Here is a 72,089-nt window from a genome sequence, read left to right as displayed (position 1 = left end):
TGCGTTTCGTCTACATAAGACTCATCAGTGACGCTGATAATACGGATTAGGTAATCTTTGCCTGTGATAAGAAAATCCCCGTGATAAATTTCACGGTATATCTATACTTAGCGCAGACTCATGGATATACAAAATAATGGATGTTACAATATACACCCCACGTAAATTCACATGTATCGGAAATTATTCCGCCATGCAGTTTTTATTGTTTTATTGTTTTAAAATTGCAATTGAAAAAACACTACAAAACTGTTATTCTCATTAGGATGCATAACAAAAAGAATTAATACAAATACGCGAAAGTCCATATCTGCCTCTGGCGCATTATATCATTTCAAAACATGACGTCGTACAAATGAAAACGCTAAAAATGAAGGTTTTTCCGTTACGTGAACTATCGAAATTCGTATAATATTTTATCAAATTAAATTTTTGAGGTAGGTTTTATTTTATTTTCGATTCTATTGCATTATTCGCATATTTTGTGGTTTCAGTTAGTCAACAGGTCGGCTCCTTAGTTACGAAATGTCAAATTTGGATTTGACAGTAGCTTCCGAGAAAAACAGGCAAATCAAAAATGGCAATGTTGGGTTTTAGATTTAAAGGAATTAAACACATTTTTTCTATCGGTTATTTACGAAATAATTCATGCAACTAACATATTTGTTAGAATTAATGAGCTTTATCTAACAGGGAGTAAAAAAGAACAGCCACAAACATGGCATACATACCCTCGTCTCAGTTTTTCAATGACCATTTATGACCTATTAGAATCGAAATAACGCACGGAAGCCATATATTTGTGGTAAATTTACACATGGCTTGGGCCGTGATATTCGTTAACTTCTTCCCTCGCTTACACTTAAGATTAAATTGGAATATCATGGCCCAAGCCATGTGTAAATTTCCAACAAATCTATGGATTCCATGATTAGTTTGTAAATTCCATCAGCATTATACAACTTTGAAACATTAATCGTCGTTAAAATATCTCTAAGAAAAACCGTGCTTGTAAATCATCTAGTTGCCAAGACAAGAGCAAAAGAGATCCCATTATTTTTGTTTGATCAAAATAAGTATTTTTTGCTATCAATGAAAACCACTTATTTTCTCAGCAGTGATATACTCCCATATTGGTTATACATACAATGTATTCGTTACGCTAGTGCATGATCACAGTATGCGGAATTCGTTAACAGAGATATTCTTCCGACAACCTGAAATTAATACTACAGACGTTTTACGGTCATCATCACGAATAAATTGACCGATACGAGTGTCTGTGTTTCAGTTTACAAACCACTTGCTTTCAGTTATCATTGATATGTTCATAATTATAAATAAACTGTTCACAAAACTTTGAATTATTGAGAAAACTACGGCTTTTCTACCTCAGGAATAGATTACCTTAGCTTTATTTGGCAAAACTTTTAGGAATTTTGGTCCCCAATGCTCTTCAACTTCGTACTCTATTTGGCCTTTTAAACAATTTTTGATTCGAGCGTCACTGATTAGTCTTTTGTAGATTAAACACGCGTCTGGCGTAAATAAAAAATAAATAATCCTGGTATCTATGATGAGTTTATTGTCAATGTCGTAGATCTTCACATACCACAAAAGTTTATTTTATGAAGAATAACCGATCGGGTTCTATATTCCCGAGAGTGACATTTTCGCTTGGTTTATCTTCACATCCGCTGATACATGCACATCCGGAAACAATAACCGTAACAACGTACTTGGATTGGAAATATTTGCATGTGATTCCCTTTTGTTTTTTTTGTTTACCCTGATTTTTGTATGCCTTTAAGGTGGTACCTAACACTACAGGGAGATAACTCTGTAAAGTCAGAAAAACGTTTTAATTACGTTGTGGTGTTAAGGGAATATTAAGCTTCTCAATGATCAAAATTGGTGTTTGTCAAACTGCTATATAACCAGTGTAATTTTTAAAAAAATTGAAATTTTTATACTTTGTCAAAATTGAATGAAAATTAAACGAGCAAAATTAATTTTCGTGAAAGTGTAAGGTACCACCTTAAGGACTATTTAGATTCTAACATTGATTAACAGCATTTGTTGGACACAGTAACCTCATGTTTTCAATCATTTTTCAGTTAGACAACGCTTGACTGGTGTTGTTTGGTGTAACATTTCTGAGAACAAAAGTTAATTGCTCACCTTTTAAAATAGAAACATTTACGAGTACACACGACGTTAATAATATTCACTGTAATTTTTTTTAAAGATATTTGTCGTCAAAATGACCACCGATTCTAAAAGTGGAAATGTTACAAAATGTACATTTTTAGTCAATCAATTTGTTAAACTATTTACAATTATTTAGGTATACGGTCAATATTTTCTTATTCAACACAGAAAATAAAGTCGAGTAGACCCTTTAATAGAAAAGTGTCAATCAATTTGAAGTATAGCACAAAGAAACAGTTACACAATTTTATGACTCATATATAACTTATCAAAACATTTTGATAAGGCTTGTACTATTGCATTGCATTCATAGTCTGTGATTATTTTTAGTTTTTCTGAAGAATTTATATGTCTTTTAGACACTAGTTGGCAAATGTGCAAAACATAATTGTAGAGAAGGATACAAATGTGCTTTGAAAGGAGATGGATTTACTTGTGAAATTGCTTGTAAGTATCAAAGAGAGACATCACGTTTTTATACCTGACTAAAAGTTTTTCGCTCAAAAATCGAATTAACTATTTATAGAAATGTCACATTATCATTTAATATAACCAAACAATATACAGTAGATGCTCAACCACTTATTTAAATTTTCCCATGGTACAAAAATACTTTATATTGGATAGAAATATGAATTATGTTACTTATTTCGTAATCGCGAACGTGAAATTAAAAGTTTTTGATAAGGGTGTCAAACATGATTTAAGCAATCTGAACCCATATCTAATCCTGGTGAATTACATATTATAATTAAACTTTGTTATGATTCATAGATTGTACCGGGAGACCAATTGTCGCAAATGCTGAACTGAACGAACCATTTGGACTTTCCAGAGATTTAGGGCACGGCATGAAGTATAAATGTACGAATAGGACACAAATGATTGGAACACCTTTTGCTGTCTGTCGCCAAACAGGAGAGTGGAAATCTATGTTTGTTTGTGGTAAAGTATTTAGATTTTTGGGGATCGCCTCAGTTCCTTGTCTTGGCTGTCAAATTACTGCCATGTTTTGAATAACAACAACCAACGTGCTATGTTTCTTAAGTATTGAATCATTAGTATTCTCTTACGTTTGCATATTCTATCATTCACTCATATTTTTTTTATTGTTGTGTACATTAACCTTCTGAAGCCGAAATGTTTGCCAAACCAGAATGAATTTCAGACTTGATGTGTAACTTATTTTAAGATGACTTTCAGTAGACAGAAGAGTAAAACCCAATATATGAAAAAGTAAGAACCTCAAGTAATAATAATTTTCGTAGGGCCAAAACATTGACAAATGTAACTCAACCAAACCATATTTCAAACTGTATACGTATTCCCTGATTACATACTATATACAAAATATCAAAGCAAAAAGTAGAAGCATTTCAGAAAAAAATCAATAACCTAATGGACTGACGCTGGTACATTGTTAGCGATTTTGAACGAAAGGTTTTTCACCTGGTAGAAACACAATTATAACGACTGATTGGTTGTTGTGAGACATATAGTTAAGGCACAATATGGACGAAAACAAGAACACTTTAACAATTAAGTAAGATATGGAGACTGTAATAGATAGTTAACCGTAAGAAAGTCTGGAAATCCATTGGAAAATGAGGGTATACTGTACTTTTCAACCTGTCACAAACTGAACCTCAAAAATTTATTACAAGGTTTCTTACCTGACACTCTCTCTACACTTAGCATCATATGTAACGACCAATATCTGAGGAAAGTGACTGCGAACTTATACATCCCGCACAGCCAAATGAACGTTCAGGGTTTTCTGCCGGTCAGAAGAAGACTAAGGGATACTAGTAACCATATTTCTATATTCAGTCAATCCTTCGATTTAAAAGGTCTCATTGATTTTTGAAATTTTAGCTCAAAAGGAAGTATTGTACAATTAAACAATTCAAGATATAACCACATCTCCCTCTTACACATTTGTATAACCTACAAAGTCTGAACACCATATCCCATCTACATTATATTAACCTGAAAGAAACTTTTTTCCTCCAACTTCCCTTGGCGGTCACTAATATTATATATATGTGTATATGTAAAGCAAAATTATATCCGGGTGAAAATTGATCCGGAGGAAAAAATGTCACAGTAGTTGTTGTTATTTTTTTATCCGGAGGAAAATATTTCCCTGGGATAATTTTTCCTTTACCGTGAAATTCTATCTGGGTAGTTAACTTATTGAATAGTTACAAATAGTACAAATACTATGAAATAATAAAAGTGTATTTGATTTAACCTATTTTGTAAAAAACAAATCTATTATAATTGGAATTATTTAACAAATTATCATTGAAAAAATGTCCTTAAAAAATTCAAGTCAATATCATTCTTTTAAAAAGAAAATTATCATTAAACATAAGAAAGAAAACCAGAAATAATTTAAAAGATCGTAATTGTGAAATAATATCATGATTGAATAAGGTAAGTGTAATAGATGTAAAAGTGAGTTGTTTTCAGATCTCAGTACAAATATAAATCAAAAAGTAAAGGTTAAAATATAGTTGCATTACTACTGTTAACAGTTATGGAAGAATTTGATTATGATAATATTTTTAACTATGTAAATAGTCTTGGGACAAAGAAGTTGTTGTTGATTATATGGAAATCTAGATAAATTATAGCATAACAATATATTGGAACAAAAGCAATTTTGACAGCTGGATAGTATTTACATGTGAAATAATATCTGTCTTATTAAAAATTCATGTTGTAAGTCATCTTGTTATATAAATGAATATATGAATAATAAGATTCAATGAAAAATTTCACTATGAAATGGATTCAGAAATATATTATATTGATATCCTTAAAATATAAATTGCTCATAATTACCTCCCTTTGATAAATTATGCAAATTTGTTCTACCTTTGTGAAACATTTTATAATTACAGTCAGGTATATATTGATTGCGAGTAACTTACATACTAGTTAATGGGACTATATTTCACAAGGTTCTGTGAAATATAATACGGCAAATATATACCGGTACATACTATCCGCATAACACAGATAGATTTTCACTCCTCTGGAAAAATTCTACCTGTGAAATACCATGCCTGGAAAAAAAATTACCGTGACAAATTATCCTTAGGATAAAATATTACAGAGGAAGAAATAAACCGTTACATATATATCAGCCTTGTAATACCATTATTTGTGATCCGATACATGAAATCTGTCATAGAGCTGTCACTGGTTCAGACGTACTTATAATATAAAAAAAAATTATAACTACATCCTACATTAATTTGTAAAATTCTCTTCAATAGATGAAAAGAGCTGATCTGTAAAATTTCCATCTTCATGCCTTATATAGCACGTACTGTGTTACGACGCTATATTAAAACTGACGATAAAAGATAACACCAATAGCCCTACTATAGTAAGCCTAGATTATGAGTGGTCTAGCGCTTCGAAGGTAATGTGTGCCACTATATCACAGTAGCATGACATCGAATCCCGGTCAGGGAAGAAAAAAAAATGCTTTTGCAAATTTAAAGATCTAACATTGTTGGACTGTTATTTAGACGAACTATATATATACCTATTACGTGTTTTCCCCAGAAATGTCATGTGAGAAAGGATGGATAAATTTCGTTAGCCACTGTTATTACATCGGACCTGATAAAAAGACGTGGGACGATTCTGAAGTAAGTAAAATATAGTCGGTAAAAAATTGAGAATGGAAATGGGGAATGTGTCAAAGAATCAACAACCCGATCAAAGAGCAGGTAACAGCAGAACAATGTAGAAAAAAATAAACACACATTAATACGCACAATAAAACTCAGTTTAAAAAAAGTGAGAGTCCGATGTCAGATTGTTAACAAAAGAAACTAAACGAAATGCCTATGATTCATAAATTACAAAAGGACTACTAGCAGCTCCAGACATGCCAGCTCCAACCTCAATTAAACTGCTTAAAAGATTATGTCTTCATCATATTAAAATATCAAGCACAGTATGACAGGTAATAAAATAGATGAACCAGCTTTATATTATCTTACGAAGTTTATTGAAAATCAAACTTAGTATTGTAATGTGTTGCAAACATGTGAAAATGAGATGTGGTAAGATTTGCAATTCTAAACCCATTTAGGAAAAACAAATATGACAGCCATGAACCATCGATAACCACTGAACTCAAGGCCCCTGACTTGGGACAGGGAAATATGTTTTAATTGCTGACTAATCAATAGGCCGATAACAGCACTTGCAAAAAGACTTGGGGTCAATTACATTGGAATGTAATTAATTAAATTACACATTACATTGCAAAAATGGTCAATTACCCTTATTACACATAGCACAGTTTTTAAAATGTAATCAATTAAATTACAATTACTTTACTAAATTAATAAATTCAATTACAATTACTTTACTAAAATAACTAATTAAATTACACATTACATTTCTTCATAACTTTTGTAAGCAGTATATATCATGTATAAATAGCATGTGTAAAATATTCACTAAAGCTTTCGGCATAGTTTTAGCATTGCATTTGGTCATCATTAGATTTTTTTAAAGGTTTTGTCATTTAGTCTGCATCTCTCTGGTCCGAACACTTTGTTTCGGCAGGAGTTGATGTGGCAGGTTTATCTCAATCATAAGATGTGTTGATAGAAGAAGGAATATGTTCCTATAAACTTGCAAATACATTAAGGGGTATGTTCACAACTCAGAAAGGAAGCCATTTAATTAAACATAATATAAATGAATTAAATATAACAATTGTCCATGTTTGTTTACTTTACAATTATTCAAAAATATGCTTGTTACAAGAATGAAAACATGTTAGTACAAGCAATAACCTATTCACACTTTTGGTATTCAGCTGTATTTTCCCTCCGAATGACCTTAGATCTACTCCGAATAACCTTTTTGACGTCAAGCAACAATCACCTTTCAATTATTACGTCAATTGTTTTTAATTATAATGTCAAAGTTTAAGGGAACCTGTGTGGTTTTACGCAATGGAGGACAAATTTGCATACAAGTGTAAATACGTCTATGTATAATTTCAAAATATTAGCAATATTTTGCTAATGAGATAACATACATGTAATAGTGGCATGTCCCTAGGCTGTTATTACACATTTTAATCTGATTAATTGCTGTTTGTTTTTACAGCTGATAACTTTTATTTCTATAATCCTTTTGTGTATACTAATTTCACAAAATTATTGTGTACATTGATTTAAAATTCTAAATGAACTGTCTAAAGAAAGATTTACACATTTGTTTAACCATACTACACGTTCTGATGGTATATTATAATATATACATGTTTTCAACCTATTTAGATAAAGATCTTTCTTAAAAACTGAACAACACCAATATATGATTCTCACATTTTTTAAAGTTATAAAACTATAAAGCAAACATTTCTTTATGTCAAGTAAATAATATTTATATTGTACACCACCATTTCTTATCATTAACACCATAAAAGTACTGGTATGTAATTGAAATGTAATACAAAAATAATTGATCATAACATGCTTTTTTCATTGTAATTGATTAAATTACAATTACATGTAATGGTAAAAATGCTTAATTACACATTACATTCAATTACATGGAAAATTGTAATGCATTACACTTAATTACCATTACATATTCAATTACCCCATCCCTGCTTGCAAATTTAGAAAAATTCAAACAAGGCAGTGATAAAATCATTTGAAATTTAATTTATTGGATGTCAGTACTCATTTTGTGGTGAAAGCAGATGCACTAAAATTACCAATATCTCCACAAGAAATAAGCAGACATCCATTAATACAATATTTCATATCTGTTTTTAAATTCTGAACGACCTTCAGCTAATTTAATTGGTTGTTTAATATTCAAGATTCCGAAGTTTACCATGATGCAGATTATTTAAAATAATAATAAAATGGTGTATTGCCTCTACGGAAACCTTCCATTCTTTAATATGTCATGATTTCAATTTTCACATTGCAAAATTTTCGACATAGCTTAATGTTGTTTAACTCCAACAACAATAAATAAACTCAGTTCGTAGAAATGCTAATATAATCATTCATCAAACATATGATGACTGAATACGGATCATTATTGTAGGTATAATTTCAAAAAAAAATGTTGAATATAAATTAATAAATGGCACAATTATTATCATTTTACACTATTGTTTCAGTCGGATTGCAAGAGAAGGGATTCTTTCTTGGTTAAAATAGAGGACGAATCGGAAAATCAATGGCTGCAATCTGTAATGCTTGGTGAGTTTATTCGAGATTATTTCTTCGAAAATGCCTTTATTAAGTCAGGAATATTATTTTTCACTTGATCCGTTTTGTGTTAATGAGGCTGTTATGTTACTCTTTTCAATGTGTTAATAGTTTGTAATTCCAGTGTCTTTTACTGTTACTTAATAGTCTCATCTTTACTCATTTTTGAGCTAACCTGAACTGAAAGGTCAAGTGAGCTTTTCTCATCACTTGGCGTCCGTCATCCGTCGCCCGTCGTCCGTCGTCCGTAAACTTTTACAAAAATCTTCTCCTCTGAAACTACCTGGCAAAATTTAACCAAACTTGACCACAATCATCATTTTGGTATCTAGTTTTAAAAATGTGTGGCGTGTCTCTGCCAATCAACCAAGATGGCCGCCATGGCTACAAATAGTACATAGGGGCGAAATGTAGATGTTGGCTTATATCTCTGAAACCAAAGTATTTAGAGCAAATCTGTCAGGGGATACATTTTTTATCAGGTCAAGATCTATCTGCCTTGAAATTGTCAGACAAAACAGACAACCTGTTGTTGGGTTGCTGCCCAAGAATAAGTAATTTTAAGGAAATTTTGCAGTTTTTGGTTATTATCTTGAATATTATTACAGATAGAGATAAACTGTAAACTGCAATAATGTTCAGCAAAGTAAGATCGACAAATAAGTCAACATGACCAAAATTGTCATTTTACCCCTTAAGGAGTTATTACCCTTTATAGTAATTTTTTAACAATTTTCATAAATTTTTGTAAATTTTTGTAAATTTTTAGAATATATTTTCCACTGTAATTACTGGGCCAAGTTCATTATAGATAGAGATAATAGTAACAAGAAGAATGTCCAGTAAAGTAAGATCTACAAACACATCATGATAACCGAAACACAATTTTGTCATGAATGTATCTGTGTCCATTGTATAATATGCACAAAGACACAGGTGAGCGACACAGGCTCTCCAGAGCCTATAGTTGAAGGTCGTGTGCTTAGCTGACGACAAATGATCCGAGTACATAGTTATCGTTCATTGATTTTATTTGTCCACGAATATAGTCTTTAATTAGAACAGTGTGTTACATGCCAATTTTTTTTATACCTCTTTCAAATTTATTTCTCCCTATTTTATGCCTCACATAGCAAAGTAGGGGGTGAAATGACACTGAAAAAAAAAACCCAATTGGGTCATGAATTTTAAAGCAAAGAAGTGATTTGGTCCAGCTGAAAAAGATTGAAATTAGCACTTTGAAGATGTCAAAAGATTTTAAGAGTTACAGCTGATGACGTTTTCTATAATTTAGATAAATTGTCTCAAAAGTAGTACAACACACGGTAAAAATATAATTGAAAGAGCGCAGGTGGGATTTTTTTTAATTTTCATTTCTTGTTTAAAAGAAATGTACAACGAAATATCTGTGAACTCGGGCCTAAGATTCTCGCTATAAAAACTAGTTGAACACACAGTTTTGTTATAATACTTGACAGTTTTTTAGTATATGAATCATTGTAGAGCATTATTCAAAAAGTCCATTTTATGTTATTTTTCAGATAATAACATATATATCATGTGGGTTGGTGCAAATGATATTGATCAAGAAGGAACTTGGCGATGGATTTATGATAACACAACTGTAGATTTCACGAACTGGAGTAATGAAGAGCATAATAATTATAATGGAAACGAGAATTGTGCAGACATAGCGAAAAGTCGTTCGTACAAATGGAATGATCGTTCCTGCACATCGTTGTTGCGATACATGTGTGAGAGATAGATAAGAACTTTAGATATGCAGATGTAATATATCTTGCTTTATAACTTAATCCACTACCTGCATAAATATTTCATATTGTTAGTTCTCTAAGTCAGTTATCTCCTAACTTATGCTCGTATTTATACATCCTTTACCTTCAAATGTGGGGGTTTGAGCGTCCAGAGAAATTTAAATCCAGAACTAGAGTCAAAGAAACAATATCTATTAGTTGTTTTCTTGAATTTTGTATATTCAATCATAACACTTCGACATGGTTTATACCATTGTTTTGTCCAGATGGGGGAAATCATCTAAACGAATTCAATACGAGTTACAACATTGTGGTCTTCAATTGGAGAAAAAAAAATCTTGTCATTACGGATAATAATAGTGTTAAGCTGTATTTGTGTTGTAACATGCTAAAATAAAGTGCAAGGTAAACGGATGTGTGTCTTTCTGCTTCATTTTGCTTATGTTATGTTATCTATTTTTCTTTTTGTTTCTTGCTTCTGCTTACATAGTAGTCTGAGTATTTATTATGGACCATATATGTACATATATATAAACTTACATGTGTCGTGTTGTTTCGATAAAGCCTACTGTTATAAATGGTGAATCTATCCAGATATTATGTATTATCCATAAGAATAACAAGAGACACGAATCACATTATTGTACAGAGACCATTCTTAACATAGGACTTTACCAAGATAACTTGTGCAAATAGGAAGACTTAATTATTGTTATGTCGCGCAAACTACAAAATGCATGTACTGTTTGAGATGTATAGGTAATGATCAAAGTTGAAAGTTTTTTACAGATTTTTAAGTGGTGCGGTGAACATGAGGCTCCTCAAATCACTTACCTGTCTTGTATCGCTGAAATCTTTGTCATGTTTACGCTTTGTTTATATCTACAGATGGGAACAGTTATAACCTGAACAAAAAGTATTTAGAAAATGTTTTGAAGAATTGTGAGTTAAACTTATCCTTATTAGACCATACCTAGGTCCAATTTATTATAAGAAACTACCGAAAATTAAAACAGAATTGGTGTGACAGTGATATAGGAACTTATGGAGAGGATTGTCTTAAGTTGTTACTAGAACACACCCGATAAATCGCTGGCATATACAGCTTGTGAACTTTTGTATATAGGATGATTTTTTGTAAAAGATATTATGTATGGAGAATTTCATAAAAGGTATCAAAAGCCCTCTACCTTTTTCAAAAGTCCGATATTTGTTTCCTTTCTGTTAAATTCAATTTTTTTCGTGTTTCTGGCCTCAGACCACAATTATTCTTCTCCTTTACTACAATGCATTTGTTGGTAAAAGTCAAATTAAATCAAAAATTTGCACCGCTTTAAACAAATGAAATAAATGTAATTGCTTATATATAGACCATTATTAGGCTAATAAAATATGCTTCTAGGACAATCCATCAGTGCTTTTTCTTTTGAGAGCCTTATTAACATGCCAATGGTAGGATATGAATCTTGTATAAATGACTTAAACCGACTAATGCTAATTTGAGGGGTGGTCGGAGGGGTCCTGATCCCGAAATCCCGGGCTTGAAAACATGAAATCCCAAGATGCAGAATTTAAAGAAATTCATATCCCGAAATCCCGATATCGAAAAATATATTCCCGGATCCCGTAAGGATCAATCCCTAAATCCCGACCTTAAAAACACCCGATCCCGACGTCCCGAAAAAAGGTCCTGCCTCCTTCTAATCTCTACCCTACTTTCATTTTTGCCAAATCACTACTTTCACTTTCAACAATAAATTGTTATGCCCCATTTATGGGCATTATGTTTTCTAGTCTGTGCATCCGTGTGTTCGTTCGTTCGTTCGTCCGTCCGTCGGTCCCCCTTCAGGTTTAAGTTTTTGGTCGAGGTAGTTTTTGATGAAGTTTAAGTCCAATCAACTCGAAACTTATTGAATATAGTGCCGATGTGGCATCCGTGTACTATGGACAAATTCTTGTTGCCATATGTTTTCCTTATTTTAATTTATATTCAACTGCTATGACCCCTTAAATAGTAAACATTTCAAAGAAAACAGTAGATAGAATACAGAGTCTCTATATATTAAAATAGTATAATCGTAGTTTACATGTTGATAAACGCGAAAAATAATTGTCCCCTCTAAGGAGGTATAATAGTTGTGGTTCATGCGATCTAAACACCATGATATGGAGAACGCTCTGATTGGCTTATTTATTTTTCAAGTTTGTTATCTATCATACGATTGGTTGTACTTGTGCATGTTTCAAACCGGAAGTCTTATCTCTGACTAAAAGTCAGTCTGATGACGGAATCAATATCCGGACTCCTTTTTTTGTCGTTTCTCTCCAAAGATATCTCAATCTGAATAATCATAAGAATGGATGACAAATGCGACTATGCATGTTATCTATAGAACACAGAGGCATGATGATTAATTTATCGTGGAAGGAAGAGAAGCGACACACAAAATGAGGTCTTCTCGTTTAATAATATAGATAACTTGTAAACAAATAAATTGAACTTTAAAATTAAAAAATAATTTACTTGGAAAACTATTGAAATCCAAGACATTTAATAAAACATTAAGAAATAATTCTTGTATAACAGCCCAATATTTTCAACTTTGAAGACGACAAAATTTTAAAGAAAAATATAATAAGATAAAACTGAAAACTGCAAATAAGTGAAAGAAGCTAATATTTATACCCATACCTACTTCAATACATATAGCAACCCTCATTTTCAACCCAACAATTTTAATAAATCACTGGAAAGAACTTCAAAATACACATACTGTAGTATGAGTGTCAATCAGACAACTCTCCATTCAAGTCAAAAATTATTCAGAAAACACAATATAGGTCACCGTGCGGGCTTCAACACAGAGACTTGGCTCACACCGAACAGTAATCTATAAAGGGTTCCAAAAATGACTAGTGTGACACCATTCAAACGGAAAAAGCATGTAATACCTTTAACCGATGTCGGATTCTATCTTGAGTTTCCGTAGGCCAGCCATTCTGGCCTCTGACTCATAAAAATCATGTCTATGTTTTCAAACTAAAGTTCCTTTGCTTTTTCTGGCCGTTGGCGTTTTCAGTTTATCCAGAACGCATGCTGATGGGAATGTTTTGTATATTACACTGTTTGTAAGGTATTTTGAAAAAGCAAAAAAGTTTGTGGTTGACATTATGAATGAACATATCTTGGATTAATACTTTCTATGGCGTATATTAGCTTATAGGAAGAAATAAGTTATATTTTGTGTTACCATCAAAAAGCGTTGGGTGCCGCCATTACCGGAAGTACATATATCTCAAAAAAGTTTTACGCTGAAACTTATGTATTCGTATGGATTGACATGTTATTCGGTTTATTTGTGACTTATCTTGTTAAAATATCATATCAACAAGTATCCTGTCAATAGCACCAGTTGTTTTTGTTCTTTTACAAATAAGGTTTGATTAATGTTTCTGATTATCAAAATAACAGCCACTGGACACTTAACGTCTATAAATCCGTCTTCAAATTGATTTGACATATTTTTCAAATATGCAACGTCAGATACGTTTTGCCGATATGTTCTTTTGCTTTAGTCACGATTTGACAATTTGCTATTATAGTTAAATGTCGATACATATTTTCAATAATTTAGTTACGATATGTTTTATCTGGACGAATCAATATACTTTTGTAAAGGAAGAATATGATGTGGTTTTTAATAGAAAATATATATATGAAATAAATGCATAAATAAATTACATTTACATCAAAGATAGAGAAAGTTTATTTCCAATCGAAATTTCACTTAGGAGACTTTAAATAAACTGAATACAATAGTCATGCATACAGTTATGTTTTACCTTACATAAGCAATCATTTATTGTTTTATTTTTTCATTCGTATATATATATATATATATATATATATATATATATATATATATATAGTATAAGGCTTTGACTATTGCATCCGTATGGAGCGACATGTCTTCCGGTTGAGTGCTCATTATAAACTACTGTGCTATAAATTCATCTCAACATGGATGTACTAAAGGTTTATATCACATGCATATGTACTTGATCTTAAAATCCAAATCCAAAATCATAGTTGAAGTCATGCACGATATTGAAATTAAGATAGCTAATGCAAATACAACATACAATGCACGATACAAGAAACCCGTCATACCATCCCACTCCCCCAAAAAAGGAAAACACGACATCTTGATGTCAATATACAGCTTTCAAAATACATAAAAACGATACAAATAGATTTGACATGATATCAATATCCTACATGCATTGCTTAATACGCAATGCAACATATCAATTATATGTAAAATTACAACAAAATAACAAATTAGACAGATCCTGGTACATGCAATGACTTCTTAACCAAGAGTTTAAATCTCGAGATCCCTGTTATACCAAAGACAAGAAAAGAACGTTTAAGAAAATACGAAGACAATATTTCTTTATTATCGATAAAACATATTAGACTTGACTTAAACATATCGTTGTTCGAGGGCATCATATCTATTTGCATGGAAAATCTGAAAACCGGTATTTGTTAGATACCAAGATTAAATTTGAAACAGAAAACATTATTGGAAGAAGACTAACAAATGCTGCTCAAAATTACAGTCAGGTTAATCTTTTTTTGTGTAATTATTATTTTAAAGTCACTTTATTGTTTGAAAAGGTTTCTTTTTAGTGAAAAAAAACCCATACACGCCTCGAAGAAAGGCTGTCATGCATCAAAGCAATCCCATACATTTGTGAAAGCTTGCAAGGATAAAAAAAAAATCTGCATAAAAATAAAAATAATTTCTAAAATACGACGTATCATTAACTCCTTATTAACAAAAACTTTACATGACTTAATAGTAATTTACAGTTAGTCACTATTATGTAATGTCTGGGTTATTTTATAAGGAGTGATTACTTGTTATTTAAACCAATTAAATATAACAAAACTACCGCTTCTGAGCAAATGGCAAATATCAAAAGCTTTACTCTTTTTTTTATAAATTTCTATGGACACCATCATATCTAAATGTTTCTACTCCTACATCAACTTTACCGTTTGAAATATACTGTTCTTGTCTGACGGACATCATTTCAAACATTGTGATGTGGCTCATAACTTGTTGGCATGGATATTCGTCTACGAAGAGTAAACAATACCAATGCAATGCAGTACATCACGTGGTTTGCAAGAAAGTCTTGAGGTGGTACCCAACACCTTTATTTAAATTAATTTTGCTCGTTTAATTTTCATAAAAGTTTCACAAAGTATTTACTTCGACCCTTTAACAAAAATATAAAAAAATCAACAAATTTGAACCAAGCGTTTTATCAGGAAAATTGCACTGGTTATATAGATATAGGAAGATGTGGTGTGAGTGCCAATGAGACAACTCTCCATCCAAATAACAATTTAAAAAGTAAACCATTATAGGTTAAAGTACGGCCTTCAACACGGAGCCTTGGCTCACACCGAACAACAAGCTATAAAGGGCCCCAAAATTACTCGTGTAAAACCATTCAAACGGGAAAATCAACGGTCTGATTTTACAGAGTTATCTTCCTGTAGTGTTAGGTGCCACCTTAATGCCTACTATAGCATCTTCCTGTAGTGTTAGGTGCCACCTTAATGCCTACTATAGCATTTTAATCATTGAGAAGCTTAATGTTTCCTTAACAACACAACGTAATTAAAACGTTTGGCTGATTTTACAGAGTTATCTTCCTGTAGTATTAGGTGCCACCTTAATGCCTACTATTTTCAGTGTCTCTTTCAAGCAAACAAATCTTCAACTTTAACTTTGAGAAATGTAGATTGCAACTATTCACCTATTGTTCCAAAACAAAGATAAATCACAAAAATACTGAACTCCAATGAAAATTCAAAACGGAAAGTACCAAAAACAATGCAAAAAAAAAACAGCTGGAAGATTTATTAGGTGGTTGGCAAAATTGAAAATATCTAATTGTTTAATTGATTGAATTTTCAACGATGTAACCAATTTATATCTATGAATTACTTAGTCAGATCAACAAGTCGGCAAAATCAGAACATATGAAAGTCAAAACCGACAAATGCATACCTTTAAACAGATTCTGCTCTTATTATTTTTATTTTTTTCGTTTTTTTTATGTTTATCCTGATCTTTGATGTTTTGAAGGCTCAAATCCCTCCCACAAACGAAAGGCACACGGTTTCACAAGAGTGTAAATTACAATTCCGATGCTTTATGATGTAACCATTAAATCTAATTTAGTAGAAATATTCGTTGTATTCGATAATGTCATAATAAACAAAATAAGGAGGGATTATGGTTTTTACAAGAACACTATATCTCAGTCAAACTGTCGTGTAGTGCGTTTGTAAGAAATGAACACATTGAAAATTAAACTAAAACCTCTCATACTCCAAGTTATTTTTTGTCACTCATGTTTCGTATATAGCAAATTACAAACAGGGTCTGGTTAATGCTAAAGAATTAGAAAAGTATAACAAATCCATTTTAAAATGAATTGATAGAAGTTGAAAATCAATCATTCACACGTTACCTGTTAAAGAAAGAAGATGCGCTATTACAAGATTAACTTTTTAAAACAATATTTTAGCATGGTAAGTACAAGGCAGCACTCAACCGGAAACCTAGTCACTCTTTTCGGAGATTGTGATATGAACACAACAACTTTAGATTTCAACAAAGACATTATCAAAACAATACAAATACAAATACGTATGCGCAGTAAAGCATAACAGAATGAATTATCGAGTATGTGAATGTCAAGTATATTATCCCTAAAGTGTCGATCGGAAACGCAAGGAATGTTACTTTCATATATTATTTATATTTTTTTTCAAATCAATAACCATGTAATATCCTTCCATGTCAAATTATACGGATGCATTGAGATGGAAGAGAACTTACCTATTTATTATTTAAAAGGATAGATAAGTCAAATCATCACCACACCGAATTGAAATATCGACAAAACCTATATTTGCAAACTTTATACAATATGGAAATAAATTCATCATAGATACCAGGACTAAATTTAGTATAAACGCCAGACGCGCGTTTCGTCTGCTAAAGACTCATCAGTGACGCTCGAAATTAAAGTTCATATATTATAAATTTTCATCCTTACATTCTTTTTTATTTTTAACTTCCATTTATAGTTAAAAGCAACTGTTCTGAATATTTCAAATTTCATGGCATTGCAATATAATCTAATTATTGTTGTCGCGTAGTTCATAGTAGCATGATGCAGAAACATAGATGTATTATGATCTGATTCAATAATCCTCAAAGAAGCAAATAGACATGAAGGAAGTGACGTCATTGTTGATTTTACTAAATGTGATGTTAATATGTGCTTGGTCATTGGATGATGTTTGTGACGCTGATGATATTAAATGTCAAAATCCGCAAATACTAACACCAGGGGAGATAATTTATGGACAATGTTATCGCAATGCGGCACTTCGTAGAATACTAAAAGTTAGTTTTCTAACTTGTCTCAAAGAATGTTTGAAAACATCGACTTGTTCTAACGTTAGTTACAGGCGTGACTGGAAAATGTGTGATATAAATGGAAATATAAACCCGGGAGTGGAACTTGCACAAGAACTCGGATGCTTTTCGTCGAACATATCTTCGTGGTCAAAGGTAAATCTGTTCACTGATCATGTAATATTATTAAAAAAGTAACATCAGGAATTCAATAAACCCCGAGGAAAGTTTAAAACGGAAAGTCCCTTATCAAATGGCAAAATCAAAATTTCAAACACATCAAACGAATATATAACAACCGTTTAATTCCTGACATGGTTGAGATATTTTCTTATGAAGAAAATGGTGGATTATATATACCTGGTTTTATAGCTAGCTAATCCTTTTTTTTTTCTTTTTTTAACAACTAATATATTCTTTAATCTAACGATTGTTTGTTACAACTATACTTCACTGTCCCAGAGCCAGGGAAGTTTTCCTGGAAATAATCAAAATATAATAAACAAAATTGCATAAACTTTGAATATATATCAAGTATTCTTTTAAATCAATTTATTCAAATGTATGAAAATACATTTTGAGAAATTATTTTGGTTTCGTTCATAGCTCTTCTTACTTCCTTTATAAACAATTCATACAAATCTAATCATTTCAGTTTTTGCTTTGAAACATAGCACACATGTATGACATAAAAATGCTAAAACCTAAAACTGTCCAAAAAATGTGAAACCATAATCACTCTGATCTGATATTTTGTATCAAAATAGAATAGTTTTACCATGTTTACCTGACACCTTATTTTTAAAATAGAGTTTTACAAGAATTTGTTCCACTTCATCCGAAAAATCTTTTAAAAAGAACATGTATGAATGGTTTTACGTTAGTTATGTTTTGGGGCACTTTTCTTCCTTTGTTATAGAAAAATGTAAGTAATAGTCTTCTTCTGTTTTGCATTGCAAATGACATTTACTCTTATTATAAATGTTCCATTTAAATAACAACTGCTATGTTGGAATTACATAGTTAAACAGTTTCAATCTACACATTTTCATCTTTTTCTCTCTAAATTAAGGTATAACTGTTCAGCTATACAGTATAGTTTGGTGTTAATTAACTTATAGAATCTTACGTATAGTCAGTATGAATTTTCGGCCTAATTTCTACATTTTCAAAACGTTTTGTGATTGTTGTTATTCAAAGTTATAACATTTCAAAAACATTTAAAAGGATTTATGTTATTCAGAACTTGGTTGGAAAATGTGCTACGCATACTTGTGCAGAGGGATACAAATGTGTTTTGAAAGGAGAAGTAATAACATGTGTAATAGCGTGTAAGTATCAGGTAGAAGAGATACATTTTATGGGTTAGAACCCAAATATTTTCTTGTTATGCCTTATTTAGAGTATTTTTCAATTGTTTTATTTACTCGGCTTCATATGGATGTATTTTGGTGAGATTTTGTGTCAAATGATCCTGCTCCTTGTGTTTTTACCATACTATACAAGGACAAATTTTCTGCTACATAGCACCTATTTGTCTTTTGATAAAAGACTAAACAGCTCATAAAAGGTCATTTTCCAAATTATTAAGCAGATTTTTTTATTGTTTTCATTTAATTTGAGAACCAAATAACACCAATGCAAATAATTATAAGGGAAAAGTCCGAATCAGCCTTTTCCCGCCATCTGAAGAAATAAAATATCTTGAATAGAAGCTCCATGATCTATCAGTATTTAAAGCTTGTTTTGTGCCGTAACTAATGCTCTTCTAAAAAATGTATATTATTGATTTTTTTTTTAATTTCTTGAATAAGTACATCCTTACACGTAGTTACAGTTTACAGAAACAACTTTTTCTTTGTATATGTTGTAACCTACTATTAGGAAACTAATATAATGTAGATGCTTCGAAGTGTTAAATGAGTCATGGTAATGAAACATATTTAGTTGTATATTGGAAGTTGTAATGTTTAAAAAGGAACGCACAATCCATAGTTTTTATTGAGGATGTTAAAAAAATAGGAAATAAATTGATCATTTAAGATCAATATAACGCCTTAGTGAAATAATTGAATACACAAATAAATACGTCGTAAAACATTGTACATTTTTTTTAGATTGTACTGGAAGACCATTTGCTGTAAATGCTGAACTGGACGAACCATTTGGACTTTCGAGAGACGTAGGACACGGCATGAAGTATATGTGTACAAAAAGGATAAAAATGATTGGAAAACCTTTTGCTGTCTGTCTAAAAACTGGACAATGGAAATCTATGTTTATTTGTGGTAAGGCATATCTTACAGACGTGTACATTTTATCTTTCTTCCTGAGCCATAGTAATACTGCATTAATTGATAACACTTATTATTCACTGTCCGATATTTGTTAATGTGTCATATGTTTCTTTAAAGTTTTTTGTTTGTACCGTATATGTTATAAAATCAAAAGTTTTTTATACCACTTTTCATACATGTACTGGTACTGATATTGGACAATCTTGCTATGGATGCGACATTCATACAAGTGAGAGGTTTATTCAGCTATAAAATCAGGCTCAATCAACCATTTTCAGCATTAAAAAATGCCTGTACAATGTCAGGAATATCACAATTTTTATTCATTCGTTTAAAGAGTTTGAGCTTTGGATTTTGATTTTTTTCCTTTTTGGTGCCTTTAAAGTGCGAAACGAAGTAGAAAAGCAACGAAACGAAACGGAACAAAACCAAAGTAAACGAAACGAAACGAAAAGAAAAGAAACGACAAGAAAAGAAACGAAACGAAATCAAATCACGGAACACTTTAATTCTTTTGTTTTATCTATCTAAAAAGGAAACTTATCAAAACAAATATTATCATTTTTTTAACCAATACTAAAATTAAAGGTTCATAACTGTAACTAAACTGCTCAATGATAATATAACAGGAGTTAGTATGATTGCGACTGAGGCAGCTATATCCAAAACGGATCAAAACGACGCGGATGTGATCAGCCATGTGAACGTACGGTCTTCAACAATGTGTAACTATAGGTAGTCAAGTATAGAGAATACACAGGGGTTATTTATTCGATACTCCGAAAGATATAGAGAACACACACGGGTAATATATCCGATACTCCGAAAGTTATAGAGTACACACACGGGTAATATATCCGATACTCCGAAAGTTATAGAGTACACACACGGGTAATATATCCGATACTACGAAAGTTATAGAGTACACACACGGGTAATATATCCGATACTACGAAAGTTATAGAGTACACACACGGGTAATATATCCGATACTCCGAAAGTTATACAGAAGACACAGGGGTAACATATCCGATATTCCGAAAGATATAAAGAACACACAGGGGGATATTATATCCGATACTCCGAAAAATATAGAGAACACACATATAAAACAATATAACAATGTATAGATCAATCTGAATTCATTCGACATGAAAACAAAGCAACCAACAAATAAATTTCATAAAGTATCGATTAAAGCTTAATATGTAAATTACTGAAAGCTATTTCAAAGAGAATTACAACTACAATATGCAGTTTTCAGCTTATTTATACACGTCCAACAAATTAGTCTACAGTCAGACAAATAGAGAAATGATTACCTGTTTATTGCAAAAAAGTATAAGTATCGAAAATATTTAGAGGTTTCTGAATAATATCATCATTTATTGTTTTTAAGCGCGGCATTGTTCATAGTTAGAACTATGATATTATAAGTATCCAATTTATCTTGAACACTTTAATTGCACTGCATTCTTCTATATCATATAACAGAAATGAAAAGGGGGATCTGGTCTTTTCATGTTGACCAGGATTTTTATTTTGAACGCTACGCAGAACAGATTATTGTTTTCATGTACAATGTAGACAAACTATTTTAGATTTTTTTTTAAATTTTTATTGGAAAAAATGTTGTCATGTTTTGTTTTTTTTTTCAATCAAAGTGCTGGATATTTAAAAAAAAAAAGACGACCCCCTCCCCTATCCCTATAAAGCCAAATGGTCCGTGTTTATTTGGGTCTGTATAGTAAAACATATAGAGTTCATAATCAAATATTATATATTGTTTTTAAGTCGTTCCTAAACCACAGCTTGTTAACGTTTACGCTAAATTTCACAGGTATTTTTTCTCAACTTTAAAAGATATTATATCAAACTAGACAATAAATTATATTTATAATTAAAATCGGCTTAATATTCAACTTTCTTTCAATTTCGTTCCTATTTTGTTTCGATTCTTTTCGTTTCGTTTCTTTTGTTTTCGTTTCGTTTCTATTTCAGTTCGTTTCGTTTCTTTTCTTTTCGTTTCGTTTCGTTTCTTTTCGTTTCGTTTCGATTTTATTTCGTTTCATTTCTTTTCGTTTCCATTTTGTTTCGCACTGTATATGCACCTTTTCTTTTTGAATATTTGCATGGATAAAACCAAAATCCAAGATAAAAAAAGCTGACAAAAATCCCAAAACATGACACGTGAACTTCCTTGAGTAAAGATTCATTAAGTACAAAAAGTAATAAGATTAAAACAATTCTAATTGCAGTATTATTATATGTATTTTATATCAATAAAGAAGAGGGATCTCTAGTTTCTCATAACAAGCCAACTGGTCAGAGCTCTATTTACTGTGTTGAGGGATACCTATGCGAACCAGAAGCAGGGGTGGACGGAATTAAGCAGCTCACCAACATCTTCCATACAAAACGGGAACTAGAACCGTTTTGGTGGGTCAATCTCGGACAGGTGTATACGGTATTAAAGGTGGTCAGTACAAATCGAATGCATAGCTGTTGTGGTAAGTAGTATACTATGTTATAATATAAGGCAGGTTTATGTATATTGATAATACTTTGATCCACCAGGAGCGTTTAACCACAATAGAACCAATAAAAAGTAGCAAAGTCTGTGACATATGAAATTATACAGAAGTTGTCATCTTAAATTTATCAACGTTGTATAAAAGGAACGTAAAACGTTCAGTATATGCTGAAAATCCTTCTAGGATTCTGACTATGAAATGGAAGGACGTTTTTACCTAAGGTATTTCAAATTTCTAAATTTAGCACCCGTGTATGCTTAAAAATCGCATCAGGATCAAATCACCGACTATTAAGATAGTTTACTCATCAATTTACCAGCATTTTTATTATTAAAAATGAGAATCGAAATAGGGAATGTGTCAAAGAGACAACAACCCGACCATAGAACAGACAACAGCAGAAGGTCACCAACAGGTCTTCAATGCAGCGAGAAATTCCTGAACCCGGAGGCGTCCTTCAGTTCTCCCCTAAACAAATATATACTAGTTCAGTGATAATGAACGCCATACTAATCTCCAAATTGTACACAAGTATCTCTCGATGGCGCCAAGTAACGATTACCAAAACGATACTCAACTAATCCGTTTCCTGTTAGAATAAATCAGAACGAACATAGGTTATGAACAAGAGCATGTCTCCAAGGTTTGCACTTTAAGCTAATACACAATAAGCACAAGTGGTAAATATTTAAATGAGCTATCAATTATGGTTTATTCCTTTTACTATTATCTAGTTATAGGTAAACATTTTGAATGTTTAAAACCAAAGACAACCACCCACTATACGGATAAGTAGTTAATTAGTAAAATCCATAGGGGGTGAGGCCGGAAGCCAAGTCCCCTATGAATTTTATTCACCCTCTATGGATCCGTAAGGGTTCAGTAGTTAACCGTATAGCGAATTTATCGGACGCTGGAGTTTTTTTGCGGCGTTTTGTTGAAAAATAAACAATGAAACACAACAACATTAATAGGTGACGTCGCTAGTAACGCGTTATGAACCCCATATGAAACTTACTAACCCCATACGGTCTCATAGGGGGTCACCACGTGACGGGGTTTAACCAATCACAACGTGATAATTCATAGGTGGTCCGATAAAATAAATTAAATGGAAAGTAATGTTTTTGGGCCCTTTACAAATTCCTGTTCGGTGTGAGCCAAGGCTCTATTTGGAGACCGTACCTTGATTTTTAACAGTATACCTTTTAAAACTGTGCCTTGGATGGAAAGTTATCTCATTGGCACTCATACCACATCTTCCTATATCTATGAAATTTTGTGTTCCTTTTTGTGAATGTTTTACCGAGCGAGTACTGACGTATCGCCCGTTAAATCCAAAGAGTACTCGATTAGCAAATATTCAATGAGTTGACATCCCTCCTTTATAGAGACAATTGAGATAAATGGCAGTAGAAACTTTATAAAAATATTTTAATAAATCAATACCAATTAAGTTTCTTTATTTTAGGTGGTCGTCTCGGGAAAATGTTGATTCATGTCGGAGAAAACTTAGACACAGCTAACACGGAGCTATGTGGTCAGTTCATTGGTCCAGCCGTAAGTGGACAGGTCATAGTTACACCGTGTAACACATTACCAAAAGGACAAATGGTGAAATTAACTAATGTAAATACCGAACCAAAGGCATTTCATCTTACTGAAGTTGAAGTGTATGGTGTATAGTGATATTCTTCATATTAATCAATATATATTAATGATACTGCATTAGAATCACCAATCGTGTAGTAATGTTAAAAAGTACAATGTAGTATACAGTTGTGTATGGAAAGCCAACGGGGTTACAATTCTTAATTTGTAACTTGTAGAATCGTTACTTGTACCTGTAATTTGTAAATTGTTAATTTGTAAATTTTTAATTTGTAAATTGTTAATTTGTAACTTGTAACTGTGAAATTCATAATGCTTAATTCGTAAATTGGCAAATTGTAACTTGCACCCATGTAGTTTCAACATTCTTAATCGGTAAATTGTCAGTTTGTTACTTGTAACTGCAATTTCATAATGCTTCATTCGTAAATTGTCGATTTGTGATTTGTATCTTTCTATCAAAATTCAACATTCTGCATTTGTTAATTGTCAATTTGTAACTTGTAGATTTCAAAATTCTTTATTAATGACATTCAAAGTATATAAAACAGTCAGTTTGACCAGGGACTTTCAATACTAAGTAACTTAGTAACATAATCAACGTGTTTATTATTCAACTGACCTACGATTTATTCATGTTCTATCAATATTATATACTTCAAAGGAAGGTGTCTGACTGCAAAATAAAAAAAAAAATTTAGCAGTTGAAATACAAGAAATTGTTACATTATATTTGCCGTTTTTATAATCAATTTCTTTGATAATCGAAGTGCCGAATTATGTATACCGTATTACATGCATGGCCGGGATCCCCACAAAATAAAAATAACTTCGTAAATGCATCTATTTCTGATTTTAGTGGTTTGTGGCGAACACAGTATATATAAAGTATGGCACGACCTCCGAAAATCCAAAAAGTAAACATATTATGAAACATGTGAAAGGACAATTGAAAATCACGGCGAAAAGTGGAAATTTTCGTTTGCAAAATCAAATTATAGTATCTGGTATTGGTCATGTCAGCTGATGTGATCTGTCTTGTCTCACTTTGCTGCCGTCGATCCGCCCGTCTATCTGTCAACTATTTACATTTACATCGTCCTAACCAAGTTTGTCGAGGATGGTGTTATGGAGTGTTAAAGTAATTCTTAAGTGAACCGGTTTCATTTCACATAATTGAAACCATGTTGAATGGCTAAGAGACATTGACTATATGCAAACAAGGGCTTCTTATTTTTGTGATGTTTCTGTTTTTCTGTTTATCACAACTACCAGCACCAATGTCGTTCAAGGATTGGTTGACATATATTTATGACCTGATATTGATATATGGATTATTTTTGAAAATCTGGTGTCTTGAGTGTAGATTGGTTTGCATAGGAATACAGAATCAAAATGAAATGTTCGCATGATCTTCAGCTTCTGTTTTGGGCTGCAGCTTTATAAACTCAATCATAGATTTAAAGAATGAATCTCTTACATGTAGTAAGTTATTGGTGTTAGGAGATTGTTAAAGATTTTTCAAGTTTGTAGGAGACCTTGCCATCATAACTGAGAGGTTTTTCGAGGAACAGGAACATATTGTGTTACATCTATCCGTCCATTATACTAGCGGTTGCGGATTGTTGTCAGGTTGGATTTAGGTGGTTTCTACTTGAAACTTAATTTCTAGCTGACTGTACCTCACAATAGTTAGAAATACCTACATTGCACTCCTTTAGAAGAATATTTAAAAAACAAAATAACCTAAAACAATCCATACCCCCCCCCCCCCGAAAATCAAATGATTGCCAGAGCTACGCTCGGCGAATATAAACTTTGCGCCCCCTAATCTGAATTCCTGGATCCGCCCCTGGTTGCTGCCTATAAGTACTTTGCAAAGCAAACTGAATGAAAAATTATTTTAAATGAGTCACTTAGTTCATGTATACTATATATATCAAACTGTGTTGAATATGCACTATTTTGTAATAAATCTCAAGGACCCAGAAAACTAATCGTGACCCTAAAATTTGAGATATTGTCAACCGGAATGCGATAAAACCGCATATATTTTAATGGGCAGGTCAATAATGGGATAACTTATCGTCAATAGTATGGGATCAATTCACATCTGCAATCATCAATAAGCCTGAAAGCCTACAGCGACAACCTGTGAGATTTATAACAGGAGAGTACATGCTGAACTCCATATCATACACAAGAAACAAATCATACAAGACTAACAAAGGCCAGTGTTTTTTTGCAATATTTTCCCTTTCTTAATACTTCCACTTTTAAACAAATTGACGCCATCTCCCTCTGACTTGTCAGAGAAAAGTTCTTGCCAAATCGTCATTTGTATGAAAGAGGCATTTTTATCTTATATGCTTAATACACTAATTATACTGAAATGCAGTCGACTTTAGCGTTTGATAGTTCATTGATAACATTCTAGCGTATCACAAACAAACAACTTGTTACGTTTCATTCATTGGCCGAAAGATTTAAATACAACAACAATGTAGTCAGTGTGCACGTGAATTGACACATGTGACCGACAATGGAATTTACTATGTTGTAACATAAATTAGATTTTTTCCTTTGATGTTTTTATGAAATAATTTGCTTAAAAATGTGGTGAGGCAAAACCATGGTATATAATATGCAAAATAATGTTGTACCATACTTTGCTAATTAAATATGCAACTCAACTAGAATTCAAAGGAAAAAGGCGGAGCTTCAGCCATGGTATAACATATTCATGTTCATGTTATTCCATGGCTGAAGCTCCACCTTTTTTTTTAAATGTATCCGCCTCTTAAATATTTAGGAAAATGTTAAACGTACTAAAAGGTCAAGATCTTCATTTGTTTTCATTTCATAACAAAAAGCAATAAATTATGTTTACCCAAATCTTAAGAAACCTTTTTCAAACTATATAGGATTGTTACGAATTCCCCTTATTTTGGAAACAATTACTAAATGTTTCTTCTTTAAGTTGTGAAAAAAAATGAAATGTGAAACTATCATTTCCTTTGCGAAGATCGTATTAAATTTCGATTTTATAAAGGGGGTACCTATAGAAAAAAGGAATACATATCGGCTACAAATATCTGTGAAAAAACGTGATTTTTTTTGCGATCAATTGGGGGAACGTACACTTTCTACGCTCCCTGGATCCGCTACTGTTTAAGTACAGTGTTTTAACATTAAAATTGTGTTTTAATAAATAAGCTAATAATCGAATTATTAAAATAACGGAAGAAAGCAGTTTGTACGAAAACTAGAAATGTATAAATATGCATTTTTCAATGAGATGAAAATTCTGTAAAATATGATTAATTTGTATGATACTTGAAAACAAAAAAAAACAATTCTTACCGTCATTAGAATAATTATTTAATCCTTGTCCGACGCTGGAATCCGATATTTTTTGTTTACCTCAGTCTGATGACATTATGAAGTTACTTGCGCAAACAACCATAAACGGGGCGCAAAACTAAATAAAAATCGGGAAAATCTGACATTTTCTTTCCTTTTTGTAAATTCAGGGGTTCTATTACATAAAATACACATAATATCATACACGAGGCGCAAAATTGACTTGCGCGAGCTTCCATGTCATTGGATAAAACTAACGTGATCAATTTCCAATATTAGTTGAAGGTCTTGAAGATGTCAATCATTTTATTTATATTACAAATTTTATATACCATGTGTCTTACTCATTAACATATTTAAACAAACTCATCCTTCGGATTCGTTTGTTTAAATATGTTAACTCGTAATAACATATATAGTACTGAATACGAACGTAAAAACAATGATTTGTATAGTTTACAAACCTTTGGTCAACAGAATTATATAAATGTTTTGTTAACTTCAAATAGTGGGGTCGAAATATTATACTGATATTTTTTTTAAGTAATATTCTAAGTTCTTTATGGATGCAGCTACTCAATTATTTTGTACCCGGCATGATGAGAAATAAGGATAAAATAAAATACATTTGCCGCTTTTATACGGATTAATATATGAACCACTTTCAATTTCTTTCATACTGACGATAGGTTATAATTCTAACAATGTCGTATTCACTTATAATAAGTATCTCATAATACTGATCCATTACATTAATTTATGAGGGGTTGCACTGACATTCCTCTTTTATTATTTTCATGCTATAAAACATACACACAGTACAAAAATGAAGCTATAAGCGTACCATAAACGGAGGAAATTGTCCCCCAAAGATAGAAACACAATAATTTTAATCGTATCATTGGTGAACCTGAATGAATTCAGTGAAGGCAGGTTGTTGTAATAAATTGAAATGTGACATCGGCGAAGATTCTTTCTTTTGCATGTGTGGAACTAAATATTAAATTAATACTTGTGAGAAATCGTAGTTTATAAGGAAAAGATCTTGTTTGAATTCGGGGCCTTTTATAGCTGACTATGCGGTATGGGCTTTGCTCGTTATTAAAAGCCGTACGGTGACCTATAGTTGTTAATTTCTGTGTCATTTTGGCCTGTTGTGGAGAGTTGTCTCAGTGGCAAGTATACCACATCTTCTTTTTTAAATATAAATGTACTGTTTTTGATTTTAGATGGATGAACATTTATCTTTCAATTTTATACTGTAAAAATAGAGCTGCATAACATTGTTGAACTATCCGCTAAAGTATATGTAGTATGTATTCGTATTTAAAATGAAATAGAAAACGAAACGTGTATGATAAACAAAATGTCAAGAAATTATGGATGACTAAATGCATGTTGAAGAAGAAACTCACCTTTATATCGATACATTTAAATGATTTAATGAATAAACACTTGTTTTAAAAACTGTTTGTTTCTATTTACATAGATATAGGAAGATGTGGTGTGAGTGCCAATGAGACAACTCCCCATCCAAATAACAATTTATAAAAGTAAACCATCATAGGTCGATGTACGGTCTTCAACACTGAGCCTTTGCTCACACTTAACAACAATCTATAAAGCAGTGGCGGATTCAGAGGGGGCGTCGAGGGCGTTCGCCCCCCTGTGCTGGCACTTTTTTGTTCTTTTTTATACTCAGCCTATACTTCGTGAATTTTGCTGTGTATTTAATTTTAATGCGACAAAAGGATAATTTTCGCTCGAATTCACTGTATTATATTATTGATTATGTCAAAGTAATATGATTCGCTAACGGTGGAGTTGACAAGTACGTTGAAGAAAAAAACCGTCACTCAGTCATTTTGAAATTCTGATTACAGTAACGCGTGTTTAGGTGCATGTGAATCCCATATCTGACCGGAAGTTCTGTCCCGCCGAACTGATATACTGAATATTTTTTTCAAAACCCGACTACAACCGGCCTGCTGGATGTGGCCTATATGACTCATTATGTCGAACGTTATTCACAACTTCATTTTCGTTTCCGATTCATTCGTTGCCTTTTTGGTTGATTTGTATCCTTCGCTTCCATTGTTGGGTGAAACATTTCAACCAAATATTTCAATGGACAATAATTTCTTGTTTGTTTTTCTGCGTGTCGGTCGTATTGTCAATTTCATTGAATAGCCGTATATCTAGTTCACAACAAGAAATCTGTAAAATTTTGCTAACTAACCATACAAGAAACGGGATTTTCACAAGTCCATTGTTTACTGACAATTTCCACTTCAAATATATTAAATAGTACATATAGCTTTTGATCCATTCAATTATTTTATAATAGACAATCAATGTAGAGAATACGGCACCAAAAATGTCCAGCCCCTACACTTTAACTAAAATGCATCTACACTTATTTTAATTTTTTTGGCCAAAAAAATGTCCAAAATTTGTTTCGCCTCGCTCCGCTCCGCAAATTTATTACTTCGCCCCTCCTTTTCCATAATCCTGGATCCGTCCCTGTAAAGGACCCGAAAATTACTAGTGTAAAAACATTCAAACGGGAAAACCAACGGTCTATAAATATTTACAATATACAATATATAATTTACGTTCGTTTTTCAATCCGAGAACAGCAAAACCTAATGAAGTATATCGTTGGAGTTTATAAACTACAATTGATCATCCCCTGTGACATGATTATCCATCTCTGTTTTTTCTTAACAAAGCATGGTTGGTTACATGTTATAAATTTACTTACAATTTCGGGATTTTTTTCTCTTAAGTAAACGGAATCAGAATACCCCATGCAACGGAGTTGTGGAGGGTGTAATGTTTTGGCCCGTCCGTCTGTCTGTCTATCTGTCTGTCCGTACGTCAGTCCATCGGTCCTGTTTCTTAAGGACATACTATGTAGATGTACATATCGACAGGAAATTATGATTAATTATTTTTTTCATTTACAACTTTTTTTTTCTTACAGATATTTTATTTCTCAAGTGACAATGCGGGGACGTGGGGCATGTGCGCACGCTCACTAAGGTTCATTAATTTTATTTCTCCACGAAAGTACTTGCACATTATTTGGAGTCTCGCCAAAGGAGTATGTATTTGGTCATTTTTAGAGTAAAATGATAGCATGGGATCGGCTGACTGCTTGACAGAAGAGTCAGGCGGTATACAACCTGGTTTGTCAATAGGATATTAGGATTATATTATTACGAATTCATTGCAAATATTTTTTTATTTTATATTTGACATGCAAATTAAAAAAAATTAGGTATATTGATCAACATCGTGAATCATTTCAGTTAATTACCGATTGACAACATGTCAGATTTAGTAAGGTTGCCGGTCTATAAGGAGGTTTGGCACCAGGTGGGTTCACATCGGGAGTACGGGGCATTAAGCAGCTTTTGAGATCGGGGGACTCGTGAACATTTTGGTCTTTTTGATTGTACATTTTTTTGTTGGAAATCTGGTAGCGGCAATTTTTAAGCTTCTTGTCCAGAAAAATTCAGTAGGCATATATATTAATACATAAAATTGAGAATGGAAATGAGAAATGTGTCAAATAGACAACAACCCGACCATATAACGGACAACAGCAGAATAGAATATATATGTCAGCCCATTCCTGTCAGAATGAAATGGTCCGATAAATGCGGCATTTTATGATTTATAGAAATCGTTTATTACTAGTTCCTGGGTTTTCGGCAGTAATGATGTAGCCTTTTAAAGCCGACTATACGGTATACGGTTATGTCATTGATGAAGGCCGTAGGTTGCCTATAGTTGCTTACATCTATTTTATTTGTACTTCGCGTGGGTGGATAATTGTCTCATTGGCAATCATACGGTTTATTACCACATCTCCTTATTGTATATACCTGAATAAGGCCGTGTTCACATTGACCTAAACTCGGTGTTATGTTAGTGTAACTCACACATAAACTAAACATAATTACGTTCCCATTGATAAAACTCAATGTTTACATGTAGTTTAAATCATGTTTTGCCTACATGCAGTCGATAGTCGATGTAGGCCTTGTGTAGGTTCAGTGTACACAAAACTAGGCATTCCGAACTGTAATTTTTCCATTTATACGTAAAAAAAGAAACGATTTTTATATAAAATTGATACTTATAACACTTATTAATAAAGTTCTTTACAGAAATATTTGTCTAAACTTGATATATTTATTTGTTATAAAACACTTTACGTAGCCTTATTTGCCCCTTATCAAGACTCATCCATCATCTTTGCCGAACACATAATTTATTAGAAAAGGTCTTCCCATATAGACTGGACGTACACACTTGACAGAAATATTTGCCACTGGTATTTTTTCAAACAACGATTCACTCATTAATGCATTACTGAAAAAGGGTGAGGTTACTTGTTTGTTTGAGTAGAATCGCAGATCCGTTAAAATACAATTAGAAATAAAAAAAAAAAAATATCACCCTCTTCTTTTGCCAAAGAAAAACTTGTAGAAAAAATATCATTTGAAACAAACAGAAAAGATAGAAATGTACTGATCCTTTAAATCGCAATTCCTTTTCTCTGTCCATAAGCAAGCTGATGCAGCCTTTTTTTAATGCGTAGTCGATACATCTTTAAACTACTGCAAATCATCCTGAATTACTTTCTTAAAGGAGCAACCACTTTACTTTTTGAGTCCGATTTTTTTCTCGCGCGAAAGTTAATATTTATTTCGATGATAGCAATTCAATATTTAACACTATAATGTATGGGGAAACTTTGGATTCAGAATATTTTTTCATTCTAATCATCTGTATGACCGAATTTTTGTTTAATCAAATTGTGGAAAAATCCACCCCCCCCCCTTTTTTTTCAAGTCAAATGGTCGTTCCCTTACTGCTAGAAAAGTTGTTTGAAAGTTTGAATTCGGTTTCTACGTAATGAACATTTAAATGACATATAGTTTACAAGTGTGAACAAATCTTATGTACAGGTAACTAAACAAGGTGTATAGATGTGGACAAATCTTATGTGAAACTAGTGTACAGTTCATTAAATCAAATGTTAACATGTTTACTGTACACGGCGTTTGGTGTGAACACGGCCTAAGCCAGTCGTAATATTCCACTGACCAACGGCTATTTCATAAACCCCGTAATTAAGAGACATCAATTACGTTGAGGGACTGAACTAGTCAGGATGGTTTTTTTTATAGTTTCCGAACGAAAGTCCACGTCAGTAAACAAAATAAAACTGGGATCCTGTAAACAAGCAATTTTTGTTTTGCTTTTTTTAGACTGACGCATTTGCTGTTATTAATAGATTTAAATTACTTATGTATATTTATCACATGGAGGTACTCCGACTTACAGGAGGACTATACACAGAAAAAGAAGCCGAGCGCCATCTGTCGTGATAACGATCGTTTGCATAATACAACGATGACATTAAACACTTCGACATTTCACACATCGACAATTCACGAATCGACAAGTCACATGTTACAAGTGACAAAACATCAATATACAAAAAGACAATTAACAAGTGACAAAACATCAATATACAAAAAGACAATTAACAAGTGACAAAACATCAATCTACAAAAAGACAATTAACAAGTGACAAAACATCAATCTACAAAAAGACAATTAACAAGTGACAAAACATCAATATACAAAAACACATTTTACATGTTTTAACAATAAAGAATTTTGAAATCTACAAGTTACAAATCGACAATTTACGAATGAAGCATTATAAATTGCACAGTTACAAACTGACAATTTACCGATTAAGAATGTTGAAACTACATGGGTGCAAGTTACAAATTGCCAATTTACGAATTAAGCAATATGAATTTCACAGTACCAAGTTACAAATTAACAATTTACGAATTATCAATTTAGAAATTACACAGATACAAGTTATGAATTGAAAATACGAATTAAGAATTTTGACCCCGTTGACTTTCCAAAGTTGTGTTCATCTTTAAGGATGTTCGCTTGTCATGGTTTGGAATTTTTGTCAGATTTTCGGAATCCTCTGGTTTATAGCATTTGACACCTTTTACATGTATAGTTATCAGCCAACTGTAAAAGTCTTATAAAATCTTTGTTATCTTTATATAGTTTTTTGCAACTTTGACCTGTCATTGGTAAAGCAATACATAATCAAGAGAGAACATTTCCCGCTAACATTTCAATGGGTAATATCTAAAACAAAAAGGACACTGATTTATATATACCAACGGTATTTCACCCCCACAGAAGTTTAAGTGTGTGGTGTTGAGTGAATTCTTTATGATCATACTATATTGCATTTTAGTTTAATTAAAGATAATCATAATAATGCATTAGAACTTATTGTGATGGTAACAAGGAGTAAAATTGAGACAATGAGACAACAACCCGACTAAAGAGCAGACAACAGCCGAAGATCACCAATGGGTCGTTGAAATTAACTTAGCACCATAACAAGGCGGTAAAATATTAACAAAGGACTAATAGCAGTACTGACATATCAGCTCAAGATATCAAATAATATGATTGAAAGATTGTGTTACATCATATAAAAATCAAGTACAATCGCTTCCTTTAGCTATAGGGTTGAGTATCATACCATCATACAATATATTAGAAGACCACTAACCCGTATCTAACCCGTCTAGTATACCGCTGTGGTTTTTTTTAAAGCTAAAACACCATAAACAATAAACAATAAAAAGGCCATAGTAAATAATGTGACGAGTTAGCTCCAATCTACCTCCTCCTTTTTGATAAAATAATCCTCTATGTTTATTGAAAATTCCAGAATGTCCGATAATATTGATTCCACTTAAGTATTCATTAACAATCTTCATGAGAATAATTTTGAGTGAGAGGCAGTGAAATTACCAGATTTTAATGTAATAACTAGTATTTGGCACAAAAATTTTCATGGGGATGACGTTTAATAGTATTTATAAATATCTACAAAAAATCAATATTTTAAGATATAAGCTTTGAGGTAAGTACAAATGAAATACAGAAAGAAAACCTGATGCCATCCTTTTTTTCACAGCCGAAAGATACATTGTAGTTAGAAAGTTTTGATTTAGATGTTTAACAGATATGCTTTCTACCTCACCTGTTACAACATTCACATGTAAATTATTTGTGTAGACTGTGACAAAAAATAATGGCAACGAACCATCAACACTAAAACGCGTTATGTGAAGTGTACATAGGTATCTTCACCGGAAAATTCCTGAATTTGAAAAATGTTAAACGGCCAAACAGTTCAAACCTTGGAGGTACGGAAATTAGCTGAAGCCTAATGCTTACATTGATGAGATATATTTTTGTAAGGAAAAATTACTCTCCTATCTTTGACATATTAATTTAATATAAATCTAACTCTTGTTCTTGTGATAAGTGGTAGACAAAAAATCATTTGCTCAACTCTATAAACAGATAGATAACTCAAAATTTTTTAATATAATTGTTGGCATGTTATAGAAAAATGTAAAGTCGCCGTCAGCTGAAATTCGTAACGGTTATCGGTGAAAATAATCTAAACTATCAACCACGTTTACTCGAGATATAGTTTTTCATATTCCATTCATAAATCGCGAAAAGAAAAACAACTACTGACCTACTTTTTAAGTGTTTGCACTGTGATATTCCTGACCTTCACATTTTCCAAGACTATTTTGAATGGTGGAATCAGCCATTGTTTTTTCCGGAAGTGTTTCCGTGGAGTTAAATTTCATAACATTTGCATAAAGGGCGGGAAAACGTATCACATCAATGAAAAGAACATTTCAGGAAACTACGTAAATGACGAATGTAACATGTGAACAAATGATCCTCATAGAAACGAAAATGGCGGAATTACAATGGAAAACATTCGGCAAAATGTGAAGGTCAGGATTATTACTGTCCGATCATTTAAACGGTAGGTCAGTAGTGGTTTTTCTTTCGCGATTTATGAAAGGAATGAGAAAAACTATATCTCGAGTGAACACGGTTGATGGTTTAGATTATTTTTTACCGAAAACCGCAATGAATTTCAGCTGACGGCTACTATAAGTAATAGTCTTCAACTATTTTGCATTGCAAATGACATTTCTGTTATTATGAATGTTCCATTTAAAAAACAACTGCTCTGTTGGAATTACATAGTGAAGCAGTTTCCATCGAATCATTTTCGTCTTTTTCTCTCTGAATAATAGGTATAACCATGATAACCGTTTAGATTTACAGTAAATTTTGGTGTCAATTAACTTATAGAACTGTCGGCCTCATTTTCTGCATTTTCAAAACGTTTTTTTGAAAAATGTTATTCAAAGTCATAACATTCTAAAAAAACATTTTAAAGGATTTAAGTTATTTAGAATTTGGTTCGCAAATGTGCTTCGCATACTTGTGCAGAGGGATACAAATGTGTTTTAAAAGGAGAAGTAATAACATGTGTCATAGCGTGTTAGTATCAGGTAGTAGAGATCAAGCCATGGTTTAAAACCCGAATATTTTCTTGTTAGGCCTTATTTAAAGTATTTTTCAATTGTTTTATTTACTCTGCTTATGGATATGATTTGGTGAGGTTTTGAAAATTGTCTGATGTTCGGACTACTGGTGTTTTTACCATACGATACAAGGTAAAATTATCTGCCACTTAACACCCATTTGTCTTCTGATATAAGACTAAATAGCTCATAAAAGGTCACTTGCCAATAATTAAGCAGATTGTTTTATTTTTTTTATTTAATTTGAGACCCAAAAAAAAACAATGCAAATATAAGGGAAAAGACCGAGTCAGTTTTTCCCGCGATATTCAAAAATAAAATATCTGGAAAATCGCTCCGTGACCTATCAATGTTTAAAGATTGTTTTTTTTTTAAATTGTATAGTCTTGATTTATTTTTATTTCTTGAATAAGTACATCCTTAAACGTAAATACAGTTTACAATTTGTAACTTACTATTAGGAAACTAATATAATATAGATGCTAAACTAACTGTTAAATGAGGCATGGTAATGAAACATATGTCATTGTTTATTAAAAGTTGAAATGTAAACGTTGTAATGATTAAATGGGAACGATAGTTTTTATTGTGGATGTTCAAAGAAAGGAAATAAATTAATTATTTAAGATCAATATAACGCCTGAATGAAATAATTGAAATACACAAAAAAATACGTTGTAAAACATTGTACATTTTTTTAGATTGTACTGGAAGAACATTTGCTGTAAAAACTAAACTGGACGAACCATTTGAACTTTCTCGAGACTAAGGACACGGCATAAAGTATACGTGTGCAAAAAGGATACAAATGATTGGAAAACCTTTTGTTGTCTGTCACAAAACTGGACAATGTAAATTTATGTTTATTTGTGGAAAGGCATATCCTACAAACGTGTACATTTTATCTTTCTTCAAATTGAGACATGGTAATACCTGTATTTATTGATAAAACTAATTATTCAGATATATATTAACTTCATATCTTTTTTTGAATTTTTGTTTGTGCTGTTAATGTTATAAAAATCCAATGCTTCGAAAACCACTTTTCAGACATGTACTGTTACTGATATTGGATAATATTGCTATGGATGCGACTGTCATACAAGTCATATATTTAGCTAGCTATAAAATCAGGTTAATCAACCATTTCCCACAAAAGCAAATGCATATACAAAGTCAAGAATATGACAGTTGTTAATCCTTCGTTTGATGTGTTTGAGCTTTCGGTTTTGCCATTCGATTAGGGCTTTCCTTTTTCAATATTCATCGAAGTTCAGTATTTTTGTGGTTTTACTTTTGGTTTCAGAACTAAACTACGTTATATGTCAACAGTTGATATGTTATATTTTGTTTGAATATTACAACAGTTGCATTACAGATATCATTTTGTGCTGATTTATTGAAAACTTTTATCAAAATAAAAATGACAGTTTAAATTGAAAACATCTAGCATTTTTGAAGTTATGAATAGAGTGAAATGTTTCAGGATTTAATTTTTGCTTCTGAATGACCATGTGAACAAATATTTATTAAAATAATAAAATGCATACAGATGAACACCATGAATAGTTCTTGATTTTAATAAATGCAAAGATTTAAGTTGTGTTTAGTGTGTACATCATTGCAAGACTAACGATAGCAAAACGGAACGAACTCGAATAATTTAGGCCAAGATAAAAGAAAACCTTTACTAGAGATCGCTTCTTAGTTTCAAAATAATAATCTTTTCAAATCATAACTTATCACTCGTTTGATTTTGTCTGATGCTTGGTCCGTTTCTGTGTGTGTTACATTTCAGTGTTGTGTCGTTGTTCTCCTCTTATATTAAATGCGTTTCCCTCAGTTTTAGTTTGTTACCCCGATTTTGTTTTTTGTTCATGGATTTATGAGTTTTGAACAGCGGTATACTACTATTGCCTTTATTTATATTTACAAGGAATCAATATTGTATATTTTTAAATAAAAAGAGCGGGAGCAATGGGTAAAAATTTTAAAGGCATTCAAATTGATAAAACAGAGGATTTCGAAAATCGGGCAAAAATCCCCAAAACACGACAAAAGAACTTCCTTAAGTTAGAATTCACTAACTACAATAAATAATAAGATTAAGACAATTCTAATCGCAGTTTTATTATATGTATTTTAAATCAATATAGAAGAGGGGTCTCTAGTTTATCATAACAAGGCAACAGACCAGAGCATCATTGTCTGTGTTGATGGATTACTATGAAAACCAGAAGCAGGCGTCGACGGAATTTAACAACCTTTCTGGTGGGTCAATCTCGGACAAGTGTATATGGTACTTAAGGTGGTCAGTACGAATCGGATGCATAGCTGTTGTGGTAAGTAAAAACTATATTGTAAGACCGTATGAAGTTTTCATCTTAAACTTATGAACGGCGTATAAAAGAAACGTACAACTGCAACTATATGCTAAACATCCTGTCTGGACAATAAAGAGGAAGACAATTGTTAACTAAGATATTTGACATTTTTGGCAGAGGTGTATTTAAAAGGAGACAAATGCATACTTAAAATCGTATCAGGATCGAATCACCGACTACTAGAGATTTACAAAAAGTCTTGGATCCGACTGTTGACACCGACGCTGACAGTTAAAATGAAGGGGTCATCTCAAAATAGAAAAAAAGTACTAAATAATTATTTTTAGAGAACAATTTAACAAATTTGACACAAAGATTTAATTTTTCAAATAAGTTTGGTCTTCTGATAACAAATCCGGCACAAGTCTCACAATCAGTATGAGTTTTTGTCTTATGTGCCTCCTCAACGTACCCATCACTTTATAATGTTTAAGGTCACCAATGGCATGTTCAACAAGAATTCTATATTTTGCAATAACTCTGTTAAATTTTCTACTCTTGCGTTTCTGGTGATCTGGTTTTCTAGTAATTTGTTGTCGCGGAAATGGCATAATGAAAGGATGCCGATTAGGATAGATTTTATCTCCCAACAACACACATTCCTCTGGAAAATTTAGCGTGCCTAGGCTTAAATGTGGTGGCCTAAAAATCCGTTTTCAACATAGCAAAAGCTTTCATTACAAAAACTGCTGATACACCAGGGAAACCGTGGATGCACAACCTGTCAGATTCAGCGAAAGAGTTAGATGAAGCCAGAGTTGAAGCAGAAATAGAAGCGTCAAATGCGGTCGCCACAGTTGACAAAGAACCATCTCTTGAAAATGAGATGGCATATAACCGATTTATTACAAAAAAAATAAAAATGAAATTCATCTGAAAGCGATTCCTAATTATTGTAGATTAAGAAATCTTTTGCGACTGGAAAGCATAACGATTCTTATTCACCTTAGCTCAAAGGTATTTGTGAGTTATAGTCTGATCACTAGGCATCTGGTTTTTTTCCGTCATCTTTTGCGACTGGAAAGCATAACGATTCTTATTCACTGTATCTTAGCTCAAAGGTATTTGTGAGTTATAGTCTGATCACTAGGCATCTGGTTTTTTTTCCGTCATCTTTTGCGACTGGAAAGCATAACGATTCTTATTCACTGTTTCTTAGCTCAAAGGTATTTGTGAGTTATAGTCTGATCACTAGGCATCTGTTTTTTTCCGTCATCTTTTGCGACTGGAAAACATAACAATTTTTAGCTTTTGATATCAGAAGGTAACTGTCCGCTGCGCAGTAAAAACATGTCAACCATCGGTAACGCAATATTGTGACTCAGGGCGGACCGACTACCTGCTCTTCAAAAAAGGGGGGCATCAAATTTTGCCAAACAATTCTGTTATTTTAACAACATTTATCAACATCTGTTGGCTAGAACACAAAAAAAAGAAGAAGAAAGAAAAAACAACACACACACACACACCGATTTCTATCCTGAAGATCACTCCTTAACCTTGATGTTCCATTTATTTGTGTATCTGCTAAACCGGAAAATGTTTACTACAGAATGCAGGAGATGATTATCTTTTTTGTCAATCTTTTTTGAGACTACCCCTTTAATTTTTGCTGTCAGAGTCGGAGTCAACAGTCGGATCTGAGACTTTCCGTAAATCTATACTAAGAAGAAAGCTTACTCAGCAATTTGACAACAGAAATGCTAATTAAAACTATTTAAAAACTAATATTTATTATAAATGTAAGATTGTTCATTTTGCCGACAATCCTTACTTTTCTTTTTAAAATTTTCAAAACATAAATGTATGAAACTTCTAGACCGAATTACATCCCTACACATTGTATACATCTGGAAAATATACACAACGACCCGTAAATTTATCTGAAATTTTTGTTCATTTATTTATAAACTTTCAGATTATGACAGTTTTCTGGAAAAGCTTGTTATTTTGAACCTGAGTAGAAAACGTTTTTGATTCATTTTTATGCCTGCCATTTACGGACTTTTTAATGAAATGAGTTTTTTTATCAGAGTTGAAGACACAAGTAATTGATAGATACACTGCATTAAAAATTTTTACCAAGTTACTCATCGTCATGACCGCATTCCTCTGTGTTCTCTCTTAATCAATTTATTAACAATGCAACGGTGTATGTGATGTGAAATGTATAGTTTATATTTTTTTTCTAATGGACTTGAACAGATAGATACCAGATAAAAGACTACCCAAAAATTGTTTTTATAGATTGATTGAAAGGTTAAATGAGACGTTCCAAAGTTCCCTAGTTTCTCGATAGACCGTTGTATTCAAAATATTTTGCAATTATGACAAAAACCAATTAACCAAATGTCACTTCTTCATGAATATTGCAGTATTAATTTTAGATGTTCTTTGTTATTTAGAACAAGTTTTTTTTCTTTATTAGTACGTAAAATTGATTATTATTATGTTTATCATTGTTACAAAAAATTATTTCATAATTAGGTTGAAAACCACGCGTACATAATTTTCATTACTTTCCAAAGTCATATTTATCCATACCAATAGGATACATATAGACTCATTTATTTGTCGACATTGTCAGTGTTATACAAAGTCATATTTATCCATACCAATAGCATACATAAAGACTCATTTACTTGTCGACATTGTCAGTGTTATACAAAGTCATATTTATCCATACCAATAGCATACATATAGACTCATTTACTTGTCGACATTGTCAGTGTTATACAAAGTCATATTTATCCATACCAATAGGATACATAAAGACTCATTTACTTGTTAACATTGTCAGTGTTATACAAAGTCATATTTATCCATACCAATAGGATACACAAAGACTCATTTACTTGTCGACATTGTCAGTGTTATACAAAGTCATATTTATCCATACCAATAGGATACATATAGACTCATTTACTTGTCGACATTGTCAGTGTTATACAAAGTCATATTTATCCATACCAATAGGATACATATAGACTCATTTACTTGTCGACATTGTCAGTGTTATACAAAGTCATATTTATCCATACCAATAGCATACATATAGACTCATTTACTTGTCGACATTGTCAGTGTTATACAAAGTCATAATTATCCATACCAATAGGATACATATAGACTCATTTACTTGTCGACATTGTCAGTGTTATACAAAGTCATAATTATCCATACCAATAGGATACATAAAGACTCATTTACTTGTCGACATTGTCAGTGTTATAAAAAGTCATATTTATCCATACCAATAGGATACATAAAGACTCATTTACTTGTCGACATTGTCAGTGTTATACAAAGTCATATTAATCCATACCAATAGCATACATATAGACTCATTTACTTGTCGACATTGTCAGTGTTATACAAAGTCATATTTACCATACCAATAGCATACATATAGACTCATTTACTTGTCGACATTGTCAGTGTTATACAAAGTCATTGACATTAAATGAAACAGACAGAAAGTACTTTGGAAAAAGTGGGGATAACATTAACTACTGTTCATGGTAATTAAATATGCTCCATATATACTGTATGGCATTTTTGTTAGCTTGCTTATTTAATTGAACATTATGTGAAATAGTTGTTATCACAAAACAAAAAGACACAATTTATAGTGGTCATGTTCTGTTAACGTTATATATGCCGATGTGGTCATTGTGCGCCCAGTTTTGTTCAAGAGTGCAGTTGTGCAAATCTATCAACTTTATAGAATGGAATAAAACCTGCCGGATAAATGATGCTGAACCAAGGTAAAGTAAATGTGCCTCAACCTTTTCACAGGTAATTTCGATATGAGATCTATCAAAACCGATCATTGCCAAATATTTTCAAAACATTTAAGATAACGAAATACTCTATCTGATAATGCTTATTTCGAAAAAAAACAATTGAAATTAGTATTTTTTTTATTACAAATTAGTTGTTAAAAGTTTTTGCCCTTGAATTGCTCGTATTCATTGTGAACTTATATTAATTTTTAGAAAGGAAAGTTTTCAAACGTTTTTCGTATAACCTGTAAATTCATTCCGATATTTTAGACATTACAGTGCAAAAAAAAACAAGTGTATTGTACTAAATGTATAAACAGCATTTGAATTGAATCTTCCTCATCTGAGTCGAAAATGTACTTAAAATAATACATTTCTAATTAAAGTTCATGTTGCAAATAAACCTGATAATTTGAAGTATAATTCAAGATTGATTACACAATTATGAAATGACTCATAAAAGCTATAAGACATTGACTGTCTAAACGTCATCTTGCTGTGTATACTCCATTTCATAATATGTCGAACATTGATGTAAAATATCAATGGTATCGCAAGGAAACGACACAAAGGGGTTATTGTTTGACATCAATAAGTCAAGTGTTAGAATTTTTAAGTATTTTGTGAACATGATGGTTCATTACATATTTATTTTTTAAATAAACAAAGTCTAAACAAATAATCTAAACGTTCCATCATAACAATCTCAAAACGCTTTTGTAATTTCAACATAAAAATTTCAAGTAGGCTGAAAATGTTAAAAGCGAAAGAAATTCGTTCAAAGAATTTAAATGTGCATATTCATATCATTGTTTGGTCGACCAATTTTCAGAAACTAGCTGGTCAATGCGAAAGAAACGATTGTATGTGCAATGAGGCCTGTATGCCACGGGGACTGAACTACTATTGTGTACCAATACCTATTAAGTTATCTGAATGTAGCACACGTAAGTTAGTTTTATATTTCATTACATGTACATCTTCACAAAACAATCTGATCAACAAAATGTGTTCATTCCTGAGTTTAAATATGCTAACCCTCCACATTTATTGTTCGGAGTGAAATAGTATTTTCCTCATGTCTTTGCAGCAGGTTATAAATAGTTTAAAGAATGAAGTTTAATTCATGTGAAAATTATTAACATCCATTTTTTCAGCAATCAAAGACGGGCATCAAAGTTATTGTGAAACTGCCTATTCTAGAGGTGGCGTGAATCAGATGTGGATACTTAAAAATTCCAAAGATCTTTTAGAGTACATACAATCTAACTCTCTTTCATCTTGTAACAGTATTAAAACATTTGACTTTTCTACTCTTTACACAAGTATTCCACATTCCAAACTAAAAGACAAATTAAAAGAGTTGGTATTACTTTGCTTCATAAAAAAGAATGGCCAACGTAGATACAAGTATCTTGTCTTAGGGAGGGATAAATCATACTTTGTAAAGAACCATTCTGATTCAAACAAAAAATTCTCTGAAACCGATATTATCAAGATGCTTGATTTCTTGATTGACAACATATTTGTTACGTTCGGAGGACGTGTTTTTCAACAGACTGTCGGCATCCCAATGGGAACAAACTGTGCCCCTCTACTTGCTGACTTGTTTCTTTATTATTATGAGGCTGACTTCATGCAGGAACTTCTTAGGAAGAAAGATAAGAAGTTAGCAATATCCTTTAACTCTACTTTCCGCTATATAGATGACGTTCTTTCACTAAACAATTCAAAATTTGGTGACTATGTGGATCGCATCTATCCCATCGAATTGGAGATAAAGGATACTACAGATACAGTTAAGTCGGCTTCATATCTTGACTTACATCTAGAAATTGACAATGAGGGTCGATTGAAGACAAAACTTTACGACAAAAGAGATGATTTCAGCTTTCCAATTGTGAACTTTCCATTTCTAAGTAGCAACATTCCAGCAGCACCTGCATACGGGGTATATATCTCCCAATTGATACGATATTCCCGTGCTTGCATTTCCTATCATGATTTTCTTGAAAGAGGGTTACTGCTCACAAGGAAGCTATTAAACCAAGAGTTCCAAATGGGGAAGTTGAAATCATCCCTTCGTAAATTTTACGGACGCCATCACGATTTGGTTGACCGTTATGGAATAACCGTTTCACAAATGATATCGGATATGTTCCTTACGTCGTAGCTACAATCCCCTTCCCTTTCATGAATTTGACCTACCGAATTAGACTATTTACCGGATTTGTAATCACATAAGCAACACGACGGGTGCCGCATGTGGAGCAGGATCTGCTTACCCTTCCGGAGCACCTGAGATCACCCCTAGTTTTTGGTGGGGTTCGTGTTGTTTATTCTTTAGTTTTCTATGTTGTGTCATTTGTACTATTGTTTTTCTGTTTGTCTTTTTCATTTTTAGCCATGGCGTTGTCAGTTTGTTTTAGATTTACGAGTTTGACTGTCCCTTTGGTGTCTTTCGTCCCTCTTTTCTTTTGTCGATTCCTTATTAATTATGGGAAAGCAATTTTCATGGGTTTCGATGGTACAGATGAACCACGAATTTAAATGGTCAACGAATTATAAACTGTCTGTTGGTCAGTTATGCACAGATTGGAAAACTACGAATTTCAATATCCATGAAAATGTAAATTTTACCTTAACCCACAAAAAAATACCCACGAAATAAATGTGTAATCAAATCAATCAAGCTGTATAATCATGTTTGTGTGTCATAACATATTTTACCTGATATCAAAACGAAAGGAATTTAATTGATTTAAGCCGAAATTAAATGAACCCTTTAAATTAGAATTCATTAACTACAATAAGTAATAAAAATAATAAAGGCAATTCTATGTATTTTATATTAATATAGGAGAAGGATCTCTAATTTCTCATAAGAAGAAAACTGGTCAAAGCACTATTCTCTGTGTTAAGAGATACCAATGCCAACCAGAAGCGGGGGTTGACGGAATTAAACAACTTGCCATCATCTTTCATACAAAACCGGAACTAGAACCTTTCTGGTGGGTCGATCTCGGACAAGTGTATACGGTACTAAAGGTGGTCAGTACGAATCGGATGCAAAGCTGTTGTGGTAAGTAAAAAAAATATAGTATAAGACAGGCGTGTGTATAACATATATCCACTGGGATAAACCAGGAGCTGTCAACCACTTAGAAACGTAAAAGTCTATTCAAGTCAATGCCGTATGAAGTTGTAAACTTTGGTTTATTTAATTTGTAAATTTATCAACGGTGTATTCCAGTACAACTTTATGCCAAAAAAATGTTGGCATGTTTGAAGTCACAAATTCTGCCACTTTTTAAATAGAACCTGTTTTTTTACTGGCTTATTGAATGTTTCTATACAACCTTGGTTGTTTTACGGGCTGATTAAATATTTACTATGAATAACCTACTATCCGTCATCCTGGCCAACTTACTATGTATAACCTACTTTCCGTTATCCTGGTCAACTTACTTTGTATAACCTGCTATCAGTCATCCCGGTCAACTCAACATGTATTACCTACTTTATGTCATCCCTATCAACTTCCTATGTATAATCTACAATCCATCATCTTAGTCAACTCACAATGTATAACCAACCATCCGTCATCTAGACAACTCACTATGCATAATCTTCCATCCGTCATCCTACTCAACTCACTATGCATAACCTACCATCCATCATCCTATTCAACTCACTATGCGTAATCTACCATCCGTCATACTAGTCAACTCACTATGTATAACCAACCATCCGCCATCTAGACCACTCACTATGCATAATCTACCATTCGTCATCCTTGTCAACTCACTATGCATATTTTACCAACCGTCTTCCTAGTCAACTCACTATGCATAATCTACCATCCGTCATCCGAGTCAACTCACTATACATAACCTTCCATGTGTCATCTAAACAACTCACTATGTACAACTTCCATCCGTCATACTGGTCAACTCATTATGTATTACCTACCATCATTTGTCCTTTCCAACTCACTACGCATAATCTACCATCCGTCATCCTAATGAATTCATTATGCATAACCTACCATCCGTCATCTAAACAACTCACTTTGCATAATCTACCATCCGTGTTTCTAGTCATCTCACTATGCATAATCGTCCATCCTTTATCTTGTTATGTATATTATACCATCCGTCATCCTTGTCATCTCATTATGTATAACCTTGCATACGTAATCCTAGTTAACACACTATTAATAACATACCATTCTTCAGTTTCATGTGAAATATAATTATTAAGACAATTGAGAAATATGGCAACAGTAACATTATAGTTTGTTAAATCAGTACCAATAAGATTCTTTATTGTAGGTGATCAACTCAGAAAAATGCTGATTCATGTCGGTGTAAACTTAGATACATGTAACATGGAGCTATGTGGTCAGTTCATAGGTCCAGCTATAAGTGGACAGGTCATAGTTACACCATGTAACACATTACCAAAGGGACATATTGTCAAATTAACAAGTGTAAATGTCGTACTAAGGGCCTTTCATCTCACAGAAGTTGAAGTGTATGGTGTTGAGTGATATTATTTATGATCATAATAGATTGTGTTTTAGTTCAATTAAAAATATCCATGATACTGATGGTAACAAGGAGACTCGATGGCTGGGTGTTCTAAGCAGCTACTACTGTAATCACTAGCCAGTCACCACTGAGGTTGTGAGTTCGAACCCCGACCGTGCGGGTGCACTCGACTCCAATCTTAATTGACTAGTATTTTTAGTTTTCTTATCGAAGGTCGATGGTTTTATCCAGGCACTCTAGCCTTCTCCACCAATAAAAAATCGCCTCCACAAAAAGGTCTAAATGAGGTTCTAAAAAGTCAATCTGAGGGTAACACGTAGTATAAAATGAGGTACAAAAAATGTCTGAACAGCATCTAAATCACAAACTGTCTACCTTTTTCTCTTGGTTGTGACATAAAGGATGGCAACCAATATGAACCTTCAACACTGAAAGGCTTCATGTGTAGTGTAGATAGGTATCTTCAACAGAACACTTCTACATTACGTATAGCAAAATAAAATCCTGAAATTAAAAAATGTGGAAAAGCAACAACAGTTATTTTGTCTTGGGTACGGAAATAAGCTGAATCCTCTTGCTTCAGATGAGTATACAGACTCAGACAGTGATTAACTTTATAAACATGATTTGTAAGGAATGCATTGTCCTATACCTTTGCCTAATTTGTTACATTCAACTTTAACTTTTGTTCTAGGGATGAGTGAGGAAAAGGGAACATAAATTTAAAGAAATTTTTATTGCAGTATACTTCCTATGTAATGAATATCTCCGTCCCTCCACTGAACCCCAAACAAAGAGTAGCTATACAAGGAATAATCACAGCTACCTGAATTAAAACAAAAGCCTGAACCCGTCCTGATAAAATCCGCAGTCCTGTTAATGCATTCTGCATTTTCCTAAGTGAAAGACCATCAAAGTTTACAATTGATGTTCTTGCCCTTGTTCATATTGTCAATAAACTTATCATAAAAACCAGTATTGAAGTTGTGTATAATCGTCAGACGTGTATTTTGTCAACAAAAGACTCATCAGTGACGCCGAAATAAAAAAAAGTTTAAAAGTTCAAATAAAGAACGAAGTTGAAGAGCATTGAGAACCAAATGGTGGTTTAAAACATCGCCAATTTGACTAAGGAAAATATAACGCCTTTCTTAAAAGATGATAAATGTGTGTCCAACAATCATATGTAAAATCCAGATACTATATGTGAGATCCAGATAACTAATCAAAATACCCTCACAAATCTTATTTTATAACTTCTGAAAATAACAAGATGTGGCTAATGCATAGATTATGCACACAAATGGTCATACATCTTATTCAATAAATACAGACTAATGACAAAAGTTATATTAATGCACAAATTATGCAAACAAGTGGTCACACTTCGCATCTAATAAATACAGGCTAAATACAAAAGTGTCGTTAATGCAAAGATTAAGCATATAAGTAGTCATACAAATGTTGCAAGTATCAACAGTTACCCGAGGTTGAGTGAGGGTCATCAAAAACAGATATAAATGACATGAATGATTCTTCTGTAAAAAAAAACTCATTACAAGCCATCAAAGGACTACATGTATGTCAAAATAAAAAGACCCCGTTTTCTCTTTGTATAGGACCCAGTTTTCCGTTATATAAAAAAAAGAAGATGTGGTATGAGTGCCAATGAGACAACTATACACAAGAGACCAGTATTGAACATTTTGCGTCAAACGAAATTTAATATTTATTTTATTGTAAAGCAAGCATGTCGTGTTTAAATTTATTTAAAAGGGAATCTTTCGAAATACGTAATTAATCGTGCATGTATCACCACCTTGATTGATTGGAATATTTATTAAGAAAATCGCATACAAATGGGTGTCATTCAATTTGCAAGGCCGAACAGTTTTTATAGACTGTATGAACATTTAGATTTACATCATTATAAATTTAAGAAAAAAGGTATTCGTTTCTCTGTATTTTGCCGTAAAAGTTATCGTTTTTTTCAAAGCAAAATTATTTTATATTTTTTGTCAATAAAGCAGGAATTCAAGTCTTTACGGAATCAAAACAATGATAAATTGTCCTCTTAATGAAATCGTTTCCCAACAAGGCATCATACTCCTGTTGAACGATTGCTTTTAATTTACGTTATACGGTTTTGCAATTTTTCAATGAAAAAAACGAATCATGCTTTGATAGATTTTGGGAAGGAACCAGGTCATACACTTTGATCGAGTCTTTCAGTGTTGTCAAGGCCCATTATTTCGTTCCCTGAACATATTTACAAATATTGAGATGCACAATAAGACTAGTCTTGCAATTTTCCGTCTTAACATGTTTCTGTCCTTAACTTTCTAGCTTAAGTACAGTTTTCATTTAGCTACACTCACACGAATAAACATGAAAACTAATGATGTATAAAAACCTTAATACGTTCTAAACATTATGACTTTGATAGTCAAGATATTATTTATATCATGGATTGTTAATGTAGGTAGTTTCCTAAGCAAGAACAAGATAACATACATCTGATTATGTTAATTAATGTCAAGCTCCAATCTACTTCTCACATACATATTGCAACAACGATGTGCAAGAACCATCGTTCCATCGGAAATCGGATTTCAACAATTCTGCACAATCCTGATTGTTAAAATTATTAGGCTGGTTATTGCCCCAGTTCGTGAAATCTACAATTGTGTCATCATAAATCCATCGCCATGTTCCTTCTTGGATAATATCATGTGCACCAATTCTCAGTTTATCAATGTTTTTCTCTGAAAGATAACATAGATTGGTTTTTCTAAAAACAATGAGCTGCACAGACTTGATGCATTAGAAATATCACATAGTTCCGTTATAAAAACTGTATGTACTACGTCTGGTGAAAGTTTTTGGATTATTCGTTAAATCATGGCGTTTATTAACTGGATTTGTACGAGTGTATCACTATTTGTTCCGATGATATAAGATTTGACCAAAATCAGCCAGTATTGAACATGCATAAATTATAAAACAAGGATCCGTGTTGAAGACCGTACTTTGACCTTTAATGGTTTACTTTTACAAATTGGGACTTGGATTGAGGGATGTCTCATTAGCACTTATACCACATCTTCTTATATCTATATCGTGCGCCCACAATTCAGACGTTGACGTTTGGTGCTGTAAATCATGCTTGTTTTATTTGTTCCTTTTTATCTCCCTATTATCTTGAAAATTATAATTGAACCCGTAACCAGCAAAATTGATCAGCAACACTACATGTATGTCTCCAACTAATGTACAAGACTGAATCTGCCAATCGTCTGATATTGCGGTTCTTCTAATTGACATACATAGATAAATACATAAACAGTATTCTTGTCATGTTCTCGAGATCGCTTCATCCAAATCATGGGCAATTAAAAAGTAAACCAAATATATTTTCATGATCTCCAGAGTGTATGTGTAAGATTTGAAATATTCAAATTTTAAATATAAGTTAATTAATATATTAATCATGTTAATTGTTTAACTAACGTATTCATTTATTCCTGTAAGAATACGACTCACAGTTTTTACTATTTATTTATGAAAGCGCTAATGTAACGTTGCGCTCTTTTGAACAACACATTTTCCCGTTTCTGCTTTATGACGTTACGCTTTTGACGTGAGCTTCGTCGTCTAGACTTTATTTGATTACATAAGGATGCACATTGTTTTTTATTAGACAGATTATAGTTGGTAAGAAACTTGTTATATATACTATCTTTTTATTACATCAAAACTTATTTATAGTAAGAAAACATTGTATACTATTCATTAGAAATATGTGTAATTTTGAATTATTATTTTAAACGTAATTTAACTTCCGAGAGAACTTATGATACATGAATGAAATGGTTTTTATTGTTTGTTTAGTTTAATGTGAATACTTAAACATGTATCTTATTATAATTTATGTATTTTTACTTATGTGAAATTATTCTTTATTTGTAGAGAATCGATTGTAAGCGACCATATGATCTAAGAATAAAAGATAGATACATGGTGCAAATTAACTCCCATACTCATCTCTTCACCCTAAGTTAAACTGTATGTGATTCGTATAGTATGAATTACTTGTTGATCTTTTATCCTTAGTAACCGCCATGATTGAAAATATAACAAAGGAATACGGAAAATATTAAAGAAATATAAACAGTCACGATCGATTGTAATATGAATGAAAGGATGCAACAGCAGTTCTAGGAATACAATATCCAAACATCATTCAGCGGTTTACACTCAGTCTTTTCAAACAGACATACAATATACCAAGTTATACATCGACCGTTACGAGTGTATACTCACCAAAAATAACATTTTGCAGCCAGAGATTTTCAGATGCATCCTCTATTTTAACCAAGTGAGAACCTTTCCTCTGGCAATCAGTCTGAAACGATAAAGTCGCATCAATATGTGTGTCAATATCAAAGTTTACACTTGCACTATATCTTACGTAATACGCAAGAGATCTTCCAAAATCATTTAAGGAAATGTGTATGCATAATTCAAGGTGCATGCAAATCACATCAAGATGAAGGACGTTTTCAGTCTAAAAATTATGATTTTTGATGAGATGGTATAATTCTTTTTGTAAAGGCACTATTTGTTATACACAGATGAATTATTGTAATTAAAAACAAAAATTAAGCATGTGCATATTCAAGTTAAGATAGATTTACAATTTATAAGTTGTTTTAATTGAAAAATATCAATTGGCCTCTGTAACCGTGCATTGCTATAGAAAACCGTAGGGAAAATGTGTACGGTAAATATGATTGGTAACGTTCAAAATAGCTAAGGAAATGTAATAAGACCTTCATTGAGACAAAAAGCCAAGAGTACTTCATGCACAAGGATGCATCAAAACTTTCTTTAAAAAATGGGATGATCTCTGTAATAATGAGTTTCTCAAAAGGTCAGTTTGAAATTCAATTATATATTTTTTTGTACAGATATACTAATATATTGTCTTTAAAGCATATTCGGGAATTAAGTTATCTTGATTTCATTAGAATCATACACATTTTGTTTTTGTAAAAAATCTTCTTTGAGAAATTTGAAATCATGACCAAAACATAATCTCTGTGATTCGGCTACAGTAGAAAAAGAAAAACAAATATTCCTACATTTTTCATCTAAAGACTTTAGTTATGTGTAGCCGCTTTCAGCAGTGAACGGCAGGTTTCAATTAAAAAGCATAATATAATATACTGTTGCTATTATGATTTGATTTGTTCATCATTGGACAAGGTAACCTTTGGGTTGTAGTAAATGTTAAGATAAAGAAATTTAAAGCCATCTACAGTGAAAAAGGCCACTTTTAAAAATTGAGAATGGAAATGGGTAATTTGTCAAAGAGACAACAACCCGACCAAAGACCAGAAAACAGCCGACAGCCACCAATTAGTCTTTAACACTGCCAGATAATCACGCAGCAGTAGTTTACAATGTACAGTAACGACTACTGTAAACCAACTTAATTTCGCGAGCGATTTATTTTCGCGACTTTCGCGAGTAGAAAAATAACGCGAAATTAAATCGTCGCAAAAAGGAATAACTTGGATCTTTCCCTATCAAACTACATTAAGTTAATAAGAAATTAAATCGCCGCGAAGTTGACTAGCTGGGGATAAATGCGAAATAAAGTATCCGCGAAAATAAGTTGGTGTACAGTATCTCCAAAGTTGTAGTACGCCTTATGTCCCTGAGAAATCAGAAACATGATACAAAAGGCGACAGTAGTATACCAATGTTCAAAAGTCATAAATAATTTGAGAAAAAAAAAATCTGGATTACAAACTAAAATCATGTCAGTTACCGGAATCAAAACATGTTTAATAATTGAGGGTTATCGTAAAAACAACAACCCCTTTTGTTATGTGGAATAGATATCTTGAAATCTTGATCATTAGACAAAGAATTATATTTGCTTCAATTACTAGTAGTTCAAAACTGACTAATTAATGACATATTGTATTTAATGAACGCCTGCATCTTCCTGCTTGAAATATAAGCAACTTATGTGAATCTGCTTCATCCTAGTGATAAATAACTGACAAACTTCATTGAATTGCGGTACAATACACTATGTTGTTCTTTGCATATGATCAGAGCCGCACGGAACTTTTTTCTAGTTGTTGATGATGACTTTAAAAGCCTACACATATCTGATCGAACGAGTTCACTACAAATGGGTCAAAACATGTATGTGTAAAGTCATTATAATTCAATAGTTTACTATACAATTCCTTAGCTGACCCCGCCTGTAATAAAAGATTGGTTTGTACACGTTGTATCCCCCAGCAGGAATCAAATTTCATTAACGATTTAGAAGTAGTGAAAAGTAGTGAAAAGAACAAATTAATCAATAAGTGTTGTTTGTACTTGCAAATCTGTTTATTATATTTAAAAAAAATTGATATCAATAGTTATATCATTTATTACAAATACTGAAATGCCACTGTAAACGTTTTATGATTTTCATAGGCAGCAGTTCATTGTTTCAATTGAGCATATGTGTTGCTTTTTAATGTATATCGGTTAGGTCAATGCATCAGAGCACTCAGAAAAAAACCCAGCATCTAGTGAACATATTTTTCCCAAGCTATGGATGGGATGAACCAGGTGTAGAAAAATATGAAATATTGATGTTTTTTATGGATTATTTTGTATTCACTGCATGATAAAATACATGGAAACGTTACTGGGGCTAATAGAGATACATATTCAAATTCGTTTCTGAATATCATAATAAAACTGTGTATATAAGTTCTGGTTAGTGAAAGAACGTGGTTAACATTTCTTATAGGCTATGATTATCCCTATGACCCAGTAAGTACCACCATGCCACCATATAATTCAATTTTGGATATAAAGCGTCTTCTGATTGTCTGACAATGTTTTGTTTATTAGCTCATATACATTATTTTGTCATGTAACCGTGACGTCATCAACTTTTTCATAATATAATTCCGTTTAAAGTGAAATTGAGAATCAAATTATAAGGAATGACTGTAATATTTGTTCTGTCCATTCGAAATAACATAAAAAAATGTGGTGCACACTTTAAAACAATTCTAAAATAAAATAGATATAACAGTCATTCCTTGAATAACAAATGCAATTGCAGAATTAGCTCTGCAGGATCAGGAGATTGACCTACTTGAACCTGCATTTCTATCACCTTTGGTTTCGCTACTTCATTTTTGTTCGAGACCACGTGATAACATCTGATTTTGTTAGGTTTTATGGACCTCCCCCTTTTTGGCTTCAATTGTAGTTCGGTATTTTTGTTCATACTTGTGGGTGGTATATTTTGGTTTCAAATTTCATGTAAACAAACAGTTGTCCATCTTTGGACTAAAAAATACTTGTTTCAAAATTACTAACTGTAATAAATGCAAGGATTGTCAGTTTTTCAGATATTTTACGGCCAATCCGGCTTCTTACACCGATAAAAAATTTAGTACCAAGAAGTAGCCAAGAGTTCTTCAAGTGTCGTAAAAACACAAATCAATGAATCAATCAACCAATTAATACGCTAATAAGTGTGTTGTAGGTATGACATATGTGAAGAACACATAGGTGATCAAAATCGGAATTAATTTACACCTTGCTGAAATTTCATTTAGTTTCGCCGACTAATACAACTTGCATAGCTTAAAATCTAATTCCTCAACGTAATTTTTATAGTAGGTCTTTTTGCTGTTAATATTATTGTTACTCAAATTAGTGTTAAATTTTCTACCATATGCCACTTACTTCAGAATCTTCCCACGTTTTTTTATCAGGTCCGATGTAATAACAATGTTCACCAAACCCTATCCACCCGTTCTCACATTGTATTTCTGAGAAGAAAAAAAATATAATACAATACCTTAACTGAACTTTCATTCTGGTATAATACATAGAACAAGTTCATTTAATGTTTTGCCCTGAATATCTAAACTATATTTCACACATAACAGGTATCTTCTTATCAGATAGAGAGATTTTCCATATTTATCAGTATCCCAGACAATACCATATAATTTAATTTTTGATGTAACGGGTCTTCTGATTGGCTGACAATATTTTGTTTATTAGCTCTTAGACATTATTTTGTCACTTGACCGTGACGTCATCAACGTTTTTTTATAATGTAATCCGGCTTAAAATGAAATTGAAAATTAAATTATAAGGAATGACTGTAATATTTTTTCTGTCTATTCGAAATAACATCAAAAATGTGGTGCACACTTTAAATAACCCGCTAAAATAAAATAAATATTACAGTCATTCTAAAATAACAAAAGCAATTACAGAATGAGTTCTGCAGGATCAGCAGATTGACCTACTTGAACCTGCATTTCTATCACCTTTGGTATCGCTACTTTATTTTTGTCGACGACCACGTGATAACATCTGATTTTTTCAGGTTTTATGTACCTCCCTCTTTTTGGATTAAATTGTAGTTTGGTATTTTCGTTCATACTTTTTCACAGATATTTGGTGACAGAACAATTTGTTTTGCCCCTCCTTATTCAAAATACATTATGTCGATGTTGTTGGTGTCATGCTATTTTTGTTTGCTACTTATATTTGTCTTTTCTAGATCAGTTGTTTAGACTGAAATATTGGTAAAATAATATCAGCTTAATTTACAGAGTATACATTTACACTGTGTAAATGTCTTACCACAGATAAACAAAGATTTCCATTGTCCTGTTTCTCGACAGACAGCAAAAGGTTTCCCAGATATTTCCATTCCCTTCTTGCACTTATACATCATGCCGTGGCCCAGGTCTCTTGAAAGTCCGTATGGTTCATTCAATAGAGCATTAGGGGCATTAGGATTTCCGATACAATCTAAAATTCATTTTTTTTTTATTAATTTCTCAACTTTATTGTCACAAATAGACTAGCACAACATGTATGAACAAAGGGATACATAGTGGCATATTCACAGCAAGGAAGTATCAATTTAAGGGTACATAATGGTAAAAAAAAAACATGCATACATATATCATAAAGTCTTGATTCGATTTTCAATATCTAACTGTGGTGTTTAGATTGGTCGACCAAAACATACATTTATGAGTAAGCCTATAATCGGGATCATGGGAAACAGTATTTTTTAAATTCTTCTTACGAGAGGTTTTTGAATGAAATTTACTTCTTGAAGTTTGTGTGTTCCTATAAATATTTTTAAAGCATATACATGTTGCAATATTTCTTGTCATTTTGTTATGTAAATATAGTATTTTGTATGACAAAAAATCTTATTTCTAACAAAATTAAAGTTGATATTTTCGAAGTTACAAAGTAAAATAATCTTAATATTCACAAAGGTAGTAATATTTGTCAGTGTAAAAATGCAGTTGTTAAGTTCATGCCAGAAACTGGAGACAATATGATGTGCTATAGTCTCTTGTTCTTCTTTGCAAAATTAACATATATTGCTACTATTTATGTTTATCTTGTAAAGTGGTGTATTAGTTCGCAAATGTATATGTATAATTTTATATTGGAAGCAGCACCCTTTGAGCTTTTAGCAGATTTTGTACTTGATGTTTGTATTTTCTCCTCTAGGTAATACCAGTCATATCAAGATGGTTTTCCATTTTTTTGCAAAAGTAGTGTATTTTGATTTCAATACTTTTTACATGTCCTTTGGGCCTTTCCTTGATTCAAAGAAATACGTATATTGAATGGTGACAATGCTTGAATTTTTTCCCTTTACATTAATATTGTAAATTCCTCAATTTACTTTAACATCGTTTTGATTATAACGGCCTGCCATCAACTTGTAAAACATTAAAAGCTGTAAATTCCACATTCGCTCTTTTTCGTAAATAGAAAAAAAAGAACAAAATTATTTATCATTTAACAGTAACATGAATTGAAAAAACAACAAATGTAACAAAGAAGCACAAAAAGGCATACGTCAAATTTAACATACTCATTTTGATTTTCTTATACGACTTAATTTATATGTGTAAAGTCTGCCCGTAAAGGATAGAAGGTTTTCAGTACTGTAAAATTGTGCGTTTGAAATTCGCACAGGTAGACATAAAAATAATTTTGTCGTTCAAAGTATGACGGCATACATACATGCAAAGTCACGTAAAGTATTTATATCAAAAACAGACTGAACATAAAGTAATAATAATAAATAGAATAATTGTGTCGTTCAAAGTATGACGGCATACATACATGCAAAGTCACGTAAAGTATTTATATCAAAAACAGACTGAACATAAAGTAATAATAATAAATAGAATAATTGTGTGGTTCAAAGTATGACGGTATACACAAGTGCAGGTTCACGTCAAATGTTATCATAAAACCGACTTTTAGTATAATTGAATGAAATAGATGAAACATAGTAGATATCAAACACCTTAGAAAACAAATAAACATGACATAATGAACATCACACATTGACTGTCCCTCTGGTATCTTTCGCCCCTCTTTCAAATGCACAGAAACCGTACATTTGTGTATAATTTTATAAATCTCTTATGGACCTGAATATTTTTGCATCCATTTAGAAAGAAAAAATTCGGATGAGCTCGAAATACGAAGAAGGGCTTGTTTTGACACTTTGAATTATTTATTCATTTCAGGCACTAATAGGCAAATGTGCAGGACACAATTGTGCAGAAGGCCACAAATGAATTGCATTTTATCTTACTAGGTCTGAATTTGCATGTATGAGAGTTGATGCACATGTAGGAGCAAAAATATTCATGTCCATAAGAGAAAATAAAAATTTACACTTCGGTGTATTCAAAAATCGTTATCAATGTGATTTGTAGTTTCATTGTTATAATTGTTATCCAATGGATTAAGCATAAACTTCTACTTTAAAAATCAGTATTTCCAAGTTGTTTTTATTGGGCCATGACACTGCTGTACCCAAAGGGAACATTAAAACTCCAGTATATTGCACTTGCAGGACTCAAATCAGTTTTCAGCCAATATTGTATATCAGTTGCTCGACAAACATAAAGAGAATATGAAACAAAAGGCTAAAGAGGTTCCTAAGTATTAACAGCAGGTCAAGTGTCCATGATATACCATGTTTACGCGATACTCTTTTAAATGCACAGAAACCGTACATTTGTGTATAATTTTATAAATCTCTGGATTTTTTTAACTGTATTTAAACTTACATGCCAATTCACATGTAGTTCTGTCTTCTATCAAAACACATTTGTGGCCTTCTGCACAATTGTGTCCTGCACATTTGCCTATTAGTGCCTGAAATGAATAAATAATTCAAAGTGTCAAAACAAGCCCTTCTTCGTATTTCGTGCTCATCCGAATTTTTCTTTCTAAATGGTACTTGCAATGCAAAAATCCTGTGAAAGTTTAAATGACAGATACTTTAGTTTACTAACGTCAATGAATTGCATTTAATCTTACTAGGTCTGAACTTGCATGTATGAGAGTTGATGCACATGTAGGAGGAATCGCTTTAGCAAAAAAAAGTCCTGTGGATTTATTCGTTGGATACTAATTTTCGTTGGTTTCGTGGCCACAGACGAACCATGCATTCAAATAAACAACAACTTACATTTTTTAAATAGGCTTTGTATGGCAGAGATTTGCAAAACAACGAAATCAAAAATCCAAAGAAATGCATTTTTTCCTCAGTCCACGAAAATTGATACCCACGAAAATAAACGAATCCACAGTTGATTTACTTAACTGCAAATTAAAAGAATATTTTTTACAATTGGCGCCCTTTAATCTATGATGTTTATTCATTTAAAATTAGGAATAATAAAGCTAGTAGTTTTGCCCGTTTTTTAGATGTAATCAAGTTAAAATTGGGAATGATTGAAAATGAAAAAAAAGGAAGATGCCCCTTGATTATTGCTACAAAATTAATTGGAAGAAATGATGTTTGTCTGTGTGTGAGAAAAATATAATAGTAATGCATGTTGTCAATTGTAAAATTTTGTTTCAAAGAATGAATGAAAATATGGATACACAGAGGTATTTTGCAGTCAAATTCAGATTTGTAAAGGAGCAAAAATATTCATGTCCATAAGAGAAAATAAAATTTACACTTCGGTGTATTCAAATAACGTTATCAATGTGATTTGTAGTTTCATTGTTATAATTGTTATTCCAATGGATTAAGCATAAACTTCTACTTTAAAAATCAGTATTTCCAAGTTGTTTTTATTGGGCCATGACACTGCTGCACCAAAGGGAACATTAAAACTCCAGTATATTGCACTTGCAGGACTCAAATCAGTCTTCAGCCAATATTGTATATCAGTTGCTCGACAAACATAAAGAGAATATGAACAAAAGGCTAAATAGGTTACTAAGTATTAACAGCAGGTGAAGTTTCCATAATATACCATGTTTACCCGATACTCCATAGGAAGAAATCAGCCTATTGTTCAAAGTAAATTGATTCGATACTCTTTACCTTTTGTTTGTAAGTTTGCAGTCATGTTAATTGATTTATATTAACGTCTTGTTTTTTTTATACATGCATTTCAGACAATAGGAACTCTTTTAACATTATCTTTGTTGATCGGATGAATGGCTGTTAAATGTGCAGTGGCAAACCAAATTATCTGGAAGCCAGATGCTGCAGGTGCAATGTTGATCGTTGTTATCTTTAAACAGTAGTTTTCAAAGGTGTACTGTATTGATTTGAGTTACCTGGTTGCTTGTAATCAGAAAGATAAAAAAAAATATTTATCTTTTTTCTGTTGTGTGGACTAATCAGTGAAATGCTTTGTAAATATTTACCATAGGCCATGAATTTATATTCGATGAAAAACATCCGTGTTCCTGTACCAGTTTTACATCCGAATTTAGATCTCCATTTATATCACACATTTTCCAGCCACGTCTATAACTGACATTAAAGCAAGTTGATGTTTTCATACATTCTTTAAGACATGTAAGAAAACTGACTTTCAGTAATCTACGAAGTGCAGCGTTGCGGTAACATTGTCCGTAAATCATCTCCCCTGGTTCAGATATTTGTGAATTTTGACAGTCAATGTCATCATTGTTACAAACATTATTCAATGACCAAGACGACATTGACATCACATTGAGTAAAACATGCAATAACGTCTCTTTTTTCATTTCAGAGATTCATTTCTATATTTTATCCGATCAAACTACATATATTTTCTTGTAACATTAGAAAATTGTAGTGAAAAATGCAAAACTGGATTACATTATCAATACTATAGAACTAAATATATTATGAGCCTATGCAGTCAACCAACACAGGGAAATAAACATGACAGAGAAAATGCTGATGAACATTTAAAAGTATATGACGTTAACCTTCAAAGCTCGTTGCTATGGTTTAATAATTTGTCGATATGTACTTTTGTTTTTGTCACGATTAAACATTCTAAATACGGAAACAAAATGATTTATTCATACTAATGATAACAAGTGAAATTCATCATTTAAATAACCATTAAATGGGAAAAACCTTATTTCTAATTTACAGTTCGAGCTGCAAAATCATTCGAGCAGAAATTTTAAACTCTTGTTTTCAGAGTCGAATGATAAAATTTTCACGTCTTTCAGATCTAAATACAATTTGTCGCTTTAAACTTATAAAAACAACATTTCACTTGTTTCACAATTATCATTACAAGGTGTAAATAAACTCATCGTAGATACCAGGACTAAATTTTGTATTAACGCCAGACGCGCGTTTCGTCTACAAAAGACAAATCAGAGACGCTCTAATCCAAAAGTTAAAAAGTAATGTACCCTTTCATTTGAAAAGGCCAATCAACAATTGTTCAATGTGGTGATTGTACAAGACATATAACTTAAAGGCCAAATTGCTTCCTACTTTTCCGGAACCAAAAGTTACTTCACTATCTAAACAACCTTATAAAATAATAAAGGTTCAAATCATTGTTCATATGGATAAAAAGTACAAATTTTAATACGGATACTTTAAGTAAAAAATGGCAATTCACGGTAACCAAAGTAAAATGTTAGACTGTTATTTCTTGTTTTTTTAAAATATGAATTACGTATTACACATCCAGGTAATTGATGATGACCCGAGTACATTCATCGAAAAATTTCCTTCGTTTACTACTATTTACCAATCAGGTAACTCCGTGTTTTAACCATGTAATTCTGTGTAGTTTTCTAGTTATATGTTTACAGAAACAACACTTTTGTTTATATAAATTGTACAAGTTAAATAAAAAATATAATGCCAAAAAATTCACAAGGTGATATCTTCTACCATAAAAGCGAAAGATACAAAAAGGACGTTCAAACTCATAATTCGAAAATAAATGACAACGTCAAGGCTAGAAAGAAAAGACCAACAGACAAACATGGGCGAACAAAACGGTAACAAGTCATTTCCTCCCTTGACCATTTCGTACCTCTGTCATTTCGTACTCTATGGACCAAATTACATCATATAAATCTAAAGACTGAGGAATATGAACTTCACTAAACATCGGGTGTTATCTCCTGTGCTACAGAAGGGTAAACAGATCATGTTCCACATGGGGCACCTGTCATGTTGTTCATGTTAGTACAAACCCGGTAATAAGTTTAATTCAGTGGGTCACGCGTGTTTTTCAGTGTGCATTTAATATTTTATGTTTATATACAGAAACAATATTAAAGTCATTCCTTCAAGAGTCTTCAGTTTTGTATTTTACTTCGATATTTTTTTTTCTATACTATAAGAAGCCGATATTAAGCCATTTGAAAGTTATTTCCTTCCTTCGTTTTTCAACAGATTTCACATAGCCTTGAATTGCGCAACGCAAATTAGTCAAGTGTACTACAAGGCCACTTTGCCACTATGTTTAAAAACTATATGTTTGAGTCACAAATTCCTTTTACTCGAGGCGAGTGATAATTATTTTTGTATAAGTGTTAATCAATGGCTCGTTAGTTGATACGCTAATGAAATTAGTCGTGGTGTAGTGGTTAGCGCATCGAACTTAAAATACAAAGGTTCCTGGTTCATTCTCCGTTCCAGAAGAAGATTTCTTCGACTGATTTTTCGGCTCTTCCTTGACACCATTTGCGAGTATGGTCTTGAGAAACGATGATAGTCCGTATGAAGCGGGCATTAAATGGGTGACCGGTGGTAAGAGAGAGCAATATCTCTTACACGTAAAAGACACCCTTGTAAGTTACGACAAAAATTCCGCTACAAGTGGTCTTAATGTGTCGGGATGTATAAGTACCCGTCCACGTCCACTTGTATTTTTTGTTTATCTGATGAGTTAAGCCTTTTTCAACTGATTTTTATAGTTTGTTCTTATGTTGTACTGTTATACCACTGTCCCAGGTTATGGGAGGGTTGGGATCTCGCTAACATGTTTAACCCCGCCACATTAGTTATGTATGTGCCTGTCCCAAGTCAGGAGCCTGTAATTCGGTGGTTGTCGTTTGTTTATATGTTACATATTTGTTTTTCGTTCACTTTTTTTTACATAAATAAGGCCGTTAGTTTTCTCGTTTGAATTGTTTTACATTGTCTTATCGGGGCCTGTTATAGCTGACTATGCGGTATGGGATTTGCTCATTGTTGATGGGCGTACGGTGACCTATAGTTGTTAATGTTTGTGTCATTTTGGTCTTTTGTGGATATAGGCGAGTGACATTCAGACCTAAAAAACAGTTTTAATGCACCTACCTAACAAACAGCTATATTATATATCATTCGAAAGGACAAAATGTGTAGATTCCAATTTTCCCGGTCGTAAAAATGAAATATGGTGCATTTTTTTTTTAAATTGGGGTCAAAGGTCATTCAAAAAAAATTGAAAGAAAACCACTTCTGTAGTATTGTTGTTTTATTTGAAACAGCTGGTGATATAGCTAATTCAAATTTTACTTTACACGATACCATGATAACGTCTCTCTGATTTTTAGTTGCATATCGATCATGGTTTGGCGATAATTGACGTCATTTTGACGTTTTCACTCTGATATAGGTACAACGGTACTTTCTACAAAAACGACGTATAACAACATATATTTGACCTAACATGTCTTAATATTTGCTATAATTGATGGTGTGCCATGTAAAATTAAAAAAATATGATGAAATATTTGTAAGTTGGACGAGTAAAAGGGAGAGAAAACAACGCAATTAAGAGAGTAAAAAGTAGACGTCTTTGTCACATCAATAGTGACAATAGTGTCTTATTTGTTAACAGCCTACAAACCGTGTCAATATCGGAAATCACTATCTTACATGTTTAATACAACCATAAGCAAAGTTTAAAAGGATTTATGAATCACATTTTAAGTCTGTCCGTCCGTCAGTCCTCACTTGTTTGCGGCCCGTGTCGAATTAAATCAGGTAACTTAAACATGTATACAGATATACAGTTGATCCAAAAACCAATGATGTCAAATATGAAATGCATTGCCTTGAACTATAGAACTGATGTTAAACATACTTATTTCAGAGATGTATTATGGTATGGCACATGGTTCTTCATAAATTAAATCAGTTCATTTTAACAATGGCATTGACATTTGAGCCGTCAAGTTTTCAAACATTGTTTGATTCGTTCTTGTCTGGTTTGTGTCCGGTTCATATATTTTGCACCTTTGAACCAGGGTTTTCCAAACTAAGTAGGCATATACATGATATAATAGGGGATGGTCATAAACTAAAATGAGGTCACTATGATATGGATCCAATCATAATTGAGTCCTATCCGTGACATATATAGCTGCAAAACTGAGTTTTGTTACAGTGTCAAGGGCCTTTTATAGCCGACTATGCTGTGTGGGTTTTGCTCATTGTTGTAGGCCATACGGTGACCAACAGTTGTTAATGTCTGTGTCATTTTGGTGTCTTATGGACAGCTGTCTCATTGGCAATCATACCACATCTTCTTTTTTTATATTTACCAAACTTCAGATATAGAAGTCGGTTTTACAAAAAAACTGAAGACAAGATTTATCGCAAGTAAACTGAACTATTCATGACTTGCGACCAGCTTAAGTCGTAAGATTTGTTGTGTATCTGACCCCAGATTCAAAATGAGAATGCGGTGATTTACAAACTAAACTTAGGTCCCACGGTGACCCTTGTTTTGACACTTGGGATTATAAACTTTACAAACACTTTAATTTCTTAACGTGTTTTTTTATATTACGACTGCATTTATTTTCACTCACGATTGTGCAGTCAAAAGTTTTGCAGTTAAAAATACAAGCATTAATGTCTTTATACCAGTATTCAAAACTTAGATGTATATAGATTTTTATCATCTGATATGAATTTGCGGGATATAGTGCGGCTTAACCAATATATAGGTTTTTTTTTGTCATTCTGGAGGATTTTCTGTGAATAATCTATTTCTTTGAAAGAAACGAAATAAATTTAATTTATTACAAACAATGCATTTTTCTATTTTGTGATTTTTAACAATATAAGACAGTCGAAATTCATATTTTAAAACTGAGCCTGTGAAGCTTTTGCTTTACTGGAACACTTTTTGATACTTCGCTTTCTATGACATGATTCTGTGTAACAGATGTTTACAATGATTTCAGTACATGTACAAGTTCCCTAATGTATATTTTTTCCTTCACAAGAAGTTGAAGAACAAATTGATTAAGTATGACGTATTAAGACCACTTTTGTCATCCGTACGCATACTTAGGTACACCTACTGCCGTATTAGTTTGTTACGACGCCATGTCTTTGTTTGACAGCTTTCAGAACATGTAGTTTGAATGATGATGCACTTGGTGGTAGGCGTGACACGATGGCAATCTTTTTGGTTTGAAGTCTGATATTATGTAGCTTGCTCAAATCGTCTTGATTAGACTTATACATACGTATTTTTGGTTTCTGACACTTTAGATTTTTCTTTTAGCACCGATCTACATGTCAATATGAATTTTGTTTAACTTGTGATAGACCCGCTATCTATTGATGATTTCGAAAGCGATAAAAGATAGTTTTCTTAGAAACACAGATAGATGATGAGCTATATAACTTATAAGAGCATGAACTGCAGGCCTCACAGTCATAAAACTTTCGAGCATGATTTTTGTACTCAGACTCGAAAATCAACCAATCAAATTGCTGGATTTCATGTTTCGAGCATGATTTGTGTGCTCCGAGCACTGAGCAAAGTTGTATGCCTTCAATGCCTGGTAAAGGTACATATATTTAATAAAAGAACCTATACATGCACAATAAAACATGGTGCATCGCCAACCATATTTCACACTGGTTATAGAACTCGTAAACAACACACAATTGTTCCATGTCTACAATACAACGGAGTGTCAGATCATCGTCGACCCTCTGCATGACATTACTCCTCTTAAATTGTCAATCCGTATTTAGAATAAGAAGCCTGATGATATCATATTAAAAGGACACTATGATCTCTGTATACCAGAGACTAAATGCTCAGAGGTAAACAATTATAGCTTATTGTATGGCCTAAAACAAGAATTTAAGCAATAGCCAACACCGTATAAGCTATAAAGCTTCTAAAATAATTTTAATTAGATACCCAAAAAGCTTGATTCATGCTCAAAACTACAAACAAAAGCAAAAATCATAAAATGCAACTAACGACAACCATAATGAATACTAGTAACAAATCAATTTGAAAGATATAAAGCATATAATCGCTTGTTTACGTTAAACACGTGTTTCGTCGACATACGAATTATCGGTGACGCTCGAACTAAGTAAAACTTCGAAGAATATTTAAAAACACGTAATCCTATTTAAAATACAGCTTAAGTAATATATATACCCCCTAAGGTAGAACATTTATTGTTTTTCAAAATCTACGAAGAATTGAAAATTGTCCACTGAATGAATAGATATTCCCATATATTAAAGTATTTATAGAATGTCAACATACAGGTTCTTGACGTGGCCCTAGCACATACGATATGCTTCCTCTAAAATATTGACCAAAGGACAAGGTATGATAAGGGCCGTTTCTGGCCCCCCTTTTTCCAGATTTTTTTAACTTTGAAGTTGAGACCCATCACGCCTGTGTATTGAACTGCAGTATCTGCTCGTCCATGTAGAACCTTATTTTTAGGTGTTATGTCCTCAAATATGTTCAAACCTAGACCTCGAAGAGCCCTAAATGACGAAAAATGTAAAAAATCTACAATTTGGTCATGTTCGGAGACAAAATTTGACATCAGCGCCAACGTAGACCATCCTGAAATTTTCAACCATCAACTGAACTCTTATGTATCTTTCACATAATAAAATATCATGGTGGTCTACGTTGGCGCTCAAGTCTAAAAATTTGAAAAATTATCTGATTGTTGAATTTTTACAAGTCATTATAATACGTCAATAAACGTATTTACACTTTTGGTATTTAGTTGTATTTTGCCTCCGAATGACCTTACATCACCTCCGAATAAGCTTTTGACGTCAAGCAACAATCACTTTTTGGTTGTGACGTCATATGTTTTGAATTATGAAGTCAAAGTTTACGGGAACCTGTGTGATGTTATGTAATGGCGGACAAATTTGCATACAAGTCTAAATACGTCTATGTGAACGGCACGGGTACCAAATTATTCCGGGATCCATAATTGATCAGAATATCACGTACGGATTGTTTTACCACAATGGTAAGCGGAAGAAGGGATCCCGTAGACCGCCCTACGTCACGATTCATGAATTATGCATATTCTATTTATAGGCTATTTATAAACGATTCTGAAAATACTTATTCTAAAAATAGAATATTCTCAACATGTACAACTATTAAAAAAAACGACTCAAAATCATTAACTTTCATGTAACACGGTGAATTTGCTTTATTTATTTTTTATCACATGAAAAAAAGGAAAATGTACCGCATTACAGTAGCATATATCATTGTGAAAATATATATGTACAGATTCCTTTTTAAAATACATATGATACATTTGATATAGATATGATAAACAGTAGTACTTTAAAAGTGCCTTAATCATGTTGTAAAGACCTGCAAATGTCACATGCACGTGGTCCCATGGCTTTGGATGTACTATGGAATTAATAATATTTGTATTATCCGTTTAAAAGAGTATTTTTATGTAGGCAAATTGAAAAAAAGATATAGCCTACACATGTTAAACATGTTACACGTACTAAATTAAGGCTTTACAGGAGTGTGAGAGGATGTTTAAACTGGTCTGCGTTTAAAGAAACGAATCTGTAATCTGACCCCCTGTTGTCTGACCATTCTACTATAGCGGGACGTTCTATAGGAACCATTGTTACTTGTTTACAATAAAGCTATGTGAGGGCGTTCTACATGATCCCCTGTTGTATGAACCCTGTATATTTACTACAGAACGTTCTATAGGATTCCTAATATTGTTTGTTTATCATGTATACACTAAAGGACGTTCTACAGGATCCCCTGGACACTCTACAGGATCCATTGTTGTCTGAATATTATATATATATATATCTAGTATAGTATAGAACGTTCTATAGGAACAAGTTTCTGGTCAGGATTCTTCTGAAAAAGCTCATACCAAATTTATGAAATACATTCTTGGTGTAAACAGAAAGTCAAGTAATATAACTGTAATGTCAGAGATTGGTAGATTTCCTTTGTATTTTACTATAATTTTATCAATGTAAAAATATTGTCATATATAAAATAAAAAAAAGAAGATGTGGTATAATTGCCAATGAGACAACTATCCACAGAGACCAAAATGAAACAAATATTAACAACTATAGGTCACCATACGGCCTTCAACAACGAGCAAAGCCCATACCGCATAGTCAGCTATAAAAGGGCCCGATAAGACAATGTAAAACAATTCAAACGAGAAAACTAACGGCCTTATTTATGTAAAAAATGATGCATTTATATGTTTTAAACATACAGTTTCATAGTTCTAATGGTATTCTAGTATAGATTATATTCAGAGAGAGATTGAATTACCTTTTGACCAATCAATTGGTTCTTTATGTCAGTATGTTAAAAATAAACTATGTAAAAGTTATTTCACATTTTGGAATAAACTGAAGTATCAAACAATTAACTCCGAAAAAGGGAAAAATTGTTTTAAAAAAGAAAAATATTTAGAATTACAGGACCTTAAAAAAAGACAGTTAATTTGTAAATTAAGAACAAACGCTCACTCTTTAAAAATTGAGACAAACAGATATTAAAAAACCCATATAGAAAGATCTGAGCGTCTTTGTTCTAATTGCTCACTCAGTAAAGGTGAAGATGAGCTTCATTTTTTATTAGAATGCCCTCTTTATGATATTCAAAGGGACGATTTTTCCAAGACATTTCTAACAATTGTTATAATTCTATAAATTTAAAATCTTCTAAATTTTTATGGCTCTTGACCCAAAAAAATGTTACTCTTATGGAAAAACTGGGCTGTTCTATTGGTGACTGTTTTGAATTAAGGAGATCAAGTATGAACTCTGACACTAAGTCAAGTAAACAATTTGAGAATAAATACATATATAATGTAATTTTATTAGTTTTTGGCTTGATTCTGACCAATGCTCATTTTCCAAATATATATGTGTACGCCTCTATTATTGTTGTTGTTACCAATTGTGTAAATCAATTGTATCTGATTTTATGCCCTTTATGGGCACTGTAATTTTGGAGAAAAATATATATAGGATCTCATGTTGTTTGTTTATCATGTATTATACTAAAGGGCGTGTTCTCCAGATCCCCTGTTGTCTGAATATTATATATTAACTATATAACGTTCTATAGGATACCCTATTGTTTGTTTTTGAAGTATCTACTAGGCTAAGAGAACGTTCTAAAGAATCCCCTGTTGTTTGTTTATTATGTTTATACTAGAGGACTCTCTACAGGATCCCTTGGTCGGTCTTTGGGATCCCCTGTTTTCTCAACATTATATATAAACTATAGAACGTTCTATAGGATACCCTATTGTTTGTTTCTAGTGTATCTACTAGGCTAAGAGAACGTTTTACAGGATCCCCTGTTGTTTGTTTTTCAAGTGTATACTATAGGGCGTTCTACAGGATCCCATAGGCGGTCTACAGGATCCCTTGTTTTCTCAACATTATATATATACTATAAGACGTATATGATCCCCTGTTGTTTGTTTTTCAAGTATATACTATAGGGCGTTCTACAGAATACCTGAGCGATCTACAGGATACCCTGTTTATAAAAATTATGCATTTAAGATAGTACTTTCAATAGGTTCCCCTGTTGTTTGCCTATCATGTATATACTATAAGGCTTTCTATAGAATCCCTTGGTTGGTCTACAGGATCTTCTCTTTTTCAACATTATATATCTACTATAAGACGTTCTATAGGGTCCCCTGTTGTTTGTTTAATATGTTTATACTATAGGGCGTTCTACAGTATCCCCTGGGCGGTCTGCAGGATCCCCTGTTTTCTCAACATTATTTATTTACTTTAAGACGTTCTACAGGTTCCCCTGTTGTTTGTTGTCCATCTTTATACTATAAGGCGTTCTACAGTATCCCCCGGGCGGTCTGCAGGATCCCCTGTTTTCTCAACATTAATTATCAACTATAAGACGTTCTATAGGATCCCCTTTTTTTGTTAATCAAGTATATACTAAAGGGCGTTCTACAGGATCCCTTGGGCGGTCTGCAGGATCCCCTGTTGTTTATTGTTCGTGGTGATACTATAGGGCGTTCTACAGTATCCCCTGGGCGGTCTGCAGGATCCCCTGTTTTCTCAACATTATTTATTTACTGTAAGACGATCTACAGGATTCCCTGTTGTTTGTTTTTCAAGCGTATACTATATGGCGTTCTACAGGATCCCCTAGGCGGTCTGCAGGATCCCCTGTTTTCTCAACATTATATATCTACTAAAGGACGTTCTATGGGGTCCTCTGTTGTTTGTTGTTCATCTTTATACTACAGGGCGTTCTACAGTATCCCCCGGGCGGTCTGCAGGATCCCCTGTTTTCTCAACATTAATTATCAACTATAAGACGTTCTATAGGATCCCCTTTTTGTTAATCAAGTATATACTAAAGGGCGCTCTACAGGATCCTTTGGGCGGTCTGCAGAATCCCCTGTTGTTTATTGTTCGTGTTTATACTATAGGGCGTTCTACAGTATCCCCTGGGTGTTCTGCAGGATCCCTTGTCTTCTTTAAATTATTTATTTACTGTAAGACGATCTACAGGATTCCCTGTTGTTTGTTTTTCAAGTGTATACTATGTATAGGGCGTTCTACAGGATCCCCTAGGCGGTCTGCAGGATCCCCTGTTTTCTCAACATTATATATATATATATATCTACTATAGGACGTTCTATAGGGTCCTCTGTTGTTTGTTGTTCATCTTTATACTACAGGGCGTTCTACAGTATCCCCCGGGCGGTCTGCAGGATCCCCTGTTTTCTCAACATTAATTATCAACTATAAGACGTTCTATAGGATTCCCTTTTTTTGTTAATCAAGTATATACTAAAGGGCGTTCTACGGGATCCTTTGGGCGGTCTGCAGGATCCCCTGTTGTTTCTTGTTCGTGTTTATACTATAGGGCGTTCTACAGTATCCCCTGGGTGTTCTGCAGGATCCCCTGTCTTCTTTACATTATTTATTTACTGTAAGACGATCTACAGGATTCCCTGTTGTTTGTTTTTCAAGTGTATACTATGTATAGGGCGTTCTACAGGATCCCATAGGCGGTCTGCAGGATCCCCTGTTTTCTCAACATTATATATATATCTATCTACTATAGGACGTTCTATAGGGTCCTCTGTTGTTTGTTGTTCATCTTTATACTATATGGCGTTCTACAGTATCCCCCGGGCGGTCTGCAGGATCCCCTGTTTTCGCAACATTAATTATCTACTATAAGACGTTCTATAGAATCCCCTTTTTTATAATCAAGTATATACTAAAGGGCGTTCTACAGGATCACTTGGGCGGTCTGCAGGAACCCCTGTTGTCTTAACATTATATATCTACTATATGACGTTCTATAAGACCCCATGTTGTTTATTTTTGTTGTTCATGTTTATACTATAGGGCGTTCTACAGTTTCCCCTGGGCGGTCTACAGGATCCCCTGTTTTCTCAACATTAATTATCAACTATAAGACGTTCTATAGGATCCCCTTTTTTTGTTAATCAAGTATATACTAAAGGGCGTTCTACAGGATCCTTTGGGCGGTCTGCAGGATCCCCTGTTGTTTATTGTTCGTGTTTATACTATAGGGCGTTCTACAGTATCCCCTGGGTGTTCTGCAGGATCCCCTGTCTTTTTGACATTATTTATTTACTGTAAGACGATCTACAGGATTCCCTGTTGTTTGTTTTTCAAGTGTATACTATGTATATGGCGTTCTACAGGATCCCATAGGCGGTCTGCAGGATCCCCTGTTTTCTCAACATTATATATATATCTATCTACTATAGGACGTTCTATAGGGTCCTCTGTTGTTTGTTGTTCATCTTTATACTATATGGCGTTCTACAGTATCCCCCGGGCGGTCTGCAGGATCCCCTGTTTTCGCAACATTAATTATCTACTATAAGACGTTCTATAGAATCCCCTTTTTTATAATCAAGTATATACTAAAGGGCGTTCTACAGGATCACTTGGGCGGTCTGCAGGAACCCCTGTTGTCTTAACATTATATATCTACTATATGACGTTCTATAAGACCCCATGTTGTTTATTTTTGTTGTTCATGTTTATACTATAGGGCGTTCTACAGTTTCCCCTGGGCGGTCTACAGGATCCCCTGTTTTCTCAACATTAATTATCAACTATAAGACGTTCTATAGGATCCCCTTTTTTTGTTAATCAAGTATATACTAAAGGGCGTTCTACAGGATCCTTTGGGCGGTCTGCAGGATCCCCTGTTGTTTATTGTTCGTGTTTATACTATAGGGCGTTCTACAGTATCCCCTGGGTGTTCTGCAGGATCCCCTGTCTTTTTGACATTATTTATTTACTGTAAGACGATCTACAGGATTCCCTGTTGTTTGTTTTTCAAGTGTATACTATGTATATGGCGTTCTACAGGATCCCATAGGCGGTCTGCAGGATCCCCTGTTTTCTCAACATTATATATATATCTATCTACTATAGGACGTTCTATAGGGTCCTCTGTTGTTTGTTGTTCATCTTTATACTATATGGCGTTCTACAGTATCCCCCGGGCGGTCTGCAGGATCCCCTGTTTTCGCAACATTAATTATCTACTATAAGACGTTCTATAGAATCCCCTTTTTTTTATAATCAAGTATATACTAAAGGGCGTTCTACAGGATCACTTGGG

At 32.7% G+C, this 72,089-nt stretch overlaps 2 protein-coding genes and 1 long non-coding RNA gene across 3 annotated transcripts in view; 2 read left to right on the top strand and 1 right to left on the bottom strand.

Moving 5' to 3' along the window:
* LOC134717996 (macrophage mannose receptor 1-like) overlaps nt 1-10,742 on the top strand; it is an 11,627-nt gene extending 885 nt beyond the window's left edge. Inside the window, exons 2-5 of the mRNA XM_063580494.1 lie at nt 2,571-2,658; nt 2,986-3,161; nt 8,396-8,477; nt 10,028-10,742. Of these exons, the coding sequence (XP_063436564.1) occupies nt 2,571-2,658; nt 2,986-3,161; nt 8,396-8,477; nt 10,028-10,251 (570 nt within the window). The 3' untranslated portion in view covers nt 10,252-10,742. The remainder of the gene's footprint in view (nt 1-2,570; nt 2,659-2,985; nt 3,162-8,395; nt 8,478-10,027) is intronic.
* An 8,274-nt stretch (nt 10,743-19,016) lies between these two features.
* Nucleotides 19,017-22,559, top strand: LOC134719682 (uncharacterized). Its single transcript, XR_010107658.1, has 3 exons — nt 19,017-19,106; nt 19,893-20,063; nt 22,361-22,559. It is a non-coding gene; the product is annotated as an uncharacterized LOC134719682 (long non-coding RNA).
* Nucleotides 22,560-47,775: 25,216 nt separating this feature from the next.
* Nucleotides 47,776-59,947, bottom strand: LOC134717995 (C-type lectin domain family 7 member A-like). Its single transcript, XM_063580493.1, has 6 exons — nt 59,575-59,947; nt 57,972-58,059; nt 55,492-55,662; nt 54,577-54,662; nt 51,121-51,202; nt 47,776-49,562 (listed from the first exon to the last, which is right to left on the bottom strand). The coding sequence occupies exons 1-6, from the start codon at nt 59,917-59,919 to the stop codon at nt 49,345-49,347; spliced, it is 990 nt and encodes a 329-aa protein (XP_063436563.1). The 5' UTR covers nt 59,920-59,947; the 3' UTR covers nt 47,776-49,344.
* Between the last annotated feature and the right edge of the window lie 12,142 nt (nt 59,948-72,089).

This window comes from Mytilus trossulus, chromosome 5 (assembly GCF_036588685.1).
Source record: "Mytilus trossulus isolate FHL-02 chromosome 5, PNRI_Mtr1.1.1.hap1, whole genome shotgun sequence".
NCBI lineage: Eukaryota > Metazoa > Mollusca > Bivalvia > Mytilida > Mytilidae > Mytilus > Mytilus trossulus.
This window is presented reverse-complemented; position numbering and strand designations above follow the sequence as displayed.

Bases quoted from the DNA above. Each gene is read 5' to 3' on its own strand.
- LOC134717995 (XM_063580493.1), bottom strand. From the start codon at position 59,919: ATGAAAAAAGAGACGTTATTGCATGTTTTACTCAATGTGATGTCAATG. The intron at 58,060-59,574 runs GTAAATATTTAC...TATTCATTTCAG, and splicing joins ATATAAATTCATGGCCTATG to GCACTAATAGGCAAATGTGC. The intron at 54,663-55,491 runs GTAAGACATTTA...TTTTCTTCTCAG, and splicing joins GAAATCTTTGTTTATCTGTG to AAATACAATGTGAGAACGGG.